Consider the following 71709-nt stretch of genomic DNA (forward strand, 5'->3'; position numbering starts at 1 on the left):
CCAACTTTACACTCCACTTCAGAATTTCCATTTGACATTTTTTATTATTATTATTTCATATCTTGCGCAGGTGGTATGTGATATTTTTTTAACTGCAGAAGTCCATCGAAGATTTGAATAGTAAAGATTTGTTATGTAAAACAACGTAAATAGAGGACGACCAGTGCATGCACATGCCTTGTCGTTTTACTGTCTTTTTAAAAATATTTCACTCCTTGTCGTTTGACTCTAAACAAATTTCAGATTTTATCTCGATTAATGGACATAATTAATGTTGTTCATTCAAAATAAAAATTACTCCCAATGCTATAGTTTGACACGGCAGTTTTGCTTATAGTCAAAGGCACATAACTAATTGATTAATTAACATATATAGCTATATGCATTTATTTTTCTAAAATTTTTAATTGTCCATTTTCAAACAAATAAACTAGTTGTACAAAAAATATATAATTTTTTTATAGTATTTCATTAAATTATATTTTAAAAAATGGATTTTTTTAATAAATTATAAGTAAAATATATGTATATGGTGCTATATAATAAATACATTTTATTTTTTTATATTTAATTATAAATTTTAAGTATATTTATAGTAAAAAAATAATATCATTACTTGAACAAAAATTAATATAAAATTATTATCATTTTGTCTCAAGATGATAAATAATTTTTAGAAAAATTGGGTAATCAAAATAAAAAAAATGATTATTTATTTTAATTTAATGTACTAGTGATTGTTTGTTTTAAAAATGTAATTTACTATAATTAATAAAAGTATATATAATAATTGAATATTAATTTGAGAGGAAGGCATTAGAATTAGAATTCCTACAAGTAGATTGAACATGACCTATCATTTTCTATTAATTTAATTTTTTCATTATAAATTAAATAATATATAATAATTTAACTTTTTAATTTACATTATTTATTTTATAATAAAAAATATAGATTAATTAAACATAATAATTTATATCTACTCAAATTGAGAAGATTATTCTTATTTTACGGGTAAGTGTCAAGCTTTTTTAAATTTGTAATTTAGAGTCAAATAATTCAATTTCACCTATATAGGTCAATTAAAACTAATCTTTATTTTGATAACGAGAATTCAATCCCTTGAATTAAAGCCCATAATCCAGGAGCGGACCCATCCCTTTGGATTGAGGTACCGATCGCCCCCTCAATTTTTTTTTGCATAATTATCCTTTTAAATTTTGATTTCAGAAAACAATGTTATTTAATTTTAGTTTTTATATAATTAGCCTCTTTAAATTTTGTTTTGCACAAATTAATCATTCCGTAGCAAAATTCTAATTCCGCCCCTGCCACAAACTAGTCCCAATCATTTTATTTTTCAGAAAAAGTTTAGCCGAGAGATGAACACGCGATCATAACTTTAGATGGCTAAAACTTAAACAATCGGAGGAAACCTACGCGGTATTTTTTTAGATCAATTAAATATAATATATTTAATTTGTATGTCAATTAGAAAAAGAAGACTATTTTAATGTCTAAAATTGTTCATATAATCTGGGTTTTGCACACCCCTACACTATTGAAAAAGAAAGGGAAAAAAAGGAAGGAAAATTGGAGGTGGAAAAACACATCGGATTCTACTTTGACCAAATGCTTATTTTGTTTTGGGCTTTTTACAGCAACAACCAACTTTTTCATTTGGTTATCTTTTATACGGAGCATAATTTCACATCACAAAACTACCGTACGTGGAGTGAATATTATCTTTTTTAACCTTGGTATAAATAGAAAGAAAATAGATGTCACAACTCTTTCATTTGATTTCTGCTTCAATTTCTCTCTCAAAAATTATCGATCTCTTCTTGCTCCTCTCTTCTTCGTCTGCGATCCGCCTATGTCTTTCTGCAATATCCAATTTTATGGAGGTTAAATAGATTATCATCGGAAACAATTTCAAGCTATTCAATCTCTGAAATGGCAGTAGAATGGTAGCGTTTGGGTTGGTGGTGCGACGACATTCCGCCTGGTGGTTGTGCGACGACGGGTGGTGTTGTGGCTGACGGCGGCAGTTATTGGGCAAACGATGGCGGTGTTCAACATGATGGTGACGGCGGTGATTGTTAGAATTATCTCTCTTTGATTGAATACTATTTGTTTTAGATGTTTATATTGACAACTCTAGCTAAAAACGGTGACAGTATCCTTTTGATTTTTCACATTGTGTTAACAAGACCTAGATCCATATATTTTCTGCACTATTTCATCACCAGATTCTTAAAATTAGCTGGTGATTAATGTTATTTACTAATAATTGGAACAAGTGATGTGTGACAATTATTTCAATTGATTTTTGATTTGGCGTGACTTATGATTATTTGTTTGGCATCATTTGTAGATTTGGTCTTGTTTTTTTAATGCTTGTATTGAATGATTTTTGCTACAGTCGAAGAAGAAGAAGACTAGAGAGCCAAAGGAGGACAACAAAGTTGATTATATGGAGGCACACCACTGTTAAATATTGTCTAATGACTATGAAAAAGAGAGATAATGAGAAGGACATCAACTTTTGCACAAAAAAATTAGAAATTTATGGTGTGATGTAAAGTAGTATAATTTTTCTAGTGTGATTTTTTATCTTAATTTAATTTTTAGCCTCATGAATGCTAAAGAGATGTTGCAACTGCCGGTTTTGTTTTATTTTTTATTTATAGGGATAATGATATGTTATTTTTTGTGTTAATTTTAAGTTGATATTTTATTTTAGCATTGATGAAAAATATACTAATAATGTTAAATTATTGTAATATTATAGTGTTGATATTTTGTTGATATTATGTTGATATTATGTTGATTTTAGTACTGGTGAAAAAGATTATAATAATGTCAAATTATTGTAATATTATAGTGTTGATATTGTGTTGACATTTTGTTGATTTGTGTTAATGTTCGATTGATATTAGGGCGAGTTTAATATTGTAAAAAAATGATCTTGTACGTGAAATAAAATTAAAAAAAATTAAAAATTAAATTGAAATAATGCCGGAAAAATAAAAATTAGTGTTATTTAAAAAAAATTAGTTAGTTTATCACATGTTGATTTTTTATTGATTTTATGTTGATATCTTAAAAACAATTAAAACTAAATATTTGGTAAATAATAAATATCGATTAATTATGAGCAAAAAATAAAGGTAAAAAATATACAAACGTAAAAATTAGTATAAAAAAGATTTAAATATTAATATTATTCGGTTTATTAAATGTTGTTGATTTTGTGTTGATATTATGTTGATATTTGAAAAAAAAAATTAAAATTAATATATATGGTAAATAACAAATGCTGATTAATTGTGAGCAAAAAATAAAGATAAAACAATATTAAAAAAATAAAAAATATTTAAAATTAATATTACTCAATTTATTAAATGTTGTTGATCTTGTGTTGATTTTGTGTTGATATTTGGTTGATTTTAGCATTAAAGAAAAAAAACACATTATATGTAAAATAAATTAAATTAAATAGAAACAATGTTGAGAAAATAAACACAATATCAATATAAAATCTACACAAAATCAACAACATGTAATAAACTAATTAATTTAAATTTTTTAATTTTTTTCATTAATTTTTATTTTTTCAACATTGTTTCAGTTTAATTTTCATTTTTTATTTTCACGACTTCACTTACAATGTGGCCTCCTTCGCTAATGTGAAAATCACCCAAATATTAATATAAGATCAACAAAATATCAACATAAGATCAACATTATAACATTATAATAGTTCAACATTATTATTATCTTTTTCAACAATGCTAAAAATCAACAGAGTATCAACCAAAAATAAACACTAAATCAACACAATAACAATATCGTAAAATTTACCATGATTTAGAATTATTGTTGTCTTTTTCACCAATATTAAATTTAATACAAAATCAACATAAAATCAACCAAATATTAAACTAAGATTAACAAAATTAGTATTACTATTATCCGGTCTCAATTTAATTTAATTTTTTTAATTTGTATTCCATGCAATTTTGTCTTTTTAGTCAATATTAAAATCAATAAATTATCAACTGAATATCAATAAAATATCAACACAAGATCAACAAAAAATTAACATAAAATCAATACTATAACATTATAACTATTCATATTTAAAATGACTAATTGTAAATAATATCATTACATATAATTTCACAACAAATTACATTTATTGTTATAGTCAAAAAGCAAAAAGTGAAAAACAAAATGAGAGTTTGATGTTGCAGCAGAACTATTCTTAAATTGCGGCATCATCCCTTTTTTTGGTGAGTTAACTGGAGTAGCTCGACTTGGAACAACATGAGATGGAGTACTATTCGATTCTGGATTATAGGCTATAGCCAATACCAAGACCAAAATCCACTCCACGGACACCTCAACCACTGTATGTATGCTCGACCACTAGACCACTAATGGAAGCTCAGTATGAAATTGCAACAGAGAGTTTAGGTCTCACATTTATTCAAGGCAAAAATGATAAGAACCTCTTAATACATTTATGTTAAATAAGATAAAAACAATTTAATTAGAAACCCATTAAAACAAAACAATTGCAAGAACATCAGATATTCATTCTCACGCGTGTAAAATACAAATGATTAACATTTTCTTGCATCACCTTTAGACCTGAACCACCCATCCTAATTATTTTAGTCTTTGAAAAAAAAATGAAAATGAAAATCAAATGATTAACTAATTTCTATTGAGGAAGAGCACCGATGCTAGAGATATATTTGATCTCAACAGAAGCCAACCCCCTGTATTTTAAATTTTAACACATTAGCTTCAGGTTCCTAAATCACACCATACAAACATAATGATGCAGAACTTTTCAAAAATGATGAAAACAAGAATTCAAAAGTCCACGATCCCCTTCATTGATCTCATAAACACACAGTTCTTGCAATAATTCAAGAATCAAACTAATCAATTAAAAAACCCAGCTAAAAATAAAGAGAGATAACCAAAGAGACATGACAACTAAATTAACTTTACAATAAAACACATCAGAAGCTATTATCGTCACCATCGTTCAGCCACCGCCTTCATCGTCGTTCCGCCACCGCCATTTTTTGCCTCATCATTTTGCTGCCGCCACCGTTACTTCTTCCACATGGTTATGTCACCGTCGTTACCATTCCGCTGCTTCAGGGCTTCTTTTTATCCAGATCTGCTATGTGAAAACCAATATGTTGATCGATTTGAAGAGAACGTGAAGAACGTAAAAAAACTGCCAAAGAAGAAACAAAATAGGCAAAATGGTAGGAAAGAAAAGAATTTAGAAAATAAGTCTAAAAAAGAAAAACAAATCTGTAGTGTATGTAAAGATTAAGAAGGCACTGTATAAAAGTAAAAGTTGCAAAAATAATCGTAAAACGTATAAAAAGCCCTTTTGTTTATTACAGTAATAGTAATTAAATAGCTTCGCATTTACTTCTTCTTCCCCTCTGTCTGCACAGTGTCTGTCCACTGCTACTATTACTACTCCCCATAACTCACACACCATCGTCACAATCACATCCCTTTATTTCTACCACTACAGCCCCCCCCATTCATTTCTCAAACCACCCTCCTCCTCCGTCTCTCCCGCCTAATCCCCCGCCGCCGCCCACTGCTTCTCATTCCTTCTTTCCCAGTTTTCACTGCATTTTCATACACTTTTCAATTCTATCGGCGGGTTTTCTGCTCACTGTCAGTTTACTATCACTGACCTCTTATTTTGTTTCTTCTTCTATTCTTATTTCAAATAAATACAATCTGAAACAAAACGTTTTGTTTTGTTTTGTTTTCTTCCCCTTCCTTTTTAGTCCCACACTCACCTCTTTGTCTTTTCCACTTCTCTCTCTAAAATCTCCCTCTGCTTCACTTCTACGTACCATTTTGCTCAAACTGCATCAAACCCACGAATCTAAACTCAGTGTTTTATAGTAATTTCTGTGAAAGATCCAATCTTTTTCATTCATCATGAGTTGCCACCATTAAAATTTCGAATACCATGATGCTCAAATTTTGCATCTTTGTTATTTTATTTAGTGTTCTTGGAGAATCCTTAGACCCTACATTCAATGACGATGTTCTTGGATTAATAGTGTTTAAAGCAGGCATTCAAGACCCAGATTACAAGCTCTCATCATGGAATGAAGATGATGTGAATTCTTGTAATTGGGTTGGTGTTAAATGTGACCCTAAAACTCAGAGGGTTACTGAGTTGGTTCTTGATGGTTTCTCTCTGTCTGGTCACATTGGTCGTGGCCTTATTCGCCTTCAGTTTCTTCAGATTCTGTCTTTATCAAACAATAATTTTAGTGGTTCTATAAACCCTGATCTTGCTCAGCTTGGTGCTTTGCAAGTTATTGACTTGAGTTATAATCATCTCTCAGGGGTTATTCCTGAGGAGTTTTTTAAGCAATGTGGATCAATGAGATCAGTTTCATTTGCTGAAAATGATCTCACTGGGAAGATTCCTGATTCTTTGTGCTGGTGCCCTTCTATGGCTGCTGTTAATTTCTCAGCTAATCAGCTTTCTGGGGGATTACCATCTGGTTTATGGTTTTTGAGGGGGCTTAAGTCTCTTGATTTGTCTGATAATTTGCTTGAGGGAGAGATTCCTGTAGGGGTTGGTAATTTGTATGATTTGAGAGTGGTTAATATGCAAAAGAATAGATTTTCTGGTCAGCTTCCAGTGGACGTTGGAGGTTGTGTGGTTTTAGAAATGCTTGATTTTAGTGAGAATTCTTTGGTTGGTAGCCTTCCTGATTCGTTGCAGAAACTCGGTTCTTGCACATCGCTCAGACTGCGAGGCAATTCGTTTGCAGGAGATGTTCCTGGTTGGATTGGGGAGTTAACTAGTTTAGAAAGATTAGATCTTTCTGCTAATGAGTTTACGGGTCGGATTCCGAGTTCAATAGGAAATCTTAATGCATTGAAGGAATTAAATCTTTCTATCAACCATTTTGAAGGAGGATTGCCTCAGTCTATGGCACATTGTGGTAGTCTTTTGGTTTTAGATGTTAGCCAGAATAGACTAAGTGGTAATCTTCCTCCATGGATTTTCAAGATGAGCTTAGAAACTATCTCTCTTTCTGGTAACAAATTTGTTTCGACTGCCTCATTGGCGTCCTCTGTTCGAGGTCTTAAGTTATTAGACCTATCTTCGAATGCCTTATCTGGTGAAATTCCGTCTGAAATAAGCGGTCTGAGCAGCTTGCTGCACTTGAATATATCAAGGAACAGAATCTTTGGTTCTATCCCATCAAGCATAGGGGAATTCAAAATGATTCAAGTTGTTGATTTTAGTAATAATAAGTTGAGTGGAAGAATTCCTTCTGAAATTGGAAGAGCAGCTTCTCTGGTAAAACTTGGATTGGAAAAGAACAGCCTAAGTGGAAAAATACCAACTCAAATAACAAACTGCTCATCTCTAAAATCTCTGTAAGTTACTTTCTTGGTCAATTCATGGCAATAAATTATGAACTTATATTACTCAGTTGCTGTTCCATCAGTAATGTTGACATTCTCTTGTTCCGGATTTTGTTCTGGTGGTTCTATCTTAAACTCTTATGCATGTCCTTAGCTGATTTAAATTGCAGCTTTATCGTTAATGTTAATGCTAGGATGCCTTACATGCCAACGTTGTTTCCGATGTGTATTCTAAATCTATGCAGTAGGACTTGATAATGAAAGCTTGATCATAACCTCATGAATGCTTGTTTCTATAAAATAACTGAAATTACTTGTGATTCCATTTGCATTGAAAAGTTTGGTCATAAGTACAATTCAAATTCTTCATTTATTTTATTGGATATTTGTGCTTTTCGGCATTAGTTATATAGTTAGAAAGGTTGAAGAAGAATAGTGAAGTAATATGATAAGTAAGAAACTAGTATTCATCCTTTCAAAAAAAAAAAGAAACTAGTATTCATGAATTGTTGTACCTTTTTTTTCTTTCTTTCAATTTTACAAGTTAAATTAGTATTATTTTAAAATTTCAAGCTACAAGTTAAGAGCCTACATTATTTGTACTAACAAATGCTCTTTTTCTACCTGTTTGTTTTTCAGAATTCTATCTTGGAACAATCTCTCTGGTCCGGTTCCTGCAGCCATTGCAAACCTAAGTAACCTGGAACATGTGGACCTATCCTTCAACAATCTCTCAGGAAACTTGCCGAAAGAGCTCGCAAATCTTTCCCACCTTTTGTCCTTCAATATATCCCACAACCACCTACAAGGTGAGCTTCCACTAGGAGGTTTCTTCAACACCATTTCCGCTTCAGCTGTCTCTGGTAATCCATCTCTATGTGGTTCTGCTGTTAATCGCTCCTGTCCTTCTGTCCATCCGAAGCCCATCGTTCTAAACCCTAATTCGTCCAACTCCTCCCATGGCTCCTCTTCAAATGGCAATCACCGGAAAATTGCACTCAGCATCTCTGCGCTCATTGCAATCGGTGCTGCTGCTTTCATTGCTCTTGGCGTGCTAGCTATATCGCTTCTCAACATCCGTGCACGGTCCTCTATGTTGCGAAATCTTGCTGAACCCACTTTATCCGGCGGGGAAGATTATAGTTGTTCGCCAACGAATGATCCAAACTACGGCAAGCTCGTTATGTTTTCCGGCGATGCTGATTTTGTTGCTGGTGCTCATGCATTACTCAACAAGGACTGTGAACTTGGTCGTGGTGGGTTTGGAGTTGTTTACAGAACAATACTTCGGGATGGGCGTTCAGTTGCCATAAAAAAGCTAACTGTTTCAAGTTTGATAAAGTCGCAAGACGAATTCGAGAAGGAAATAAAAATACTAGGACAAATCAGGCATCATAATGTTGTTGCACTGGAGGGTTATTACTGGACTCCATCTTTGCAACTCCTTATTTATGAACACATATCGAGCGGAAATTTGTACAAGCATCTCCATGACGGACCCAACACAAACTGCTTGTCGTGGCGTCAGAGATTCAACATAATTCTTGGGATGGCAAAAGGGCTGGCGTATCTGCATCAAATGAACATAATTCACTACAATCTTAAATCAACGAATATCCTGCTAGACGACGCTGGTGACCCAAAGGTTGGAGATTTCGGCCTAGCGAGACTGTTGCCTATGGTAGACCGTTGCATACTAAGCAGCAAAATCCAGAGTGCATTAGGGTACATGGCTCCCGAATTTGCATGTCGTACAGTAAAAATAACTGAGAAATGTGACGTTTACGGATTTGGCATCTTAGTTTTGGAGGTGGTGACAGGCAAGAGACCAGTAGAATACATGGAAGATGATGTGGTGGTTCTTTGCGACATGGTGAGGAGCGCGCTAGAAGATGGCAGGGTCGAGGAATGCGTCGATGAACGGATTCTAGGAAATTTTGCAGCAGATGAAGCAATACCAGTAATAAAACTTGGTCTAATCTGTGCATCTCAAGTGCCATCAAATAGGCCAGACATGGAAGAAGTGGTTAACATTTTAGAGCTGATACAGTCTCCTGCAGAGGAGTTTGAATAATTTGAACCTTTAGAGTTTAAGAAACATACAAATCAATACATCTTATGTTTTCACTGGTGAAGAAGAATCCGGTTGGTTTTATGAGTTTGAAATACTTAGTTTTTGTTGTTGTAATTCTGTTTGTATTATCTTGGTCTGATTATATTACAGTTTCTTCTGTTACCGGATTCTTGTTCACCGGTCGGATATAAGACATTTCTGATAACAAATCAATGATACATCTTTATATTACTTGACTGAATCTGTCTTTAGTTTTGTTTCTATATTTTTATCCGTTTCTTTCATTTTCTTGGTCCCATCAAATGGGGACTGAACTGAAAAGATAGGTTGACAAATATACAAAAGATTAGTATGTAAAAAAACCAAGGAGTTGGAGTCTTGAAAATGGTTTGGCATTATGTTTGTTGGAGACAAAAGTCTTGAACAAAGAAAATGAAAGGAGGATTAAATAATAAGGTAAGTTAAAATAAAGTTGAAGTCAATATCAAATTAAACAAAAGGAACTTGTCAAATATAGTGTTACTATGCTACTAAAAAGGAAAAGAAAATTCTTGTTGCTTTATTCACACTTCTTCTAAGTTCTTGAATCCATTTTCACATGACAAAAGCTCAAATAATTAATACAGAAGAAAAATGATTAAAATAACTTTGGTAATACTTTGAAATTGTGATTTTTTAGTTATTTCAAATTTATCAAATCTCTTCTCTTTTTTCACTTGAACTCAATTCTATTAACGAGTGAACAGACCAATTTAAATAAAATCCACAAAGCGATGAATCGAACAAAGTAAATAATAAATTTTTGTGTGATGTTTGGCTTAATAATTTTGCTCTTGAAAGATTAAATATGCCCAGAGAGAAATATCTCAAGTGTCTTTTTATGAATAAATAATATCTCAGATGTTAATATCATATAATCAACAATTTTTTATTTTGTTTGCTTTTATATAATTATAATAATTTTCTTTTTCGTTCTATTTTAAAGTTTTCATTTGTGATGTTTCATTTTGTGATTTTCCAATTTAAAACTTTTATTTTCATTTTTAGAGTTATTTTACATGAAATATCCATTTGTATCCTTTTTTTTCAACTTAAAATAAATTCTACAGAAAATTCAGATGGAAAATGCTTTATAACCCATCTTTTTAACCCAACTCTTTTAACCCACCTTACGTGGAAATGTTTCATTCGTCAAATTCCCATCCAAAAGTGTATATCTCAAAAAATAGAATTTAATCAATTCATTCTTTAATTGCTATGTCAGGCGTTACAAAAAGGTGTGTTAAAAGTGTTGGATGTTATACCATTACTCAACTCAGATATCATCAATAAAGGTATAGAAAAAAAACACAATAACCAATATTTTGTTAATCTTTATATAAAATCGAATGAGAAATATAATATCAGATAAAATGATTGAATATCTTACATTTTTAATTATTTTATACGAAATTTGAATCTACTACTGCATCGATAAATATTTTTAATAAATACCACTATATACAAATTAGTATAAAATAGAGCTATACAAGAAAGGTGTATGGTGGATCAAAACTAGATAAGAATTATTGAGTAAAATAAGAGTGATTCTCACACTTATAATCCTACCAACCAACCCATGCTAATGATACTACCAAAAAGCACTCATTCAAAGTAACTTAAGAGATGGTGTCCTTTTAAATTTATACAATTTAAACAACTCAAATGTATTAGATTTAATAATCAAATCTTTGATGCTAAGTTTGGTTAAATCAAATTGTGTTGGACCCATAAAAGGCAGCAAATCAGAAATGGTAAATGGACATAATGAAAGCAAGGCACATGGCTATTCAATTAAAGCAACCATTTTTGTGCTTTTTGAGTGGCAATATTAGTGCATGGCAATCATTTTGTATTTTCTTTGGAGTCCCAACTTTTTCATTATTTTCATTTCCATAATTCTTCTGCCTCGTCAAGGCAACAAAAAAGTATGCCAACTTCTCGTAATGATACTAGTAATACTTATTCGCATTGCTAGCAAATTTAAAATGAAAAAAATGAAAAGATCATTTTGATTTTTAAAATTTACAAATGGAATCATATAAATTAAATTTAATGTATTTTGATAATCCATTCAAATTAATTATATCAACCCGTATATTTTAAATCAAAATGAACAGTGTAGATAAAAAAAGGTACAATTTTAATCAAATTAATTTACACCGTTCATTTTACAATGAATGGTGTAGATCATTAACATATAACCCTTTCAAGTTCAAAATAAACTTGAGGGAATTTCAATCCGCTTAGAAAATATAGGCCTAATGTCTTAAGAAAAAACCCGACCTTTCATCTCTTTTTCAATTCTACCCCGACGTTGAAAATCAGTCAATTTTATCCTATTTTGCATTTTTTTCATTTCAATTGTACCCTAAAACATAAAACTGAACTTTTTTTATCCGGCAAAAGTTCAAAAAAGAATCTCTAAATTGACCCTTATTGCATTAAATTAACTTTTTATATTAAATTTATCATTTTTGAAGAACTTTTGTCAAATAAAAAAAGGTCAATTTTATCTTTTAGGGTACAAATTGAAATGAAAAAAATACAAAATTGGGCGAAATTGACAAATTTTCAACGTTAGAATAGAATTAAAAATAGGATAAAAGGTCGGGATTTTTTTTAAGACATTAAGCCTATAAGTGAATATAATTAACGAAAAATTCTTAGGTAGACCGAGTCTACCACATCATCCGCAGACTAAGCCACTTATAATGCAACACCTCATTAAAATGATGGCAATATCGTAATATCACCATTAAGATTTGATTATCTTTATTGCACAATTATTATAATATTGCCATCATTTTAATGTGATATTGCATTATAAGTGGCTTAGTCTACGAATAATATGATAAACTCGGTCTAACTAAGAATTTCTTTTAATTTTTCATCTATAATTGTTAAGATTAGATCAAATTTTATTTATTTGGATAAGTTTAAGAATCAGGTGGTCCTTTTTACTCATTAAAAAGAAAACGGTTCTGATACCCTAGAATGAATGTTTTATCTTTTTGCTGTCTTCGCTTTCACCTTCATTTTATTTAATACAGTGAATGTTTATGGAAATTATTTGGTGAAACTCTGTCCTCAAATCTTGCTTGGCACAGTCTTTTCAAATCATCTTTAAAATAACAATCGAGTTTTTTTAATATAAATTATAATTTTCATTTCTTTCTAAATTTGGTAAAATAAATACAAAATTTTACTATACAGTAAAAAAAAAATCTCTACTGCAAAAAAAATGTACCAAACATCATTGCTTATATTATTATTCACTAGATTTAGTTTTTTTTTTTTTACAATCGCACTAGACTTAGTTCACTCGTTAAACTTAATCCAATTAAATAGAGGTTAAAAAATGTAAAGAGTGACAAACTAATTTTCTTTCAAATGAATAAATAACCCGAAGTATTGAAATAAATAAAATTATGAGGGGACAAGACACTCAACATTGAACATAATTTCACTACATATATTATAGTTTTGACTTTAAAAATGTAACAAATGTATGTGAATAAAGATAGGCATTAGTTAAACATTTTTTATATTAGAATTAACTCATTTTAATGTCCATTAACTTAACATTTTTTATTTATATATAAATTATTATTTGGTCTTATATGGTCTCTAAATGTTGATATTTGATATTAGAATTTTGATTTTTCGATTGTTCAAGTTCTCAAATGGATGTCCGTCCAATCCGTGATGAAATGGTTTCATTGCTTTTACATACATAAAAATAATTTTATTACTTTTTAATAACTTCACAAAGCGTGATACAACGGAATAGACGAGCATCTGTTCAAGGAGTTAAGGAAGTGAAAAATCAAACTTGAAAGACTAGAAAAAATCAAATGGAAGTTCAAGAATCAGATAAGACCAAAAATAAATTTAATGACCAAATAAATAAGAAAATATATAGTTGAGAGATCTCAATGAAGAAATCCTTTTCAACTTATGTTCCTCCTTCAGCTAACTTACCTACCATTCATTTTCTGTCTCCATGTCTTTAGCCATTTTTGACAGAGAAATGGTTCATGAAAGATGTATTCCTCGTACTATTTTTATGAACGTGAACGAGGAGCTTTCTTTTCTGCTATAATCGTCGCTCTTTTCTCCTTATTTCTTTCATTTGTATGGTGTCAAAGGATAGTCAATTTAGCCTTTGAATGAGATGCACTTTACCTTCTCTATTGGTACCAATGATCGGTCAGGCCATACTATTTCAATACCAAAATTTCTACTGAATTTAGTCATTGTAAAACACCAGAAGTTAAGAAATTTGCATGGATTACTGTTGGTAAAAATATGCAAATATACAACTAGTAGTATAGGACTGCAAAGTCCGACCGTACCCAAAGGGAAAGTCCATTGTCCACCTATTACTAATTTCAATTTATTTAGCAATAAAGATTTCAATTTGAATTAATTAAACTAAAGAAAATAAGCAACTAATGCTGAATTAAAAGCACCTAATCAACAAGTCATTCTCGCGTAATAAAAAACACCTAATCAATTGCCATGAATTTTGAATTTGACTTGAGAAAGCTAATTTGAAATAGACTTTAATAAACAACTAGGATTCAATTATGCCCGATTGAATTGTTTAATTTTATTTCTTTTCCAAGTTTTAACATTAGAGTCCAGTCATGTATTTTCTTTCTAAATGATATGAAAACAAGTCTCCCTAACTTAAAGCAATGCTAGTAGGGATGCAATTAGTTTATATTTAATTAAATAAAAAGAAAGAACAAATTTTGCATTGAAGACTCGTAATTTGAGAGTCACCAATGCTTCTATGTTGTCACAGGAATGTTCTTCACAGATATCAATTAGACTGAATTAGCATTAGTCTTTCACAGGGAATTGTTAGCATTACTCTGCACTAGCCACACAGTCTAATAAAGAATAAATTTCAAAAATAAAATAGTATTTGTGATTCACACTCTATGGATTGGGAGCTTAGATCAAACCCGCCAATTTAATGAAAATTGCCAACTTTAGAAGGTAACATCCAAATAGGAGCAAACTAACCTTAGTGCAGAGTTACACTTTGATAGAAATGACAGCCTCCACTGCTTGTCTTCTGCTTTCCGGCATCATCGACTGATTGTGCTCCAATCCGAATGAGTTCACAAGCCAAACCAACACACCAACAATCAAGAGCAGAAAATCTTCAAGCTTCAGACCAACAACTCATAGCAGGAACAAATACACCATCAATCAGCAGCGGAAATTTTTTGTGTATAAAACCAATACACCAACAATTAGTACCCGAACACACATTGTCTACTAAGTTGTATTCCAAAGGTAGAGCCATCTCACGAAAACAAAGCGTACAAATCAAATGTAGCCAGGAACTACATATATTTCAAAAAGACGGAAGAAAGATAAATCACTTCTTTACATCAGAAATGAATACATCCTCTCAAAACTCTCATTGTTGTATGAAAACTACAAAGTCGGAATGGAAAGTGTAAAAAGATTTACAGCCAATATTTTCTTCACCTATGTTCGTGTAATTTTTTTTTTTCTCTTTTCTTATTTCTCTACCCCCTAAGCTCCTGAGCAGGAAAAAGACTCTTTACTTTTTCACTGCCTATATATCCTAATCATCCCAATCATCTTCCCATCCTTCTTTTTTTATAGACCTAGAGCTGAGGCCATTAGAAGAGATACTTCCTGAGTGTCGTATTGCCGGCGACTTCACAGCATTTTCCTCATCCCAGTCATCATCCCAACCCTGATCCCAACCTTCTGCAGTTTCAACATTGTTTGCTAAACTAGATTCTGGCAAAGCCATTTCAAGTTCTTGATAAGGGATGCCATCCCGCTGTTTCCTCTTTCTTAACAAGCAGCAAATTGACATGCCTCCAAAAATTAACACCGTGAGAATTAAGAAGTACGCACCATTAATGGGAGTGATTAGTCTGTCATAAGAAGGAAGGTTGAAGATAAAGTTTCCTTGAGACCTAGGAAGACCTATGTGCAGAACACATTCACCATTCCCAGCTTTCAATATCACTTGGTTGCTATCGCCAACTGTTAAATTGACCTGAAAGCAAATAAGAAACTCTCTTTATAGCAGATGCCAAAATTGGTACCCCTGAATTAAAGTGATGCATTTAATTTACTTTCACATAAAGATTATGAATTTCAACTGCATATGCATTCTCCCAAACCAACCCTCCAATCCCCAACATGCCCCTACATGATCTCAAATGTGAAGGGTGGAGAAAGAAGTCTTTTTTTCTGTCAAACTTTTTCTTCATCCACAGTCTCTTTTCACTCGTGAATTCTGCTAAAATCCCTAATCAAATTATTATTATCAGCCATTTTTGTTATATCACCAGCATTAATCTAGCTACTTTAGTTCAAAACCCTTAACAGCATCATGTAAGTCCTTCATCTTTTGAAGAGCTTTAGTTAATGCCCGTTGCTTTGGTTTTCGATTATCGCACTGACCACAGCCTTCTGAACCTAATCCCACATTAAAGAAAAATGCCAAGCAAACAATGATTCATACCTTTCTCATTTGGTGTTTAGTTATTGCAAATGGAGTACTTTCAGAAGGAATTGGAGAAGAAACGTCCACTTTTAAATCGCTCTCTCCCTCATTCTGAACAAGAACCACAATTTTTTTGTGCTCTACAAAAAAAGAAAGGAAACTGAGGTTGCAATTATGAGGAAAAAGAAAGGCTTTGAAATTTTTTGACCACTAGGAACTCTTATCGCAACATAAAAGATGTTTCTGGCGAACCAACATCTATGTTTCTTATTTTTTTTCCTTTACATCATAGTTTAAGTTTATTAGTCTATTTAACATGTCATAGCATTACCTTCATATTAATAAAATACTTGCACAAATCCAACTGACTTTAGAAATAATGAGCAAGATCTTATAGGATATATCAGCGATTGTTTTTTCATAATTTAACTATATCTTTTAGTAAACATGCTTCAGTAATGACAGTATACTTCTGCTGAAGTAAAATAGGAAATGCGATTGCTAAACTGAAGTCCTTTCACTCCTCATTTTCCATCCACATAAATAGATTGACCACTCAATTAAAAATAAAAATGCGTGTAAATGAATATGATGAGTTGGCAAAACAAGATATTTTCTATTTATTGTTTATTATTGTAGAATAATATTTCCAGTATATCTATAGCACAGACATTTGAAGCTTAACAGTTTCATATCTCTAGCCTTAAACATAAGTAAAGAAAATAGAAATACAAAAAGGTTGGTTGCATAATCTCCATAGGATGACCTTCCAGATAACAAAGAGATTAGAATAACATTTTAAAATTTCAATTATTTAAAGAACAACCAAAATAATGAATAAAAAGCCAATGTTGGGATTAATTAAGTCAAGCCAACCAGAGCAGCCAGCAAGTTATAACAGTATCCTATCCTAATAAAAAATCTCCATGCTAAGGACCTCATAGATTTGCTTAGAATTGGTAACCCAGTGCCCAAGTCTGGGCAACTATTTTCAATATCTCATAACAGCCCCTAGCAGCCATTCACAGAAGTCCAAAGATTTCCTTGTTCAACTGGTATTCCAATAGTTGTCCAATATTACTTGACCATGTCAGCTTGTACTTGCCTAGTAACTAGAGGTGTCAAAAGAATGATAATTCGGACACTCTTTCAACACAAGTAAACATTAAACTGAATTTAGTGAAGCCACTATGAATCCTATTTCTCCATTACATTAGGTATATAACGTAGAGAGCAAAGCTGCAAAATAGTTTAATACTCACCACATTTCATACTAGGTCTACATTTAATCTTCTCTAGTTGGGCACATGCATTTCTAGATGATCTCAAGAGTAAATGCCTAAAACATCTTGATCTCATTCCAGATTTTACTTCCATGTTCCGCAAATTCACTCATTCCTATTCCAATCCATTCTTATATTTCCATACGTTTATCCTGGCAATCCTATCTCTGAATGCTGATTAATATATTTCATAATTGTCCAAGACACTCAACCGTATATCATAAATAGTTGAATAGAGGTCCTGCATAAACCTTTCTGTAAGTATTTCCGTTCATGTGAAATCTAAAAACTTAGATTTTTCAATGATACATCCTATGCAATGAATATTACGGAACTCTTAACATGTCATAAATTAGAGATCTATGATAGTACTATCAATCCTCGAGCTGAAAAAAAAAAGATGGAAAAAGAACTAACAACATCATCGATAAAATAGAGTGTTGTTGCCTGAGTTAAGTAAACAAAATGAAGAGTATGAAGAAATTATACTGACAATACAGCATAATGAAAAAAGTAAAATATAGCTAGGCTTATCACAACTTGAAGCATAACAATCGGAAGTTAACTAAATTCAACAAAACTGAGGCTTAAATTTGAAGTTAATTAAGATCAGCTTTATGAATTCTCATTCTCCATTCTCCACTCTCCATTCCAAACAGTCCTGGGCTACATCTTATGGAAAAGGTTGAGCCATTAGATCATCTTGGATTATTTTCCATGTTACTTTTGGTCCGCATGTACCTTTCCTCAACCCATGTACCTTAATCCAGTCAATGTTTCTAGCAAGAACATCAGATATATCTACAGCTCACACAGTGAAACCATCATAAAATACTCATCCTCAACTCATTGTCAATAGACGATACAATCTGAATAACTTCTAAAATTTGAATGGATTTAATGCTAAAAAATGTGAAGATGAAAACATTTCTCCGGAAAAATTATTCTACAGACCATGAATACTAAAAAAAACATATTATTAACTAGGTTTAATCATCAAAAAACCCTCCACCTTTTATCCCCTTTTCAATTGCACCCCGACATTGTAATTTTATCCAATTCACCCAAATTCGCAACTTTGGTTTCCAATTCCACCATCAAAATCAAATTGGACTCTTTTCCACTAGGAAAAAATTCATAAATATCCTTATAAAGTACAAATTTGATTTCTTTTCCACAAAAGAAGTTAAAAATGAATGACTTATTTGAACCTTTTCCGAACGGAGAAGAGATCAATTTAGTACTTGAGGGTGGAATTGAAACTAAAAGGTGTGAATTTGGGTGAATTGGACAAAATTGCATCGTCGGGGTAAGACTGAAAAGGGGCTAAATGGTGGGGTTTTTTTTTATGATTAAGCCTATTAACTATTAAGTATTGGAGCTCCATTGTATATTACAAACCTAGAGGCTTGGCAAGTCAATGAATTCCCCTCAACATTCTAAAATGTCAACTCAAAACTTCAATTACTAACCTTAATTTTGAACGACCCAATTATAGACAAAAGAAAGGACAGTTAAACCAGTCATCAAATGAAAGCACAAGCTCAGGATATCACAAACTGTAACTAACGGCGACCTTTCAATTAGTTGCCTTACCAATCCAATCACAATCCAAATTTTTCGTTGAACGACACTATCTTGACATTACAAAACACAGTACTAAACTACTGATAATAGCAATGTGAAATTACCAGGCTCTGAAATAATAATGCAAGCAGCCAACGAGGCATCGTCCTTGCACCACCTAGGCATTCCAGTACAATTCTGATCACCACCAACGGAGTCCATTTTATTTTCACCATTCTCTTTCTCATTTGTTGTCACATCATTCCCCCCTTTGTTTACTACAGGAGGCGGGCCAGCCTGCTCAGTTTTATTATTCAACTGCTCTGAACTAGAAACAGAATTAACAGCCTTGGTAGAATTCTCTCCCTGCTTCTTTACTTTTGTCTCAATCGACGCCGTTTTATTACCAGCTGTTTGTACAGGATCCGGACTCGGCGACGGAGAAACCTTAAACCAAACAAACAAACAGAATTCAATTTTACATATATAATCAGTATGATTAAAAATTAAAGTTGAGAGAATTTACTTGATTGGAATTGAAATTTCCCGCAGAAGCCCCAGCTACAAATCTCCGAAACGTAGTAAGAATTGAAGAAGACGCAGTTGAAGCATCGGCGACGATCAAAATCAGTAATAAAACTACTTTTACAGGTCCATTTCTATCCATTCTAGCACCGCCCGTACTACATCAATTACTCCACAGCTAATAACATCGATTTTTCAATACTGTAACAATTTTCTAACAGTCTGCAACGCAAAATTGAAATGAAATTGGAGTGCGTGTTTTTACGCTTAGATTTCACGCAACTTTTTTAGTGAAGCAAGCAGATAATCTAGGGTTCTATCGATCGATTTGATTTGATTTTGCGCGCAACGTAGAGCTCTGGTTTTTTAGTTGGGTTTTTTTTGAACGATTTATTGTACTGGGCCGATTAATTGATCATTCTCGGCCTGTAATTTATGCGGCTTAATCTGTTTTGTTTTCACGTGAGAATTAGCCCATGTTCTGGCTCTTCTGTGGGCTTTTGCTTTTATGGGCTTGTTTATGAATCGAGTTTGATAATAATATGGAATTACGTTTGAATAAACAAAATAATTTAAAGATTTTATAGTGCATTTCATAGTGAAAATCATGATTATGGGTCATATTTTAATTTTAGAGTTCAAAATGTCATGAAATAGTTGAAATAAAAAGCTTCAAAATAAAGTTGTTAAGAGGAGTTATTGGATTCCATCAAACAACAACACCAACAGCGAAACCAAACAGACCCGAAATTCGTCAGAAGTTAAGACCAATGCCGAGCTCTAGTAGGTGTTTAAGGTTAAGCTGCTTTGTTCCAATCTCTCCTCTCAAAAGAAAGCAACAGAATCAACTTGCTTTTGTAAGATAGAAGCCTATTAAAGCACAAGACAATAAAGTCCTACAAAATAAGAAGGCATCCATTTTTGGTCATAGAAACATAAAGTGCAAGCTTCACGGTCATGGCTAATCACTAATGAGTTATGACTTTGGCTCCATTTATGTATATAATTCAGAGTCTATCACTGTTGAAATTATCTTCATTAAGCTTAAAGAATAATGATAAATCTATAATATTAGTAAGTATGGTTGAGCAAAATTTGGCCTGAACTGAAATAAGTGACTCAATCGGCAAACTTTTGTTTATGTTCGGTTTAAAATATGTATAAATGTTTTTTTGGTTAATTTAGTTTGATTATATTCCAGTTTTAAGTTTTTAAACTTTGATTCATTGAATTAATTACCTTTTGTATTGTATTTAGTTATAAATTTATCTATTTTAACCTAATCGAACAAACCAACGGATTCTGTTGATTCTATATTTTTAAAATTTCCTTTATATTTCCGTTGTAGTTACATATGTTAAATTCCGTAAGTGGAAATAAAAAAAAATCAATTATGTCAATTAGAAATTTTTAGCTTGATTTCTCTGAACCAACCAAACATTGATTTCTTTTAACTTCTTTTTTTTGTCAAAGATGGTAGTCGACTCTTTCGAGTCTCTATTGTTAGTTTGTTAGTTATCGAGGCGTGGTTGCAACCCACAACCTCTCGATGCATTTAGAGGTGCCTTAACCATCCAAGTTAGGCCTACATTTGCAATTCCTTATAACTAGAATTGAAAATAAAACTAAAAATAATCAAATTTGACTATATTTTACTAAAGTTTATACTTTATACAACTTAAGATATATGTATCATGTATGCATCCATTTTACTTATTTTCCTCTCTTAAGAAATCCTTCTCAACTTTAAATTCATCATTTCTTTGCCCTAAAATGTAAATGATGCTCATGAATTTTGAACACTTGAATTTTATTAATATTGCACTGTCAAAATCTCATTTTGAGATTTTATTTTGTTTCATCTTATTTCACTCTCTTTTTATAGAATGAAAGTTTTCAAAATTGGTCAAACAAAAGGGCATAACAGAAGTAAATTTCTCCATTTCAATTTTCAAAATATTTTGCAATAAGTGATCGAATCAGCAACAACAACAACAACTCATCACAGTCCATTAATTAACAAAAAAAATAATTTAAATCACAAAAATAGCAAAAAACAAAATTCAAATTCGAATATTTATTACAAGTTGGAATTTTACTGCAATATTTTTCTAAATGGAATCGATACTTTGTTCACTAAAATAGGTTAGTCTCTGTTCATCTCAGCTCAGCTTCTTAAAATATTCATCTCCAAATCAAGAAAAACCAACTCATCAGCTTCCTCAAGCCACGTTTTCAAAAGGCAAGAACAATTTAATTTATTATTATAACCCTTTATTACCATATATATATATATAATTAATACCTTCAGTTCACACAAATCATCAGAATGAAATTAATGGACGAGATTGCAGTAGTTCTCAAAAGATTTGGAGATGACCAGAGCACACTTTTGGACCAGTTCGAGAGATTATCATTTGAAAAGCAGCTCAACCAAGCTATTCTCGGCCGGAGTTTGTCTGAACCTGGAGTCTCCGTCGGTCGGTCTCGATTTTTTCAGCAGCCGGTAGATGTGGAGGTGCCTCCGGCATTGGTGAAGCAGGAGGTGAGACAAGGGCGGCGGCGGCGTGGTGGTGGTGGTTTTAATAAGGTGTGGAAGAAGCTGTTGAAACCTATTTTTGGAAGAAAAAATGGCGCCAAAGATGGTGATGATGGTGGTGCTGTGCCTGATCCTAGAAACCCTAAATCATGGAAAGCTATGAGTAGATCATTAAGGTTTTGAATGAATTTCTTTTGTTTTATTTTAGAAATTGTCTCTACTGCTAGAAGTTAAAAAAGAATATAATTAGCCACTGATTTTACTCATTATCTGCATTATCTTGATTTTTTTCTTTTTTGTTTAATTTAAGTAACGACCTGTAATTTTTGGTACAGCATATCTTATGAAAAATAAATGAAGAAAAAATAATTAGAGCCAATAGTATCCGGTCCACTTTTTTTTTTTTTTAATTCATCAGATCTCATTAAATTAAATATGAAACAGTTACATTTGTAAGAAATTCGGGATAATTTAAAAACTAAACCGATGACCTGACATGGAACAGATAACATGTTGCCTGATTCGCAGACCTTACTTACGAAAATAAAAATAAATTACTAATTGTTTCGTGAATTAAGTGCAGTATTCAATCACTCTTCGTTCAAACTTCTTCAAACACCACCCACTTATTACTTTCTTTTGTGACAATTACAATTTATTTTAAATAATTGATACAATGAGGCCTCACTTGGTTGGGGGTAAATTCACTAAGAAAGTTTAACTTTCCGGAAAATAGCATATTTTTTTGGTTCATTTTTATCAATCTATTTTCCGAAAAGTTAAAGGGTTGAATTCCCTTTAATTAGGAAAATGACTTCCCTAGCAAAATTCAGGTAAGTTATACTTACCTAATTAAATTAATTAAAATACGATTATAACCCTACATTTAATTAGTTGATTTTATTATTGATGGGTAATATTATTTTTATATTTTAATTAATTGAAAATAGAGTGCAACTTTCCGGAAAGTTACTAAGTGAACTAAATAATAAAAATATTGATTTCCTCCACACTAACTTCCTCAGTAATTAATTTCCTAAGAAGTATACTTTCCGAAAATTATACTCTTTTAAACTAAGCGAGACATGAATATGTAACGATAAATAAATACTTTTTCTGTTTTTTTTAATTGTCCATTTGACTGAAATTGTAGTACATATTAGATTGATGCTCTTTTTATCCTAACTAATAAGAAAAAAAAAACATAAAGTCATTTATTAGGGATGGATAAATTTGAAAGATAATAGAAAAAATTACAATGAAATTTTAAATGGACAACTAATTAAAGATAGATATATTTTGCTATATAAAAAACTAAAAGAAACGGAAGGAGTAATAAAGAGGATGATTAATTTGAAAAAAAAATTATTCTAATATTAATATTTTTATAATTTTTGGAATAAATAGTGTCCTAAATACAAATTATATGGTCGGATTGACCCTTTGTTCAAAATAGATTTATGTGTTCATAGTTCAAAAATCATATTCTTCTCTCTTTCGCTAGGCGCTAATGCCTTCACCTTATACACAACTGTCCCAAATTCTCCTTCAATATCCTTCATTCAGCACTATTTCTACACTCAGCAACACCTCCAATGGCAACTATGCAAAATTCTCAGGTACCAATAGATTATCATTATCCACAATCATTCACAGAAAAGGTATCACTTTGGTTGGAAAATTCAAGAGTCTACCCATCAAACAACAATTGCAAGAAACCAAAGATTCTGATGAGAAAACCAGTAAATTTCAAGTGCAGAGTCTCATAGATTCAATTACAGGATTACCCATTAAAGATAGAATTGAAATTCTCAATAATTTTATGAAAAATGGAGAATCTTGGAGTTTATCAGAGTTCAATGATCTTCTCATGGCTTTAGTACAAGCCAATGAGCTTGATCTAGCATTATACATGTATTCTAATGTCTCCACTCTTTGTTTAGTCCCAGATTGTTGGACACTTTCAATTATTGTCAACTGTCACTGCAAGAGAAATGAAGTTGATGAGGCTAAACTAGTTTTATACTACATGTTAGAAAATGGGTTAAACCCTAGTGTGGTAACATTCACCACATTGGTGAATTCATATTGCAAAAAGGGTAAATTAAAGAAAGCTTTTGAAGTTATTGGATTAATGGATGGAAATGGATGCAAACCAAATATCCAAACTTATAATTGTTTGTTGAAGGGTTTGTGTTATGTAGGAAGAGTAGAGGAAGCTTTTGATTTACTCGGGGAGATCAAGAAATTGCGCGTAAAACCGGATGTTTATACGTACACAGCTTTGATGAATGGTTTTTGTAAAGTGGGTAGATCAGATGAAGCAATGGAGTTGCTTAATGAAGCTATTGAGATTGGTTTGACTCCAAATGTTATCACTTTTAATACTCTGTTTGATGGGTATAATAAAGAGGGGAGGCCATTGTTAGGAGTTGGTGTGATGAAGAAAATGAAAAGGATGAATTGTTTGCCTGATTATATTAGCTATAGCACGTTGCTTCGCGGGTTGTTGATGTGGAGAAAGATCAGAACGGGGCTGCGAGTTTACGAGGAAATGGTGAGGAATGGTTTTGAAGTTGATGAGAAGTTGATGAATAGTCTGTTGAGAGGTTTGTGTAGGAAATTCTTGAGGGATAATGAACTATTAGAATATGTACACCAGGTGTTTGAGAAAATGACTGAAAGAGGATGTGTTATTGACAATGGGACATACGGTTTGGTAATCCAAGCATTTTTAGTGGGAAAGAAATTTGATGATGCTTTGACCAGTTTAAGCCTGATGATTAGGTCTGGATATAGTCCGAGGTCAATTACCATAAACCGTTTAATTTATGCATTTTGTGTAGAGGGGAAGATCGATAAGGCAATCTCGATCATAGTTCTCATGTTTGAAACCCATAAATTCCCAGGTATGGTGTCCTACAATCTCATGATTCGTGAATTGAATAGACAAGGAAAGTTCTCAGTGGCTTGTAATGTCTATGGGGCGGCATTGGTTCGAGGTGTGGTTCCGAACCAAAAGCCCCAACGATGAGACAATGTTCAGTATCCATTGTTTGTGTTTATCCAGTTGCCCAATAGATTGTTGATATAACATTCATCTAGAAATGACTGATGGCATTACTTGCTGTATGAGCATAATGTTAACTTAATATTTCCATGTCCGAGTTTGTCAGAGGAAGACAAAATATTATCGATTTCCACCACTCAAAACCGTAGCCTACGGAAATTTTCCAACAGATGCATGCTTCATTGACAAAAATAAGGCGATTTTGGTTGGAAAAGCTTCTATTCAACTGCTAAACCGGCAAAAAATAAACAATGAAAAAAAAACTCTGAACTAAAACTTATGCTCTGCTCATATATTGACCAGTTCTCGTGTCTACCAAGATTTGATCACCGACATTCACGAACAGGGGAACATTGACTGCAGCCCCTGTTTCCAGAGTAACTGTTTTTGATCCACCTGCAACGCAAAATGGTTTCTCCTACAGTAAGGCAAAAGAATAATGGCAAAGAAACGAAAATATAGATCTGTATCAAATATATTTCTACAATTTTCCTTTTAAAAATACTATATAGAATAACCAGGTTGTGTAAATATCCTTATATACCATTGAAACACATGATGAATGGCAAGAAGACGACAGTCCAAAGCTTTTTATCGTTTTTCTCACTTTCTTGTTTTTTGGCTGCTCTTTGTTAAATGAAATGGTAGTTAGGTGGTGTTTATTACAGTTGAAAGTTGAAACTGGTGCTATATAGGACTGCTCAAAATTCATTTCATCCTCCACAGCCCAGCTGTGCTGACCCAACTCCAACTACAACCCAGAAAACTCGGGGCATTCGCAAATCAAGTGGTATGAACTGTTTTATTTAAAACTATATTGTGATGTTAACAGCAGAGCAGGTTAATCAGGTTTTCTAATCTGCACTATATGGCAAAATTATCGGGTTTCCTAATCTTCTGTTACACGCATACTTGTATTTATGACTGTAAATTACGAATCCATAAGCGTTTGCATCTTAAGAATATAGAAACTACATAATTTTCTATAAATGAAGTCAAGTTATTACCTTGAGCAGTATCGCCTTTGAGACCGGGATCAGCATCAACTACAGTCAGTTGTACAGTGATTGGAAGATCAAAATCAATAACCTGCAACAATATGAATAAACCGATTATTCAGCACAAATATACTAGCTGTGGCCAACGGATGTCAACCTTGTATCACAAGGGTTTTGATCAAGCAAGGATTCAAAGAGCTTATCTCTTATCATTGTAACATTATTCACTTTTCATCAGCTGGTGCCACTGATATGAGTTCCATGGCTGGCATTCTTAAAAAGGAATAATGATCAACTGTTTTAAGCACTAATTTCAAAATTCACCTTGAAAATCCATTCTCAAAAGTTCCACAAATTAACAATTCATTTTCATAAGCTGTACCACAAACCATAATATTCAAAAATACCTTTCCATTCCAAAATAGCAAAGTGCAGTCCATTCCCTCTTTCAGAAACTTTGTCTTATCACCAACATCTTTCGCATTGAGCCGAAATTCTTCAAAAGTAGTCTGCAAAAAATAACAAGCGGATAACTTGAGAAAAATAACAAGTGGAGCACATGCAATTGCTAAATGGGACCAACTAAGCATTAAAACTTGAGATACAGTTCTGTACTAAATTCTCCAATGCCATAATTGAACAATTTGATAATGATGGTCACAACAAGTAGCACAAAGCATTCCCGTAAAAACAATCATTTTAAGTCGTGTGAATCCTAGAAAAGCCTGAAGAAAAGAAGGTTGCCAAAATCTCCATACAACAAAACTATAGTGTAAAGATACCAAGAAATACCAGGTCCATGAAGACAAATTGAGCACCATCTTTGTAAGTGAATTGCTTCGTCTCCTTAAATATATCCGCCGCATCAAGCTGAAGAGACAAATAACAAAAAGACATGAGAAAAACCCGGATCCAACATGAGAGTTGTCCTTGGTCCCAGATACTCCGAATAAAATCAAATACGGAAATGAAGTATGTGTAAATTACATGAACTGAATTATTTTGCTGACACTGACATGATATATTGCTAGTCTAATACTGTCAGGGAAACACAATCCTGAGAGTCCTAGAACTCAAAAAGGAAGTCCCTAGTAGTTACTTTAACAAGCACCCTCAAACAAAGGAAACACAAAAGTATAAATAAATCATCCATGCTCTTAAAAAAAGAAAATATTTTCTGTCTTAAAAACTTAAGCTTTATCATCTGAAAAGTAAGATGAGATTTCATGTCTTAATATCACAAGCACAACATAGCAGCAAATAGGTGTTGCCACAAGTTTGCAGGAAAGTTTTCTGCTAACTGATATTTTATTCACTTCAAAATCATCCAAGAATACATAAAAGCAGAAATATGCACATGTTTTTGCACCACTATTATCTTACACTGAGTGAAATAAAAGATGATTATTTGAGCCAATGCTATCTTATGCTAATTGAACTGAAACATGTGCACAGAAATATCAAAAGTGCAATTTTATTGCAGCCCTTAACCGTGGACGTCAATACTGAAATATATCATTAATGTGACGACGTATTTCCAAACGAACTGTAACCATTCAGCTAAAAATCAATGTAATACAGAATCAGCATTATTAGTATTCTTTAAACATTTGAAATGTTCTATCTTATCAGATATCTGCACACACCTCAGCAATGTCTATTGCTAGGTAGTTAACGAATATGCATTGTTTAACCATAACTTGTGCAAAACCAATGGCGAAGCCACATGTAGGAAATGTGGTCAATTGACCACCTTTTGAATTTATTTTACATTAATAGATAATATTAATTAATTCAAACTACACATGTTATACTCATGTTTAATATATATTGACCACCTTATCGTTTTATTTACCATTAACTCATAAAATTGCCCCCTTTATAATAGTTTCAAACAAAACCAACCAACAATGAGAAAACACAAGCTAACCTCCAGGCATATCCATGTAAAGTAAAATGAACTGGTACGTGGAATATATCACTAGTATAGTAGTTCAAAGAAATTTTACCGGACTTCCAGCTCGAAAAGTTTTATCGACAGTATTTCCTGTTACATAATTTCGGATTTTGGTCCTGACAAATGCTGCCCCCTTTCCAGGTTTCACATGAAGGAACTCTACTCAAGGCAAATAAACACCAAAATTATTAGGCTCAGATGTCACTCCTAACACTCGAAGATGAAGCATATTAATATGTATACCAAGTACCAAACACAGGATGTTGCAGTCAACAGAAGCTGAGAAACACATGTCATACTCTTCGGGAATTGGGGAATAAAACTCAAATCCTGGTATAGATTGCACTTTATTGATTGATAATCAGGGTATGCAAGTTAAGTCTTCTTGCATGAAATGCTTATAATGCAAGAAATGGATCGGTTTTATTCTTTAGTCAATAACTCAACTCTCTTACTTGAAAGTACATAGTTGCAAAATGTCAATTGCTTTCAACTAAAAAAAAAACAAGGTATTTTCGAAGAAATGAAATGGAATGACAATTTACATTACTATTCAATCAAGAAATCAATTCATTGATAAAATTAACCCTGAGCAAGGCCCGGGTTACTTGAAAAAACAAGGTATCTTATCTTGATTGCACTTAGCAGTCCTATAATATGTTCAAATGCAGGTCAAATTCAAACACCAATCAATTAAAAAACCCTTCAAAGAAACAAATAAAAGAAAAAATAGTACCTAAAACACGCCACGGAGCACCATCGACTTCAATGTTAGTACCCACTTTGATATCATTACTAGACAACGAATAAATCCCTGCAAACAAACAAAAAACAAAACCAACATTTTCAATTTCCCATCACCACCCAAAACACTCAACTTCGAAAAACAATTCCTGAAATATAATACATGAACAAAGATTAAAAGCCTTATTATACTGGAAAAAGAGTGACGCAGAGGCGCTCCGGGGAAAACCCGCATTGGAAAAAAAGAGGGTTTTGAAGGGAGTGAGAGAGTTGAAGACGATGACGGTGATGAAGTTGTATGTGGAACTATGGGATAAGGAGCGGAATTAGAAGAGATAATGAAAGCTCTGGTTGCCGCCATTGTTATGGAAGCTTGAAGAAATGGAGGGGGTTTTGGTAGTTCTTTCCCTCCCAAAATATGGAGTGTTGTCTGAGTGATGAAGAATTGTCAGTTAGATAAGAGAAGTTTATTATTTTGTGGGTTTTCATTTGGATTAAATTGGACCTTTTCACTCCCATCACAAGTTCTGAACTTTTACTAATAGGATCCACCCATTCAAACCCGAACCTGAGTGAAACAAATATGTTTTTTTTAGAAAGAAAAAAAATCATTTTATAAGTTTATATATAACAATCATCATCTTATATGCTCTATTCTATGTTAAAAATTATAGTGGCGATGTAGTTTTTGAGGTATTTAATATTATTTTTATGATACTCCCTCCGTTCTTTTTTAGTTGTCCATTTAGCCAATTTTATTTGTCTACAAATAGTTGTCCATTTAGTATTCCATATGATATTAGCTACTTATCTTCCAAGTTTACCCATCCCTAATAAATGACCTTATGTTTTTATTTAAAAGGCATTTATTAACTAATAGGGCTATATTAATATTTTTCTTTATAAATTAAGACAAAAGAAGCACTATCTTGGTATGTGCAATATTGGCTAAATGGACAACTAAAAAAGAACGGAGGTAGTATATTTTTTATTGGTAAAGAAAAAAGTTATAAGAATTTTATTTGTTTAGATAAGATGAAAATTTAGGCTTAAAATGTATTTTTGAAGATGATGAATACTTACCAGTGAGCTATAGCATTTATGGATCGTATTTGAACTGATCGGGTCAGATGATTTTTAATACAAATTTGAGACTGACCTAAATCTGGTTCGAACCTCATATTTATTACTTTAATTACGATCTTTGCATTAAAATTATACGGTTTTGGACCAAACTTTTAAGAGGAATTTACTCCCTGCACATCATTTTCCCATTATTTTGCAAAGTTACTCTTTCATATTTCCTACTTACAAGCGTGCGCGCTTGTTTAGTTTTTGTTAGCAAATATACGCTTTTACCTCTATAATAGCCACATGCTCCATTTTCTTAAAAATTCCATATACTAAGCCATTGTCAACGTGGCATCACCTTAGATTGTCATGACTTATCTAATAAAGCTAACTATGCCCTTTCTATAAAGAAATTATTATGATTGTCATATATGACCGCATATCACATTACTTTTACTAAAAATATAATACTATATGCTAATACATCTTTTAAATTTATAAATTTGAATTAATAACAATTAATTAGAAAATTTTAATTATTAAAAATAAATTTATTTATATCAATATATTAACATATTTTCCATTTATATCTATATAAATTTGTCTCTAATAAAAAATTATCATTTTAATTTTGATTTTTTTATAAAAATCTATTATCTATTTTTAATGTATCAGTACTTGTCATTCATTTTGTAAACATATTTTTAGTACTAAAACACTAGTTATTTGTCTACAAACACTTATGTGTTATAATAACATTTGTCATTTTATGCTCTGTTTTTTATAAATATTTTATCATTTTATTATTTAGCACTATTATTTTGTTTATAAAAATCTACATATTTTATTGTTTATCATTTATAAGTAAACATATATCATTTATTTGAACACTTATATTGTGTGTGTATTGTGTGTGTGTGTGTGTGTTTGTGTATATATATATATATATATATATATATGTATATTTAAAATTTATTTTAAAAGTATAATTTTTATTATCAATGATATAAATATTTTTAGTCCTATTAAATAATGAAATACAATTTTATTTTTCAAGTATTAACTAGTAGGATATAAAACAATAAAAAAAGGGTATATGTTTAAAAAAAAAATTGGTTGTCCTTTACTTGATCTTTAGTTAATCTTTGATTTTTCTTTTGTTGCTTATTTGTTTATCTTGAATTGCTCGTTGGTTTATCTTCGATTGCTTGTTGGTTGCTTTTTAGTTGCTCATTGTTTGCTTTTTATTTGCTCGTTAGTTGTTTTTCTTATTTATTTTAATGAACATTAATTTTCCATTGCTTTTGATTACCCTTCAATTGCTCTTTTGGTGCTTGTTGGTTGTTCTTGTTTAATTATTGATTTTTCGTTCGTGTTCATAGTATGAGATATTTTTTACTCTATTTTATTGGATGCTATTACCAGATAACATTATAAATCCATTTGAATGATAATAAATAATTTTATTTTATGCCCACGTCGCGCGCGCGCGCGCGCACACACACACACACACACATATATATATATATATATATATGAACAAGTGTAAATTAAATGAAAAGTGTTAGCATGTATATTGATTTGATAAAATAATAAAATATTTAATAGAAAAAAATAAAATAACAATTATTTCAATATATAAGACAAGTGTTTATACTTAAAAAAATTACTCATTTAACTATAAATAAGTGTCATGATGATGTAAGTAATAATAATTTAATAGAATTTAAAAAAATAAAAAAATTATATCAAAAATAGCCATCCTTCTTTAAAAATTGAAGATAATATAATTATTTTCTTAAACTCTTGTTGCACACATGTACAATATAAATGAGTTGTACACATTTTAAAAAATTATTTATATTTTCATATTTGATAAAGAATATTTAATAAAATAAAATAAGAGATATTTAAAAATAAAAAATATAAAAAAATATATTATATTATTGATAAGTGGAAACTTAGATAAGAGGTATCAATAGATAACGATTTTAAAATAATAATAATAATAAAATATTAAATAAAGAAAAATAAAAAAATTAGACTAGAAAGAGTTTTAATACAAAAAAACAAGTGTTCACATATAAAAATAAATAAATATTTAAAGATAGATAAATGTCTTACCATATAAGTAAATTTATTCAATATTTGACTTAAAATTTAATATTTTCACTCTAATAACAACAATAAAAATAATAAAAATTTAAATATTTTTAATGATTATTTTTAAATTATTCATTTGTTTTTGATTTTTATATAGTTATTGTTCAAATTGAAAAATTAATTTGGAGTAGTTAGATTTTAAAAAATGGAGAGAAAATATGAGAAAATAGAGAAAAAAAATGATTGAATCACAAATTTTTCACATACAAAGTTTAAAGACGGAGAATATAAAATTTAAAATAAATCAAATTTGCAGTTAATCGAAAAAGAAAATTAACATAATATAAACATATATATTTTCAATGATAGTAAAACAATGACATTTGTTTATTTTTTTTATGCATGTGAAGTATTGGCTCTAGATTGACAAGTGTTATGTAGCTTCTCTTTAAAAAGAGTGCAAATGCAAACAAAAAGGAAAATAAAGCGTACATTTGCTATCTTTTTAATGGTGGAGTAGTTTTGAAAAGGTCCAGTCCAAATCGGGCATATATGTACTTAGCCCAACTTTTAATGACCTATGTAGAAAATTATATAATAAAAAAATTGTCTATAAAAAATTGGGTTTATTGATGGCTTGAGCTCGGGTAGACATTAATTAAAATTAGGGCTTTTTACACAAACAACCTACTTTGCCTATTTCTTATCTTTTATACGGGTCCAAGTTTGCCTTTTCTAAACTATCATGTGCGCCCTATTTTATTACTTTCATACGGATTCTATATATTAAACCCTAATAGCATAAAAATCATAACTTCATTTATTTTCTCTCTTCTCATCATTAAATTCTCTCTTCCTCTCAGCTCATCTTCTCTCTCTTCCTCTCAGCTCATCTTTCTCTCTCTTCCTCCCAGCTCATTGTTTCCCCTCAGCTCAGATTTAAACAAATTAATTTGTCAACATACATCGTTATTCTACCTCAGTTTCTGATCGCGAACTGATTTTGATAAACTTCATCAGCTATCTCCATCAATTCGACATCTTCATCTTCAAATTACGAAGAAGCAACACCTAGATTTTAATTTCAAGCGAAACAGTTAAGATAATTCAAGTTCAGATTTAATTTTTTGCTGTTGACTTTAATTTTCTTAAATTTACAGTTTAATTAGATTAATCAACAGAATATCATTAATAAGTAAAGAATTAAATATAAAAATAAAATATATTGCAGTTTTCATGTTGATTTTGTTTTCATGTTAATTTTGTTTTCATGTTGATTTTATTTTTATGTTGATTTTGTCTTAGGGATGGATAGTATTGCAGTTTTTGTTCAGTACAATAGTTTTTGGAATGATAAGCTGAAATACACAGATTTTGCTGTTAAAGGACTTCTAATTCCAACAGATTGTAGCATGCAACATCTTGAAGAATTACTAGCCAAACAACTACAAATAGATTTAGAAGATACAAATATGCAAATCAAGTATCAGGTATTTTAATACTTATAAATTTACAAATACTTGTTAAAATTTATATTGACAGAATATAATTAGTATAAAATTGATATATTTTGGATGACATGTTGTTGGCTTTATGTTGATAAGTTGTTGATATCTTGTTGTTTTAATAGTATAACGATTATAATAATTTTTTTCTTATGTTGACATCTTGTTGATGTGATGTTTATATGTTGTTGATTTTTTCATAAACAGTTCTTTTTTTAAACTCTTATCTAGGTCAAAGAAGACTATCCACCAATAATAATACAAGATGATGATGCTTTAAATTTCTACTTTAAGATGAAAGGAAAATCAACAGATCCAACACACTTCCCACTCTGCATTGAAATTGAACAAAAAATAAGAGATCTATCATTGTATGTATCATCGTCAAGATCAACACACCAGAATGTCAACAGAAATTCAACAGTCTGTGAACTCCAAGAGAATTCAACAAATGTTGATAATTTTAATTCAGTTTCAAATATATTTCAGTATGCAATGGACATGGGAAATCTGTTAGATGAGGATCAAGAAGTGCAGAGTCCTTACATAGAAAGTACGATCATTAATGAAATAAAGGCGACAGAAATTGAAGAAGGTCAAAAATACAAAGACAAGAACACACTAAAGACTATACTAAGCATTTACGCGATCAACAATCATTTTCAGTTCAGATCTTACAAGTCGTGCAAAATTGAGTACATAGCAATATGCAATGAGCCTGGCTGTGAATGGAAATTGAGAGCGTCGAGAAATAAAAAATCAAGTGTATTCATTGTGCGAAAATTTAACAATGTACACACTTGCAAAGTTGGGGAAAGGATGGCCGATAAAAGGCAGGCAACATATGATTTGGTTGGAAACTTCATAAAGGATAAGTACTCAAACTTCAAGACTGTTTACACGCCTGCCGATATTATTAGAGATATGAAGAAGGAATATGGAGTCGAACTAAGCTACCAAACAGCATGGAGATCAAAAGAGAGGGGATTAGAGCTCACGAGAGGACATCCAGCTGATTCATACAAATTGCTGCCTTCTTATCTACACGCGCTGAAAACAACAAATCCCGGGTCTGTTGCTGAATTGGAAACAAGAGAAGACAGATTTCTTTATGTTTTCATATCATTGAATGCATCAATTAAAGGATGGGGTTTTTGCAAGCCGATAATTGTAGTCGATGGTACGTTCCTCAAAGCAGCTTATGGAGGAACTCTTCTAACGGCAGCTACTCAAGATGCAGCAAATAAGATTTTTCCTCTTGCATTTTGTGTGGTAGATTCTGAAAACGATGCTTCGTGGGAGTGGTTTTTTAACAAACTTAGAGAAACATTCGGCGTGAGGGAAGGAATGTGCATTATCTCGGATCGACATGACAGTATTAAAAAAGCAATTGAAAACGTATTCCCGGAAGCACATCATGGGATTTGTACATACCATCTTTTCAACAATGTCAAAGCAAGATATAGAAGAGCGAAAGGTGAAATCAGAGAACAATTTTTTGGGGCAGCCAAAGCTTACACGATTGAGCAATTTGAAAAACACATGGCGGAACTTGACAAATTTGACCCCAAAATAAGGGAGTACCTCACTGAAGTGGGTTTCAAAAAATGGACGACAGTCCATTCCACCAGCAATAGGTATTCAACAATGACTTCAAACATTGCAGAATCTTTAAATGCAACAAACATAGCTGCAAGAGAACTGCCCATAACGACGATGCTCGAATTTCTACGTTCGCTTGTGCAAAAGTGGACTCATGCAAATAGAAACTGTGCAAGATCATTAAAAACAGATATGACAAAAGTGGCTGAGGATATATTGAATGAAAGCTATATTCGATCTCTGAATCTGACGGTAAACCCATTTTCAAAACTATCGTGTTGTTGACATGTTGTTGATTTCATGTTGCTTTCCTGTTGATTTGGATGACCAAAATTGGTTTTCTAATTCAATTCTTTTTTCGTGTTGTTGACATGTTGTTGATATCCTGTTGCTTTCCTGTTGATGTGGATGACCAAAAATTGGTTTTCTAACTCAATTCTTTTTTCTCAGGTAAGCCCTGCAAATGACAATATATATACTGTCACTAAAACAAAAACTCCCTTCTCGGTCAATTTGGACACACAGACATGCTGCTGCCGAAGATTTCAAACAGACAAAATACCGTGTGCGCACGCAGTTGCTGTAATCAGGAAATACAACAAAGATCCTTTGTTCTATTGTTCAAAGTACTACATGAAGGAGACGTATTTCAACACGTACATTCACACTGTGTATCCAATGACGAATAAGTCAACATGGAATACACCTCAAGAAGTAAAAGATATAATCGTGCTGCCTCCGGAATCAAGAACAAAATCGGGGAGACCGAAGAAGAAACGCATAGTGGCAGGACATGAAAAAAGGTTAAAGAATACATGCACGGTTTGCAAGAAGAAGGGTCACAATAAAAAAACATGCAAACGATCACTATAATTACAGGCAGATTTATTTCTTTCAAATTAAATTGTTGTGTTTGAATTTCATATTATTTTTTTAATTACGAATTTGACTAAAATTTTCAATTTTATGTTGATATCATGTTGATATATTGTTGATATGGTGTTGATTGAAAATTAATTTTTAAACTTTTTAAGAAAACGTAAAATTAGTGTTAAAATGCTGTGTTGATATCATGATGACATTCTGTTGATTTGACTTCTATAAACTAATATTTCATTTTACGAATTTTATGGATAAGTGAGCATTCATTGTTGATATCATGTTGCCAACATGTTGATATGGTGTTGATGAAAAGTTGATATTGAAGCTTTTTTAGAAAAAAAAATTAGTGTTAAAATGCTGTGTTGATAGCCTGATGACATTCTGTTGATATGACTTTTATAAACTAATATTTACTTTAACGTTGATGTCATGTTGCCAAAATGTTGACTTCATGTTGATATCATGTTGATATGATTGTATTACTTATTCTAAAAAACAATAAAATTACAACAAAATTAAAGTAACTTAATCAAATAAAAGAAATTATCAGTAAACTGTTCAAACAATATGAAAAACCAACAAGAATAATTCACATACCAAACATATTTAAAAACAAACAAAATAACTGAAAATAAACCAAAAGACAAGCATTCCCAAAATATTAACACCTAATAAGAGACATTATTCCTCCTCAGTTCTCTTCGAAGCTGGACGGTTCCTTCAACGTCACTTTTATAATCAGTTTCTAGCTTCCACTTCGCATAAGAAATCAAGCCTTGACAAAGTCGATTCCGGTACCTTTCCATATCATCTACCAAAAATGACGAAGTAATCGGCTTGCCATGAATTAGATACTCCGCGAACAAACAAGTAAAAGCACCACAATCACTGCAATATTTAAAAAGCAAACTTAACAAAACAGAAAAAGGTATTAAAAACAAATGAAAACATAATAGAAACAGTTACCTCTTAACTTGAACTGGCACTTCAGCAACATTTTCATAAGAGAAAGGAGAATATCTGCTGTCGAAACTAGAAGATAAAGCAAATGATACAGAATCATTCCTAGACGAATAGAAGTTCATTTGTTTCAAAAAAATAGGAAGATATTGCGTAAAAGCTCCTATCATTTTTTCAATATTTTCTTCAATCTTTTCAGTCTTGTAGGAATTGTAGACATACACCTTGCATTCTTCAAAATTAACCCGCACAAGAAACCAATGATTCGGGTCTAAGATGATCACGGGACATAGAAGCTCATTCACCTCCAACCAACTCTTATTATATCGACAGCCTCCTCCCTTATAGTATTCAAGAATGGAGTTTCCAGACGTAACTTTGAATTCAGCACAACCAGACGCAACGTACGAAAAATATTTTGCTACAAAAATCTGACTGAAAATGGAATCTGTAGTACAAAACTTCATCTTGTTGTCAAACAGTAATTTAATCTTCTTCCTCAAGTAGTAAAAGATAACATCGATATGCTGTAACGTACAGAAATAAGTATAAGAAAATAGTAAACAATAACAAATGTCAACATAAAATTAAAACAATTAAAAAACACTTACAGAAGTAGATAGTTCTCCACCACAGAAATTCAAAGTGTGAAAAAAAATCTTCTTCGCAATTAAATCACCACCAATATCGAAAGGAGGAGTAATTACAGCATATTTTCCAGTTAGCGAACTACAAAACATACAAAAATAAACAGTCAACAAATGTTGATGCAAATCTATAAAATAAAAAACAACAATAATATAGTTATATTACCAAGTTTTCTTATTCCATCCTTGCTCAATCCAGTTAAAAGTTTCGATGTCTCTAAATGCATCATCTTCAGTGTACTCAAGATCAAGCAAGGGACAAGGAGCTTCATTATAAGGCAATGCAATCTGGCCTACAATAAATAAGGAAACAAAATTAAAAAAAATAGAAACATATTCTAAATAGAAACATACTAATGATCAATTTCATAAATAATAAATGTATGCTAATGTTGACAAGATGTTGATATCCTGTTGACATTAATGATTACAACTGTTTCACAAAAAGTTGATTTATTATGCATCATGTTGACATATTGTTGACATCTTATTGACATCAAAGATGCAAGATGATATCAACATCAACAAATTAATAAAAAGGACAATTTAACAATCACCTAAAGTATATCAATTCATCAAAAACACAAATTACATAAATATTTACCAGTATGACCAGATGCTTGACTTCCAGAAGCAAGATCACGGCTCCTACAATGAGACGCAACTTGTTCGTCCAACTGAGTTAACTGGGAATCCGTTAAAAAAATATCTTCTCCCTTCAAATTTTTTAACAAGTATAAACAGTTAAGAACAATAATATAGTACACATTAAATACAATGAAAAACCACAAATACCTCATTCATGTTCAAATTTGTATCAATATCAACCCCGGAAACATCGTCCGTAGCTTCTTCAATCTTCCTTTCACCACCTTTCACAGATTTATCTTCTTCTTCCTGATCATTATCCAAAGCAGAAAGATCTTCAGCCTTATTAAGATCATTATCTTTATTCTGATTATCGTCATCACTTTCCGACGAAGAATCACTTTTACGACCACGATCATCCTTATCGTCAACACGCTAAAAACACAAAACATATATCAACACAACAATTTCAAAAATAAAAGAATGTATATAAACAAAATAAAGAAAGTTAAAAACTGTACCTTAATAATTTCTGACTTTTCAATATAACGGTCCATTTTGGTGACCAAATCTTTCAAAACAGCTTGTATTTCAATCATACCATTATCAATATCATCATGATAGGATTTCAGATCCTTCTTGATCTCAGACTGCTGAAGAATAACACTTTTCAGCTGCTTTTCAATATTCCCAACCCTCTTTGACAGACTATTGATATGTTGTTGATTTTGTGTTGATGCAGAAGACAAAGAATGGTCATTCGCATCATTAACAGCAGCAAGATCATCATCTTCAGCAGTATGAGCTTTCTGGATACTTCCCTTCTTCTTTTCAGAGGCAAAAAAGTCATTCAGCATTAAAACTCTTTTCTCATCCGCAGAAGGTACAATTCTTTCAAACTTAAGCTACATTTAATAACATAAAAGAAAATCAATAAATATAAAAGAAAAAAAAACAAAAAACAATCAAAATACAAAATAATAAAAACAAAAAAATACCTTTGATCCATGATTATCAGTTTCCAAATCGATCACGGCAGGAGTTTTGCTTGAAGTCCAATTCAAGCATCTTGGCACTTTGTTACCCACAAGCATGCATATCTTACCATCAACAGAAGGGAAACACTCGTAAAATAAATACTGCAAAATAATAGGAAACCCAAGCAATCTGCAATACCCTTCTTTTTTGGTCTTCTTCAAAAGGTCCTTGATCTTCAAACTGTTCAGGGTATAAGAAAAGATTTCTTTACCCCATGGGTAACAGTTATAGTCCTCAAAAGCTATTACATCCAAATGATGACCATCGACAAGATTAGAATCAAGCGCAGACAGAAAATAAATCTCCAGCACATACAAAAAAGCAATTCTGACAGCATCTTCATCAGACTGCCATCGCTTCGACAGTAAACACTCAATGACAGATTGCCTATTAACCTTCGTCTTCCCGAAAAAGTACTTATCAACAAACGAATTGCCTGAATCTTCAAAGCCTACCTTCTGAATTTCACCCGTACAATTCAGTCCCGTTAAAACTGCAAACTCTTCAATGCTGAATCTGACTTTATGCTCACCAACACCAAACCACATCTCATTCTGTTTTGGATGAATAAGCTGCCTCGCTAACAGAGAATGTATAACCTGCCCTTGAAACAAACATGGGGGCATTTCCAAAACAAAGCCGAAACATGTTTGCTTGAACAATTCCAGCTGTCCTTCAGACAAATTGATTCTCAACTGATCAACAACATTATACTTCAGACAATGGTCAACCCATGTGGTAGGAATGTCTCCAAGTTTCCAACGAGGAGACCAAATCTATTGGAAAAAAATAAAAATTAAATTAGACAAAATTTGTGAAAACATAAATTCAATCAGTAAACATAATAGTAACAGTCTAAAAATTTAAATATATACTACATTAACATAAATGTCAACAGCATATAAACATGGAATCAACACCATGTCAACACAAGGTCAGCAAAAAACAGTAATGGCATAAACTTAATAAGTACAAGTGAGCATAATATAAAGAGCTAGTCTAAACATATACTTAAAATAAAATTTTCAATTATAACTTAGAGATATGGAGTTGAAATAAAATTTCAAAAAACACAAAAATACAATACCTTGATGGAACCATCATCCAACACTTTTTCAGATTCAGTGCTTTCAGTATAAGATTTTTTCTTTGAAGAACCAGGGGTTGACCTAGTCTTAGGTGCCTGTTCAAGTCAACACAAGTCAACAGAATATCAACAACACATCAACAACAAATCAACACATCAACAAGAAATAAAATTTCAAAAAACACAAAAATGAAATACCTTGATGGAAACATCATCCACCACCTTTTCAGATTCAGAGGTTTCAGTAGAAACTTGTTTCTTTCCAGAACTAGAAGTTGCCCTAGTCTTATAAGCCTGTATATATCAACAATATGTCAACATTATATCAACAACATGTCAACAGCAAAAATACAAATATTAAAAAAAAAAACAAATGAACAGAAAACATAACTATAAGTTTTTTAAAAAAAACTATATAAAATAAAATTAAATGAACAATACCTTCATGGATTTTTCCTTCTGAACTTCTTCATGTTCAGAAGTTTCAATAGAAGCTTTTCTTTTCGTACTAGCGGCACTCTTAATAACTTTCTTTTTTATCGGTGATTTCTGCAAAAGACAGTTCATACACAATTACAAAAACACAATAAGGAAAAATTATATTCAACCAAAAACAAACAACAACAATAAAATAAATAAACATAGATTAATACCTCCACAGTTTTATCAGCCACATTGTCGTCATTAATCGATTCAAATGACACTTTTCTTTTTGCACCACTCGTAGACTTCTTTATTACATTTTTCTCCGGAACAACAGATTCTGCAACACGGCTATCTTCTTTGCTTTTTTCAAATGAAACACGCTTCGCTGGTTTCTTAACATTGTACGATGCCTTCAATTTCGCGAGTTCAGCAGCAATAGAAGAATCTTCAGAAATCTTTGTACGCTTTGACGATCGAAGAGCCGGCTTCAATACAGTTTCATCTTTATCTTGTAAATCAGTTGCACCGGCTTTCAGATCTTCACTATTTTTAACAGCAGCAGCAAGTTTAAGCCTACTTTCGATTATCATTGACTTCGTCAACGTAGGTTTCGGAGATCTTGAAAGCATGCTCAAAGCTTCCTTTGCGATCTCCAACACGTTAGGCTGCTCTACAGTGTCCTTTTCTTCAACAACAGGAATTCCAATCGATGAAACCTCTTCCCTAATTTCAGCAGATTCTGTCACTTTCGACGACTCCACTGGTTGAGCCGTTTCAACAGAAGCAACTTCCTCGCCATGCCTAGATTCCGCTACTTCGACATCAATATCATGATTTGAAGTTTCAGAATCAGTTTCAGCCGACGAATGGCTTGATTCCGGTCTATGGCGAACAGATTTAAGCCCCATATCAACAAATAATCAACAAAAACCTGAATTTACAAATCCAAACACAATGAATCATTACAAAACTAAACAAAATATTTCAATAAAAGCAACAATCGCATAAACATTAACATACCAAAAAAGAACTAAATCAATTTACAAACAAAATCACAATAAAAATTACAAAACTGAAACATAAATTAAACTAAAATTTCCAACACAAATAAACATGTACAAAGCCTAAATCGAATCAAAAACAAAAAAAATCAACACACAATCATCTGTTGACCTAACAATTTCAAAATTAAATTGAAAACCTAAAACATGTACAAAGCCTAAATCAAATTAAACACAAATAAATCAACACAAAATCAAAAGCAAAATCAAATTTCAAATTTCAAATTTAAAATATCAAATAAATGTAACAAGAAGAACAGTAACAAAAATCGTGAAAACAAAAACAAAAAATTATATCAGGTTAACATAAACAAGGTTAAAAACAACAAAAATAACACAAAATCATAAGATAAATGAACTTTACAATGTTAAATCACAAATGCATGTAAAGAATAACAACTGTAATTATTTTTTTTTTAAAAAAAACAGATAACTTACTGTTATATAGGCAAGAGCGGTTGAGATAATAATGAAATACAGATGAAAATGAGAGAAGTAAGAGGATTCGTGCAGTAATGGAGATAGGGAAGAGCAAAATCATGGAGATGAGGAGCAGAAATGGCGGAGAAGAATGAAGAAACCGCCAACTGAGAAGGAAAGTGAAAAAACGGTAAAAAAGAAAGAATTTCAAAATAAAAGGTTAGGTTTAATAAGAATGATGGTGTGAAAAGTAAAGATATGGATTGAGCCGTATAAAAGTAAAGTCTAGCCCAAATCCTGTATTTTATATAAAAAGCCCTTAAAATTAATTATTCAAGTCTGGACTAAGAAAAACGGGTTTAAGCGTGTCAGGCAGATATTCAAATTCGTGATCATGTCTAGTGGTATGTGTTTGGCAGATTTCTGCTAAGATTTTGAAATCAATTTCTTTCATAATTGCCAAAAAACTCTCTTTCCCGATAATGAATTTCGTAAATTTTATCCCATTACATGTCCTTGATTTTTCATTTTATTGTCATTATAACTTCGAATGAAAGATTACTTCGAACCCATTTGAATTCGAACAATCAAACAAACGACTGCTCGTATGTTTGAGGTCAGTTTTGTTTCGAATAAACGTGAGTTCGTCGATTGGTAGATGATTTTCTCGTGTTGGGTGACAGAGGATTGCAAAGGACGGCAGCGACAAAGAAGTGAAGACCAGCCGGGAAGAGGAGAAGAAATGAAGAAGATCGATATAAAATGAAAGAAAGGATAAAAACATTTATTTAAAATATAATTTTTAATTTTTTTAAAATTATAGGGTTATTATTAAAATTTGAAAGTAATTAGAAAATAGTAGACACGTAGGATGACAACAATTCCCAATGCGTAATTTGGCACCTCGTGTGATCAATAATCATCATTATGGAAATGCTCCATTACCACAAAACATTCTCTTATCTACCAAACCTTAATCTAAACCAAATATACACATATTACTATATATTATCTCTCCCTTCATGCCAAAGGCCAACCAACTTATAATTTTAATATAATAACCCAGGCGCATTAGTCACCCGTGAACCACGTGCCTCGTCAGTTGTCGGACGTGACTTCTCCGGTCTCCAGGCGCGTGGGTTGGAATTTCTCTTTCAGCGTGGTAGGTATGTAGCACCGCACTACGGCCTATCACCTAAACATCATCACCTCATAATATGACGTCATTATTGTCTATAAATATTAAATATATAAGTTTGTTCAAATTAATAATTGTTTTTTAAGTAATCAACAGTGTGATCATGACCGTCCAGAGTTGACGAAATTGAGTTGGACGGCGTGGGATGGTTGCGCTGTCATTATTTCGTAAAAAAATCAATGTTTGAGGGTACAGTTTTACGTGATTGGATTATGAAACGCCTGGTGGCGCACTTTCTGATGCTTTCTGCCGCCGTAATTTAACGCATTCTTTTTAACGCATTAAATAAATATACGACGGAATAGTTGCGCCACGTCATTCGTACAATAAACTAATAAAACGTTAGCCATTTATAAATGTTTAATGATAAAAAAATAAATAATAAAAAATTTCTATCGCAAATGATTATTAGGTTGTTGTAAAAATGACGTGGCACATTCGTTATGTGGGATAAACACTCTAAAGCATTTCTCATGTACACTTTCATAAATTTTACTAAATCAGCAAAATAAATACATACTCATTCCTTATTTTTAGTTGTCATTTTTAACTAAATTGCTAATATTAAAAAAATGTTTTGTTTTCTTCTAAAAAAGTATTTTTTTTTATCTTAAATTAAAAAATAACATAATTCGATTTTATTAAAAAAATTAATTTTAAAAATAGAATTATTAAATTAACTAGTAAAAAATTTAGTTTTATAAGTTGAATTTCATTTAATAAAGTGATCTAATGAGAAGGTTGAATTTGAATTATAATTAGAAAAGTTATGGACAAAAAATTAATTTATCTTTTAAATTTATATCAAAGTTTTAAAAAAAGTCAAAATCAGTAAATCATGATCACTTCTATTCTAAATTTGTGTAAATCTGATCTCTACCACACTCTCACCTCACAAGGTGTGACACATTTTTTGGTATTTGATAGTTTTTCTTGTCATAATAGTATTTAAATAGTAAAAAATTTTAAAATGGTCCTATTTTTTTAAAATTAACACATAATGATTAAAAGAAATTACTACTTTTAATTTTATATATCAAATGAATATTAACTAAAAATATAGAAGACTTTATTGTATTTTTTAAATATAGGGGCTTAATTAAAAAATAAAAATTAATTTAACTCAATCCAATCAAACACTCAAACCCAATCAAAACATTTTAATCCAACCATTTTTGTCGGGGACCATTTTTCTTGCGAGTCACCATCTTCTTGGATGGGATTTCCCGACCTGTTCTCAACTGAGTTGTCCCCTCAGATTTGTTCTTCACGAACAAATATGTTTCTGAAGACTATTCTTTATCAAGAACAGTAGCCGGAAAAAAAAATCGGCGGCGGCGGTAGGATGATGGTGGTGGGTGGTCGACGGCGGCAAATGGCGGTTAGAGATTTGAGTGAGTAGTTTGGTTCTGTTGAATTTGGTTTGGTTAGATTTTTGATTTTTAAATTATTTCATTAAATTTTAAGATTTTAAGAGTATTATGGGTGTTATGATTTTTTAGAGTAATTTGATGAGGTTTTAGCTATTGTGGAGGTTTTTTTTTCAATTTTGATAACACGTCAGCAAAAGGGTTTTTTTTTTTATCCTATTTTGATAAGTTTAGAGTATAAATGATACGGGTTTGCTAATTTTGACCTTTTTAAAATTTTGATACAAGTTCAGGGGATAAATTGATCCTTTGTTTCAAACATTATATAGAAATCCTAAAGTGACAATTATTGATAGACAAAAATATTTACCTAAATCGATAACTAAAAATAAACATAGGAAGTAAATTTATTTCACATGGAAATTGATAAATCCGTCGACAAAATCAATCTCCTAAAAGACATGCTTTATCCGTCCTGTAAATATATATATAAAAAAAAAATTAACCTGAAAATGTGTTAGAAATATCATTAATTTTATCTATTCTTTTATAAATATTTTAAGATAATTCCAAACTTATTTAAAATATGCATATAAATTATCAATATTATCTTATAATTAGTAATATTTATAAAAATAGTTAAGAGTTTTTTATTAAAAATTTAAATAAAAAAAATTAAAAAATAAATGAAAATAAAAAAAAAAGATTTTGAGACATCTCTAGAAATATTATTTTATATATATTATTGATGTAATTTTGTTTGTTAAATTCTTTTATATATGGTTGGTTCTGTTTATTTATGATATTATGAGCTAAAACTATCTATTTTTTTTAACATGAACAAAGAAAAAAAAATTAAATACACGTCATTATGTTATTAAAGTTTTATTAATGCTGTTGTAAAAAGAAAGGTTTTATTAATGCAATCAATTGGATATAACAATAAAACAATCTCATTCTACTCCCTCCGTCCCGTTTAAGAAGTCCCATATTCCATTTTGGGATGTCCCATTTAAAAAGTCCCATTACTATTTTTAGGATGTTTTTCTATTGAATACCCTATTTTACCCTTATTTTAGTTATCTTAGAGGAGATCTATGGAAAATTCCACTATCATTAATAGGGGCAAAACATGAAAAAACATGAAAAGACAAGAATAATTAATGTTTTCTTAATCTGTGTGTAAAGTCAAATGGGACTTTTAAAATGGGACAGAGGGAGTAAAAATACTATCATTAAAATTGAATTATCTTGGAAGCCGAAATTTTAGGATTGCACTTGAAAGACCTAGTCATTTATGCTGGATATCACTGGCAAAAAATCTCCTCATAAAGTCATTTAAAAAATACACATAATTAAATTCTTTCTATTCTTTTTAAAATTTAATATTTTAGGCTCTCAAAAAATCTTAACCCTTTAATTTTTTTAATTATATTCTTAGCTTCCATCAGTAGTAAAATGTTAGTCGGTCTTATTTTTATTATTTATTTAATATTTTTTACATTATTATTTTTTAATTATAATAAACACTGAATTGGCTCTACCTTTTGAAAAAAAAGACTTTAATATTAATGCTAGATTGAAACATTTTAACAATAAAAATATAATTATTTGATTATAAATATACTATTTAATTATGTGCATTTCTTCAATTAAGTATTGAAAATTATGTTTTATATTCCTTAATATAAATTAATTATTTATTCTTTTTCATGTAAATTTATTTTATTTTAATTAAAAATTTGCTTTATTTTTTTAATAGAGAGTAGGAGCGTTTGTGGAATATCATAACAAAACAATTATTTGACTTAATTTTTAATTTATTAAGCGATATGGAAATGCATGTTTTTTTATCAAGTTATCTATGAGCAATAATAATACATTTGGCTTATGAGAATTTTTATAGTATTTAAAATGAAAACTAAATACGTACTCAAACCAAATAATTTAAAATCATACAAAGCACACGTACTTAGTTTTAATTAATAATAGTCATTTTATAGACATATTCTGAGATCAAATTGCAGCTTATTAGATCAATTAAAACAAAAGTCGGCCAGGGTTATAAGTTATACACTAAGAAGCACGGAAACTTCGATGAAGTTGCGTGTCCCGTTTTGGAAACGTTTCAGAAACCAGAAACTCTCAGAAACTCTCAGAAACTTGTAAGGAAACGTTTCGGGCCGTTTTTGTAAATTAAAAAAATAAAAAAGTTGTAAAAAACCCAAAAAACTCTCAACAAATTATATTTTGAACCAATTACCCATGATTTTTATTGTTTACGTTATCTACGATATAACTTATTTTCTTCTTTTTGTCGCATTTAATTGTATTTGATTTATCATATAATAATTGACATAAATGTATAAGTAAAATTTAGAATATATAGCATTTTATAATTTTAATTTTATAAATTTATACCTATATTTTTATTATTTACACGTTTCCCCCACGTTTTGTGTCCTTCATTTTAGAAAAATGCCTGTTTCCGCGTTTCCGTTTCGTGTCGTTTCCGTTTCCCGTTTCCGTTTCCCGTTTCCATTTCCGTGCTACATAGGTTATACATTGTGGAATATAGTGTTTTTTTTTTTTGAAAAGTACATGTAGATAGCGACGGAGGTATGCCCAGACAAGATGCAATGTCTTTTTAAGTTTTCATGATTGTCCAAATAACTTCATATAGTTTATAAGCTTTCATTTAGACCCTTCTTAAATTGTAACTTCATTAAAAAAAAACTGTGACTATGTATTTGTTTCTGTTATTTTTCAAATTTTCGGACTTTTCACTGATTGTTGACGTGCTAGAAATAAAATCTCAAGTATGTAATTTTGGTTATTTTTTATAATTATAATTTTGGTTGTTAAATTAAACAAGTGTAAAAAATTGAAAAGGATCCAAAAATATTTTGAATTTTATAAATTACTTATGGATAGAGGTTTATTTTTTAGAAGAAAGTGAGCTATCTTATTATTGAATAATATTACAAGTTCATTAACCGGAAAAGGTATACTTCTGTCAAGAACAATCCCGACCATAAAAAAAACCCCATTTAACAAGGAACTAGGCAACTTGATTATAAGATCGACTGATATGCTGAAAACAAACTTCTATATTCTCGCAATTTGCTAAACAATCTTCTACGATAAGCTGCAAGCTAAGAAGCACATAAATTTTGACGAGGTTGAGTGTCCCGTTTCGGAAACGTTTTGGAAACCGAAAACTCTCAAAAACTCTCGGAAACTCATAAGGAAACGGTTCAGCCGTTTCCGTAAATAAAAAAATCTAAAAAGTTTTCAAAAGTCAATTACCCACAATTTTTATTGTTTACTTTATCTATAATAAAACTTATCTTTTTATTTTTATTGAATTTAATTATGTTTGATTTACTTTATCAACTGACATAAATGTATAAATAAATTAATTTACATAATATTTTATAATTTCTAATATTGTAAATACATCACTATATTTTTTTATTATTTACACGTTTCCCCCATATTTTATGTCCTTCATTTTAAAATTTTATTGTTTTCCCGTGTCTATTTTGTGTCATTTCCATTCCATGCTACCCACGCTGCAAGTAATCGGTGGCTTGCAAGTGATTCAAAAATCTGTTTACCACGTTTAAGGCACTCATCTCACAAATCAGCTTATTTAATGGAAGAGGCTTTAATAGCTTTAGCCAAAATAAAACCGCTCTAGCTTCCGCAAACTCTTCATTCAGAAATCCACAAAATCTTCGCTCCACACCGGAGCACAACTCTAGTCTAGTCCCCACATACCTCGCTATAGCAATCGAGATCTTTCTATCCATCGAGACTGCTGTGTACGAGTTAATCTTCAGAATCTGTAGATGAGGAGCAGCCCAGGTCAGTGCTATATTTGAAACTTGCTTCTTTTTTATCGTACCCTACAACGTACCATTCTCCAACGAGGCAAAAATGTGATTGAACAAGAACATACTGGTACTCATTTGTTATCATAGACGATATTAATCTGGATATTCCAAATCATCCATAACGTCATAACAAAAACAAGAATATCATCCTTCTTAGCGATAAAATTAACTCATTAATGAATTTTAAATAAAAATTAACATGAGAAAAATAATTTTAAAATTTATTATTTATGTGAAATAGACAAATTTTTACAAAAAAGAAATAGAGTTAGTCAATTAAAAATGGCCCATATCAAATTTTTCCGTTTATAACCATATTTTTCAAAATCTTCAATTTTAACCCATTTTCAATGTACATTTTCAATTATAACCAATTATTCAAATTAAAATGGAAAAAAGTTCAAATAAACCTCTCATATGATTTTATTTTTAAAATTTATTATGATAAAAATGAAAATGCAATAATATAAAGAAATATAAAAAATATATTTAATTTTTTCCACTCTAATTTGGATAAATGGTTATAATTGAATGTAATAATTAAAAAATAGACTAAAATTGAAGATTTTAAAACTATGGTCATAAACAAAAAAATTAAAAATAAAATAAATATTTTTGAGTGATTAACCTAAAAAAGAGTTAAAAACATAAACTATTTTATTAAGAAAAAGAAAGTACAAATAAAATAAAAGAAAAGAAGTAAGTACTAAGATTAAAGAAAGGAGAGGCGAGTTAACCGAGTCTTGAAGTATCATCATAATCATCATCGTGCATGCATTTTTATTTCCCCTACCAAACTCTCTCTCTCTCTTCCCTCTCCTTTCTCTCTCTATTATTCCTCCCTAACTTATAATATTACTTTGCATGCACATCTTCCCGTTTCCTCTCTCCGGCCACCGGAAACCGCCTCCGCCATTGACAGCCGCTTGATTTTTCCAACATCAATTAACCTTATCCATAGTGCAAACAATAACAACTTCACATCTAATCTAAAACATGCCGTCTCTGAACATTATAAGCATACACAGCAGAGGTAATTAGCAGCTTGCTTTTTCTTATTTCAAGTATTTTTTTGATTTTTTCAGTTCATTATATTGAGTTGACTAATTTCAGTAGTTTGATTTATTAATTGAAAGATAGTGAATTAATTAGGGATTGTAAGTTTGTAGTGATGATTATTTTTGAAAGTTGAGTTATTATAGAATATTATTGAGAGATTATCAATGGAGACGCCGACGACGACGTGCATGAATGCGTCGTGTGGAGCTGCTGCGGCTGCTTCAACGTCGGTAAATACTGATCGGAGAAAAGGTTGGCGTTTACGATCTGGCGGTTTCGCCAATCTCTGCGATAACTGCGGGTAATTGATATTATTCTTAATGGCTATAATTGTAATGCTTAACTTTACTTTTACTTCTTGAGTTTTCTAATTACTTATTTATAGTGTTTACGATTAATGTCAATTTAATTTTTTCATTTTATTTAAGGAATTCATGGCTTGGGTTTTCTATTTTCACGCTCTTTTAATTGTTTTCTGTTATTCGATTATTTATCGTGCTGTAGTTTTATTTGCGTGCGCCAGTGGTTAGAATCTAATGCTAAATCCACGAAATTAAATTTGTGCGACAAAATCAAAGTTAATGCCAGAAATTGTAGAGCTGAACTTAGTATGCAATTAAAGTTGTTTAATTATTCTTTAACTCTTTGTAGTTTTAGTTATCATTTTCTTTTCTTTTTTTTTTTCACCTGAAATTTTAATGTCATTATGAATACAGAACTGCGTTTGAGCAATCAACATTTTGTGATCTTTTCCACGCAAAGGAGTCCGGCTGGAGGGAGTGTACTTCTTGCGGGAAGGTATCTCTATCCATTTGTTTATTTTCATTAATTCATCATAAAATTCCCGTAGAATAATTAAATACAGAATATAAGCAACTGATTCGTGGTTGAAACCTCGCAGCGTCTGCATTGTGGATGCATTGCTTCCATGTTTCTGCTTGAGCTACTTGATGGTGGCGGTGTGAACTGTGTAAACTGTACAATGAGTTCGGGGCATAATTCTGTAAGTTCAGATTACTTATCTATACTAGCTTTATATGTACATATAACTAGAGCTGTCTTGTTTTCTAATAGCTCTCTGTGTACTGATTTGTTCAATGGTTCAAAGTGATCTGAACCATTGTCTCTATTCTTAACTGTCATCAGTATAACTCTAAAAAGTAACTGAAATTTATATATACAGGTGATAGGAGATGATAAAACTAATGGATGCGGCACGTCGAGAGTTTCAAATGTTAACGAACTACAGTATTGTGATAACCAACCGGGTTGTGAAAGGAAGCTTCTTCAGTTAAGCAATGTAACTGAGGGTGTTGCCACCAGACATTTACTCCAATTACATAATGAAGAGACTAGTGTTTCTTATAGGCAAATGAAACAAGAGGATAATTTACTTCCTGTAGGAGAAATTGGAAGCTCAAGTTTCTCAATCTTTAACCAGGCATCAAATGGACTATCTCTAAGTGTCAAACCAGAGATTCTTAAACCAAACATCGCAGCAAAAGACTTGTATGAATCACTAGCACAAACAAACTTGAGTATTGCCCTGGGTTCCACTTTTGGGAACACAAATCCCTTTCCTGGAAATGTTGTTGATGAAAGGACTAAAAGTAAGGCATCATCTCCACTCCAGCAGGGGCCAAGGTCCCGCCATCTGCTACCCAAGCCCCCAAAGTCAGCCCTGGCTGCAGGTCTGGAGGCAAATGATAGCATGGTTTCACAGATACGTGTTGCTAGACCGCCTGCTGAAGGACGGGGACGGAATCAGTTGCTTCCGCGTTATTGGCCTAGGATAACAGACCAAGAGTTGCAGCAAATATCTGCAGAGTATGCATACTGCATCATTTACATTTAATGATCTACTTTATTAGTTTTTAGTTTTTATAACTCTGTTGACATGATAATTGTATATCTTTCAATATGTTATGCTCCAGTTCGAATTCCACTATTGTGCCACTGTTTGAAAAGGTTCTTAGTGCAAGTGATGCTGGTCGAATTGGTAGATTGGTTCTCCCTAAAGCATGTGCAGAAGTAAGTCTGTACAAGTATTATTCTAGCATTGGTGATGATATTCAATTAATTTTTTTTTGCTATATGCATATTGAATTGAATCATTCATGCAGGCATATTTTCCTCCTATCTCTCAACCGGAGGGTCTTCCTCTTAGGATTCAAGATGTCAAGGGGAAAGAATGGGTGTTTCAGTTTCGATTTTGGCCTAATAATAACAGCAGAATGTACGTTTTGGAGGGCGTAACCCCTTGCATACAGTCCATGCAGTTGCAAGCTGGAGATACCGGTACTTATCAGTCTCACCATATTGAAAATTGTGACTGTGATGGATATTTAGTATATAAAATACCTCGTTGCTTATCCTCATCCCCCTCATGAATTTCTTTGTAACCTCTGTATCAATTCTGTTACCTGTGCATTTTCTCCCTCAAACAAGCTTCCTGTGAGCACTACTATGTTCTGCAAAATACTGCTGTTTTCTGTAACTGTTATATAACATCCCAAGCTTATATTGGAATTTTCAGTTTATTGCTGTTCATCCCTCGCACACCCTTTCCCCTTACATGTTATCAATTTAATATTAGTGTGTAGTCTGAAATGTCATTAGCTTTGGGAAAATGGAAGCATATTAATGTTTAATCCTTATTGCAGTAACATTTAGCCGTATGGACCCAGAAGGAAAACTTGTTATGGGATTCAGGAAAGCAGCCAACTCTATGGCAATTCAGGTAAAAGAATGGAGCCAATTTCTTTGTTAGTAAAACTGATTGTACAATATTGATCTATAAATTATCAAATAAACAGGACATCCAACCATCTGTCGCTCCTAATGGTGCTCATTCAAGTGAAAATTTCTTTTCGGGTGTTTTTGAGAATCTACCTATAATAAGCGGTTACTCTGGCCTTCTTCAGTCACTGAAGGGATGTAGTGATACACATTTAAGTGCACTATCCAAACATTTGCATTCATCTAATGGAGATATTAGCTGGCATAAACCTGAGAAACATGAAGAAAGGTCGAGGGAGAATTTGCTAATACCGTCATTAATGGTTCCAGAAAGAAAGAGAATGCGGAATATTGGGTCTAAAAATAAGAGGCTCTTAATTGATAGTCTAGATGCTTTGGAGCTTACACTGACATGGGAAGAGGCGCAGGACTTGCTCCGCCCACCACCAACTGCAAAGCCTCGGATTATCAGTATCGAGGATCATGATTTTGAAGAATATGAGGTTAGTCGTCATGTGGAAGTTTTAGATAATGTGTAAATTTACAGTTATACAAACAAACACATTGTACATAAATGCAAAGATTGTATGATGATTTGAATTCTTTTGGTTACAATCTAATGATAAGAAGCTCTCAAGTAATTCTTTCTTAAGATGTTGATCCTCCACACTTATATATATTTTGAAAATGGAGATCCCTTTATTACTTGTGAAAGCTATTTTCATTGAATATCTGATCTTGTATATTTTCTTCCATAGGAACCTCCAGTTTTTGGGAAGAGAAGTATCTTCATAGTTCGCACAGCTGGGTAAGATTAATAACCATGCATATAATTATATTAATTTTATGCTATTTTTCAATGTATGTCTGTTCATATGCTGTAGCTTGAGAATATAGAAGAACAAGGATTCGAAAGAGAGAATGTTTTAAGATATAGCAGGAATAGCATTGTAATTAGTCTCTTGAGTCATGGAGTAACATCATAAATTGTAATCGTTGTACTTCTTATAATTTGTCGGTGAAAAAAACTTAGAAATCCATGTTACACAAAAAAAAATCCCTCATTCTACTATGCTCCATGTTGTATTCAAACTCACAATTTAAGATCTCGAACAATGTGGCGCCCTTTAGGGTGCTGCATAATGGTGTTGCCTATAGAAGAGATGTAGTAGCCTAGACTCTTCATGTGGTTATGTTTTCTTCCAGATGCACAATATTTCTGTGCTTGGTGCTTGAGTGAACCTTATTTCTTCCTGTGAGATTTGGCTTGATAAATCCATCTAACACTGAATTATTAAGCTTTATCATCAGGGGACAAGAGCAATGGGCTCCATGTGATAGCTGCTCTAAATGGCGAAGGTTGCCAGTTGATGTTCTCCTTCCACCTAAGTGGACATGTGCTGATAATATTTGGGATCAATGCAGGTCAATAGCATTATTTTCCGTAGTCATTTTCTTTAGTTTTTTGTGAGAAAAACTGGCCCCCATAAGGGCCATAATTCTATCCAGTAATATAGTTTTGTATCTTCAGGTGTTCATGTTCTGCCCCAGATGAATTGACTCCAAGGGATTTAGAGAATCTCCTCAGACTAAATAAGGGTATGATTGTGATAAATTACATCTTCCGTTAATACATGGAAATGCATGTTATTTTATTAGTAAATTCTGACCCGCTAATGTAGATTTCAAGAAACAAAAGATAACGAGTACGCATAGGTCAGCGCAGGAGCTAGAATCTTGCGGATTGGATGCTTTGGCTAATGCTGCAATCCTCGGAGACGAGGGTGATCCAGGCACCACAGTAGTAGCCACCACAACCAGACACCCGAGGCATCGGCCGGGTTGCTCCTGTATCGTGTGCATCCAGCCTCCAAGCGGTAAAGGGAAGCACAAGCCAACATGTACATGCAACGTCTGCATGACAGTTAAGCGTCGTTTTAAGACTATGATGATGCGGAAAAAGAAGCGTCAATCAGACCGGGAAGCAGAGATTGCTCAGAGAAGTCAACAATTTCCAGGTCCGAAAGATGAAGTCGAAGTAGACAGCAGCTCTAAGCATGTTTCCCCATGCCAGGATCCTTCCGAGAATGAAGCTAAGTCAACAAATGAGTTAGAATCTAAAAGTCAGAGCCACAATCTTTCGAACAAAATGGTCGACAGTGGGAAGGGGCACATAGACTTAAATTGTCAGCCAGACCGCGAAGAAGACCCACAAGCACGGTTAACTCGTATGAGTATGATGGGTCTTCTTCAAGTAGCAAGCCTTCCATTGGAGACATATTTGAAGCAGAATGGTCTTACAAGCTTGGTATCTGAGCAACAAGAAAGTTCACCTCCCCAAGCTGGAGAGAGCGAAGGACGAGTTCCGGAAGATTCTCAAATTGTTTCAGCTGTTCAAGAACTGGAGAGTGGAGATGAAGACAACAATGAAGTTGGACCAGAGCAAAGCCAAAATGATCCTGTGTGAGATTTCCTATTTCTTATTTCTACTTTTGCTTAATTATTTTTGTTTGTTGCATAATTACAAGTTTCAGGTAACATTTTTGGTTTGAGGGTGTGCTTTTATTCATAACATGTATAATGTGTACAAATACAAACATCATTTTTTTTGTTTCCAGTAAGTGAGAGGCTAATCATGTGAATAGAAAAGTTGTTTTTTCCTCCAAACAGACATCGAAAATCACTATGTAGCTTATAAGTAACATGTTCGGATTGGGATTCCCCCAAATTCATTTTGAACTTGAGAGGGTCATGTTTACGATCTACACCATTCATTGAAAAGTGAACAGTATAGATTAATTTGATTAAAATTGTATGTTTTTAATCTACGCTGTTCATTTTGTAATGAACAATGTATATCGTGAACATGACCCTCTCAGGTTCAAAATGAACTTGAGGGAATCTCAATCCAACATGTTCATGTTCATGTTCAAGTGTTAATTTTTCTTTCTGCCAAGTCAAACTAACAGTCACAACTAGACATGTTCATGGGCCCAAGATAGCCGGGCTTTAGTTTTTTGTTACGTAACAAGCCTGGTCCAGGCTTTATATGTGCTTTTTAAATCCGGCCTTTGCACTCAATATATACGCGTTCAGACCGTATTGCAGACTTACATAAGAAACTGTGCAAAAATTGAAGAGGCCCGCTCATAGCTGGCTTTTATGGGCTTGGGCTCGGAGCGGGCTTGGGATAAAAAAATTCACTATCCAATTTCGACTCTAACGGATCCTCTAAACAGGTCTAGTCATAACACATTGGACTAGGGGTTCCAAAAATCGAATCGAACTAAATTGTAATAATGGTTTTTTCATTTAAAGAATATAGTTTGATCGATTTGTACATATGCAGAAATTTAGTTATTGATTTTAGAGTCATTTTGAAAATTTTAAAAAATTGAAATAACCAGAAAGCCAAATGATCAGTTAAATTAATTATAGTTTTAAGAGTACTTTAATATAAATACATGTATATATACTTTTTTGATAATAATTTAAAAATAAATATGAATAATAAATGTTTTCATACACATATATATATATATGGCTTCGTGTCTTAAAAATACAGAACCTCTTGAAGTTTATGTTGGTTAATTTTTCCAATAACACCAATTTTGGTCAATCTTCGTTAAGTATATTTTTATTTTAGCCAATCACCATTTTTTTAAATCAAATATTTTCGATTTATTTCAGTTATGACCATTTTGTATATTATATCCTAATTTGATAAATATTTTTCAAATGAAAAAAAGGTAAAATTTGGTTAGAATTGAATATATTATAAAAAAATTGATTTTTTTAAAAGAATAAACGATTAGCTAAAATTGAAATATGCTTATTGAAAATTAGTTAAAATCGGTGTTTTTGAAAGGTTTGTTTAAAAGTGACTTCGCCCAGAAAAGTTTATATATTTAAGACATTAGGCCTATATAATTTAATTTAAATTGTAAGTTTATTTTTTTTTAAATATAGCAACATTTATATTTAATGAATGTATTAATTGATATTTTTATTATGAAAATCAAAGTATAAAGTATTATGAATATGGATGCATCATTTTTTCTATAAATTCTATTAAATACCATTCAAAGTTTTAATTTCAATATTTATTTTTTAATTATAGCCATAATTCAATAAAATTATATATAATTAAAAAATATTAATAATTATATAATTTTTTATTAGATAATAACATTAATTGTTTAAAAATAATAATAAATAATAAAACACAAAAACCAAATAATTTAACCGAATCAATTAAATAGCTCGGTTTAGTGTTGTTCTGAGCTTATATTTTGATTTGATTTGCGTTTAAAGTTAATATATTTTGATTGGTCGGTTTTGATTGATTTCAAATCGAATCAAATGATGCATAAGCCCACATGCTATATTGCACGGAAACAGTAGAATTCCAAAATAGATATACTGAAACTATATATGTTTTTGCAAAAATAAATATGAATGTAAATTTTTTGAAGTGTTTTTTTTATCTACAATTAGAACTAAAATGTAAGACTAGGTAAATTTTTGAGACATGCCCGTTTATGCTAAGTTTTTATTTTTTTAAAAAATAATTGTTTGACACAACGATCCTCTCAAATTGATTGAACATGATATGTCATGTTCAATTTATCAGCGCTCTGTAGTATAAAACGAACGGTTCGAATAAAAAGAGTATAAATTATGCTAAACTTTTTTTTTAACATAAATTATGTTAATTTTTTATATGTTAAATTAGTAGTATATATTTATAATAAAGAATACAGATGGATAGAAAACAATCGAAAATTGTTGTTTTTGGTGTGAGGGCATAGTGACTAGTGAAAGTATATGTAGCCCATTGACTACAGCTAAGCATGTGGGTTTGGAAGACTGTAGCCGTCTTTTGATTACAACAAGGCAACCAACAGACGGACAGTTGCTAAATTAAGACTAGTCATCAAGTTTTTAGTTGAAAATAAGGTTTCTAGATCCTCAACTTGATTACTTTCTGTGGCTATTATCAGGAGCGTAAGAGCTTATAGTGGACAGTTAACCATTTTATTATTTTAAATTTTTAATAAAATATAAATATAAAAATTAATATTATAGTTTTTCCGTCTAAAAATTTATAACACTGTTTATCTTAAAATTTATATTTTGTCCATTTTATTCATCTTATAGACTTTTAATATAATTTTGCGCATCTTATAAAATATCTCGGGTCCGTACTAGCTATTATCAAGAACTCCCCAACAGCTTTAGATATGGTTTAGGATCATTCATTTGAAATTTTGTGTTCTTTTTTGCCTCATCTTCTAGTTGAACAAGAAATTGACTTGATAATTTGAACATTATTATGTTTTTGCTTGCTGTTAGAAGAAAATTCGTTGAACGAATGATTCAATTCATTGCATCTTTATTATATATGCTTAGAAATGCTACCGAAAATGTTTTCTTTCTCTCCTGAGAAGATTCAATTCAAATTAGTGAGCCCATCAATTTTTACATTTGTTGCTTTAGCTTTTTTTTTTTGTCTATTTATTTTGATTAATAATATTAAGCAATAATCATACACTGATTGCTATTGTTGTTAGACACGTAGGTTCACGAGTCGAATCGTGCAAGTCGAGTGGAGTTGTAAGAAAAACGAGTCCAACTTTATGGTATGCAAAAACCAAATCAAGCCGAAAAATTATTTCCCAAAACTTTGGCATTGTTTGTTCTGGTCGGTTCGATTCAGCCCTGGTGATATGATTTATGAATCCAAATTGTGCTAGTATCGACCCTGGATTGAGTAAATTGGACTGACTCGGTTGATTTTCAAAACTAATATTATAATTTTACGAATATCGATTTAACAACTATGCTAACTACTAATTCTATTTGATTGTGTGTGATATGAGATTTAAAAAGTTAAGAGTATCCTTTTCTTTTTTTCCAATCCAAGCAAAAGTTCATAAAAGAAGCAAAAAGGCAATTATTGTTATAATTGTTTCTTTTTTCTTTTTTATGTATTCCTTGTCTCTTTTTAAAAATAATAATATCAAAAGTGATACTAGCTGAAAGAACCTTTTAAAAAATATTCAAAAAATTTCATTTATGATTTCAAAACAAATTAAAAGTACAGAACTTTTCTTTTTCAGCAGAAATTTAAAGGTCCTTCATCTGTAAAAAGTGTCAGTTGGATACTAAATTAATCCAAAGTAGGATAAATTTAGCAGAGCAAAATGAAAACAGAGCTCAATTACAGTTAAAAGAGTGAATATAGAGGATTAAGAACACTATCATATAAATAAATGGCATTGTGGATTACAGATGGTTTGCACTCTATATCTACAAAATAACATCCTCTCTTTTCATCTTGAGGGATTGCAAGGTGGAAGAACCACATTTTTATCTTTCTATATATTCTATTGAATCAGCAAATCGAAAAAAAAAATCCAGAAAAGAAAAAAAAAATGAAAAAAATACATATCAACAATCAAAACCCTTCAACACTAGCCCTCCGAACAGCTGACGATGATTTCCGGCTTTCCTGTCGTTCCAATTCGTCCAACGAGAAGTTCGAGAAGTTTGAGGAGCACGCACGTGGAGGGAGCGATAAGGGCAATGCAGGTGGCCTTGTCGGAGAAACTGATGGTCGGGTTCTTGATGGTGGGGAAGGTGAGAAACTCAACCTGGGTGCTGGAGTGATGATCCCGTTAAGGCTTGGTGATCTAGACATGTGTTTGCCAGCAACTGCAGCCGGCTCTTGCAACGGAAATCGAGTAGAATATTTCATGTCTTGTATAACTTTAAGTTTTTCTACAACACCTCTCATAGTAGGTCTTTCCAATGGGTTGTTCTGAAGGCAGCAAACGGCAATTTCCGCTATTGTCCGTGCTGCATTTGGTGGGAATCGCCCTTTTAGCTGAGGATCCATAATGAGTGACAGTCTGCACTCATCAGCTAAATAAGGCCGGGTCCACCTAACTAAATTCCTCTCTTCCTTGGGATGGCGATTATCGAGATTCTTCCTGCCAGTCAGTAGTTCAAGCAGAACAATTCCAAAACTCCATACATTGCTCTTTGGGGTCAATAGTCCTCTCTCGAGCGTCTCCACTGACAGATTCGCAAGAGCCTGCATTTTGTAATTTAATTACAAATTTAATAAGCCCTCATAGACCGAAAAGGATAAATTTTAAGTACATGTGAATAGCATTATTGAAGCACAGAGATAAAAGGAAATGAGTTTCATTTATGTGGAGACTAACTTACCCCAGAACTGTTCGGGATATCTGTCTCAGGAATATGACCGACACAACCGTATCCTGAAAGCTTCGCACTAAAATCTTTGTCGATCTGTATGTTTCCAGTAGAGAATTCATTGTACATTGCCTGTAAAATCAAGGAAATGGTATCAATAATCATACAAGGACTCATCCATCAACTTCTGAAACACTAATGCAAAATTTAAATGTGTCATAAGCTTAAATCTCAAGAAAATTGCTTTGCAAAATAATCTAAGGAATAATTCGACCATTCAACACCCCCGTCGGGTACACAGTATGTAGATTGCAATAATTAAAACAAAAACAAGACCATTCTCAAGAAAATGTAAATACTTTTCATCTTATGATCCTTGGACAATATTACATTAACCTAATGACCATGATGCAACCTGCTTCATGTACTATTATTATTATTCACTTGCTGATAAAGCAGCCAAGAGTGCAGATCAGATTCATAATTACCTGGAAGGGCCCCTCTTCATGCAAGAAAGTAAGACCTTGTGCAGCACATAAAGCAATTTTCATTCTGGTGTTCCAATCAAGTGGAGGGCCATCCAATCTCCCATATAAAAGACGGTCCAAGCTACCGTGATAAAGCCTCTCATATATTAGCATCCTCTGTTCTGTCCCATTGGCATTGTGTGCATGATAACCAAGCAGTTTACATAGGTTTGGATGTCGCAGGGATGCAAGTGTATGAACCTCACTTATAAATTCCTTCAAGCCCTGAAATACAAACATGCATATTGTTACATCATAGCCCGACTTTGAAATGTTTTAATACACTTTAAAAACACCATTCACGCACCCAAACTCATTCATACATGTATACCTCGAAACTCACTAGGACGAGTAAATCTCAAACCTCACTAGAAGAAAGCAACATCTCTTGGTTATCATGCAATGAAACTCCAACAAGTTAAATCAAGGCACAAAGTATTTCTTGTATCTAAGCTAAACTAGGCTAAGGTACCAAAACATCTCTTCCCAGCTTTATAGGAGATCTTCCCAAAGTGTGGTAGTTACTTGCAGTTGCAGATAAAAAAGATAACACAATCAGTCATTCAAAACTAACCTGGGGAGAGGGATGAAGGCGTGTAACAGTGGCGTCAAACTTCTTTGAACTTGAAGTATCATCCCCAAAGGAAGCCCAGTATATGATAGAAGAAAGACCTTCTGATACACATCGATCTGAAGAGAAATTGCGGCAAGCTGACATAATTTCATCATATGAGAAGGTCTTTAATGTTCCACTGTGTGTTACACCTGGTGGCAGTGGTAATGGCCCGGAAACACAGAGCGGGCCGCTGCCACTCGCGGATTTAAAGCTACTTGCAGGCTTCAGTACAGCAGTTGGAAGAGGAAGAGGCTGCGGGCTTGGGTGGTCCCTTGCTGCACTAACTCTACTCTTTGACTCTTCATGCTCATCGCATTCAACCTCAGCAAGATCATCTTGTTCTGCAGCATCAAGGCTTTCCGGAGCAGACAAAGCACGCGTTCTATTGTAAGCTGCTCTGTTTTCTTGCTGAACAGGTTTCACTCTTGTCCTAAAACTAGGTGGCGCCGACTGTAAAGTCCGGGTTGGGATTTGAGGCTCAGGTAATGTGGTCGGAATTTGCTCCTTAGGACTAACACGTTTGAAGGAAACCGAAGGCTCAGGCTTTTTCTTCTTGCTTTTCAAGACTGTGAAACACCCCATCTTCTCACATTCAACGCTTTAAAGCCGGATAGAACTCCTCAGAGTTTCTGCCAAAACAAAATTAGAAGCACACCTATTAACGCAAGTTCAAACATGTAAAATACCGGGGCATCACGTCGAAAAGAACACTGAATTTCCAATCTTTACAATACAGCTCAATTATACCCCTCAATTGAATTTACTAGTCATGAAGATACTTTTGCACACCTTTTGATTACTATTAAGGTCAAATTCAACCAAGATTGAGTAATCTATGCGCTAAAAATCAAACCCGACACAATTATGGACTACAAATTTACTTTCCGGTAAAATTGAATTTCTTTCTGTAATCTTAGATGCCAAAACTCTTCTCCAGCAAAATGGCCTATACTATTTCAGCTACTAAAGTATGAAAATTTATAAAAGTAATGCACCTTTACAATAACAAATTCAGCCCACAAATCAGCATCCCTTAACTTTAAGCTAATTAACCAATTCAGATCCAAAATCACCCAAATTTTCCAAAACTCAAAATCCCCAAAAAAAAAAAAAACACAAACCACCCACTAGTTAAATAATTCCCATCTTACAATTCTCCAAAAAGAATAATACCCATTACTAAAATCAAAACCCAAAACAAGAATCTGAAAATTCCACCCAGAAAATTCAGAGAATGAACTCAAAATTACAATAAATTCTCTAATGAAAAATAAAGAACAATAATTCATACCTGATAAAGAAAACTGGCTCATGCAATTTGCAGCTCAAGAAGATGAATTAATCACCCAAAAAAATAATGAAATGACAAATTGTGGGTTTTGATTTGATGAAAAAGGAACAAAAAATAGGCTTAGCAAGTCAAAGAAAAGAAATTAAGGAAGTGAAGAAGATGGAGAGTTTTTTTTTCTTTCCTTTTTTTGGTATTGAATGAGAGAAATGAAAAAAGAAAAAGAAAAGGTGGGAAAAGAAGAAAGGAATAATAATATTAATAATAATAATTATTAGTATTATTTATATAATAATAAATAATAATAACAATATTTAAAAAAAGAGAATGGTAATGGAGCCCAATGAGCAGTGGTCAAACCTACCAAAACCTGGATTTAATTTCCCCTTTTTTAAATAATTTTCTCATGTGTGGCTTTTTACATTTTTGCCCTTCATTTAAAAAATATTCATCCATTTAAAAGGATTTTATATATGTATAGATATAAGTTTTAATGATTAACCGTTTGATAGTAAAATATGAGATAAATAATTTATTTACTCTTTTAAGAGTATTATTTGATTTCTTGTTTTAAACTAATTGTAAGAGCAGATGATAAAGTTTTAATAGAAGATTCTAATGAAATGGGTCAAGAAAAGATTTGAACAAAATGTAATGTAAATACAAAAATTTAACTAATTAAGTTAAAATGACATTCGGATTTAACTAAATGTTAAAAAGAATGGACCATTGTATTTGGAAATATTTGAATAACAATCAAATGTAAATTAAAATTACCTGTAACTATGTTGACCATACCTATTTTATAATTCATGTTGAATATTATTAAAATGTAGATTAAAAAACTGTTACAACAATTCAAAATGTCTGATTGGAAATAGTTGATGCAAAGTGTTTCTTCGTTAATATATTTATCTTGTTTATTGACTTAGTGATTGGGATTTGATTTATTTTTTTGACAGATTGAGAATTGAAACTTTTTTCTTTTGACAGATTGAGATTTGAAACTTTTTTTTGACAGATTGAGATTTGATCATTTGAAACTTGAAAATTATATTTCTTGTTATGTAAAAAGCTTGCCTAATTAATTTTATGATTAATTACATAAATAAATCACGACCTTTGTATGTAGTTACATTTTAATCACAACTTTTAAAATATGGCGTTTAAATACACGACATTATATTTTATTTCAAATTTATTATTTTAATGTATTTTTGTTGACTAAGTTCTTCACTAAACCATTAATTAAACACCCATATTATAAATCGTCACCAAATTTCATTATCTTTTTGTTAGGGTATGTAGAATTATAAAATTTTAATTATATAAAAGATACGCCGAATTTTACTTTGATGATAGATTTGAAACAAATTAAAAGATTGTGTATTTAAACGCCACCTTTTAAAAGTCGTGATTAAAATGAAACTACGTGCAAAGGTCGTGATTTTTTATGCATTAATCTTTAATTTTATTGATTGTCTGGTGATTAAAATATGATTAAAAGTACTTATTTGATAAACGTATGGAGTTTCAATATTAATTAAAAAAGAAATAAAAATTTAAATATTCAAATAGAAAATTAAAAGAAAAAAAAGTTAAAACATCATTGATATATTTTTTTGGTTTAATGCCTTTAAAAACTCCGACCTTTCGTCCTCTTTTCAATCCTATCCAGACGTTGAAAATTTGTCAATTTTACCCTAATTTATATTTTTTTTATTTCAATTGTACCTTAAAGTATAAAACTGCCTTTTCTTTATTTAACAAAAGTTCAATTTTTTTTTAAATGATCAATTTAATATAAAAAGTTAATCTAATGCAAAAACGGCAAATTTAAAGAATTTTTTTTGAACTTTTATCAAATAAAAGAAGTTCAATTTTATGTTTAAAGGTAAAATTGAAATGAAAAAAATGCAAAATAGGATAAAATTGACTGATTTGCAACGTTAGGGTAAAATTGAAAAGGGGGTAAAAGATGGGGTTTTCTTAAGACATTAGTTTTATATTTCAAATTGATATTATAAATATATAAAGCTTTTATTTCTATAATTTAAAGAGTTTTTGTTTCAATTGTTATTTTGTACATTATTGTATTTTTCAAAAATATATTTATGAAAAATATAAAAGAAAGAATTACTTTTATTATTAATAAATTAATTAAATTAATTAGTAAATACATATGAAATTAATATTTTTATTATATTATTTTAAAAATATCTGATTTTAAAATTTATTTATATTTTTCATACATCTTTTCAGTATTACATTTTTAAAACTTAGATCATTTGTTGCACATAATCACCTCTCCCTCCCTCTCTCTCCCCCTCCCTCCCTCCCTCCTTAATTTCAATTTTTTTTTCCGTTCGTCTGCTTTTTTCAATCTTTTCTTCCTTTCGTCTATTTCTGTCGCACATCGCTTTCTTTTAGTTTACCGTCGCGTGTCTTCCGGTGGATTTCTCGTCGTGGTTTTCTCGTTCTTGCGTTTTTTCCAGTGAATTCCTCATCGTCGCGATTCTTTTATTGATTTTTTCGTCATCGCATTTCTTTCGATGGATTCCTCGATATCGTTTTTAATTTTTTTTATAATTTTTAGGTCTTTCGTGATAATTTATATTTTATAAAGAGAGTATTGTAGATCTATTATTTTTTTGTTTATAAAATTTTGATATTGTTCATATAATTTTTTTGTGTTTTTTTAGTCATATTCTTTTTATTTGGATGATATTGATTTTGTAAAAATGAATTGATTTATGATATATTTCCATCGTTTTTATGATGTATTTATAATACAGTGAATTTCTAGTCTATTTATATTTTTCTGGTGTATTTGCAGTGTTTACAGTGTATTACAGGGTTTTTATGGTATACACTATAAAGACACTACAAAAACAATATAGATAAACTATATATATATATCATATATAGACTATAAAAAATATTACAATTACACTAAAAAAATACCATAGATAAACTATAAAAATATTATAGTTACACTAAAAAAAACACGATAAAAACACACTAGAAAAATACGTCCAAAAAAAATTTATAAAAAAATATAAATCGGTAAAAAGTGAAAAAAATATTTTAAAAGTTAATATAAACCTTTTTTTAAATGAAAATATGACTTGTATATGTAATTAAAAATAATATAAAATTGAAAATAAAATATCAAATGGCGTACGGTAGAAAATTTCCTGTCATTTTATATTTTTTTATATAAAATAAAAATAAAATTAGTACGAGTAGCACAGATAAAAAAAAGCCCAAAATTGTAATTTACTTATCAGCCCCGGATTTCAACGAAGGGCACCTCGATTGAAGTGACAGCTTGAATCAAAGTTTGAAAATTTTAAATCTTTTAAATTAACTAAACAAACAAAAAAAATCCATGTGGTCAAACAGACCTATCAAAATTGGTGTTTGACTCTAAATCTCTACCATCGGAATTTTCTCTGGACGGAGAGATCAACGGTGGTAAACTATTCATCATGGTATCCACTGACATCAACAACATAGTATATATATTTTATTATTTTTTGTAATAATATATAGTTTAGATATTGTCAATAATTTATGTGTAGATTGTATAGTAGGTAATGACGGGAGTATATTCACGCGCTCTTTACGCGTGGGAGGAATTTTCCAACATCAGCAGACAAATTGGAACAGTGGGACCGACTTCTGGGGAAGCTATTGCTCCACGGGCTTTATACTGTTGATCTGAGTGTGCACTTTCGTTAAAAATAGTTAAACAAATCACATAATCCTACTCTCTTACTTCACTTTTCTTTTTCTTTTTTCTTTTCATTGAGACATATTTTCAAGTGTTAGTATGACTGTATCTGTGTTTTAAAAACCGAATCGATGACGAACCGATAAGACAATTGATTCCTAGTTCAACCAGTCATCGGTTTAATCGGGTGAATAAATAGTGCATACAAATCAATTTTAAATATGAATGAGGCTGTTAAAATCTAACTAGTTATTCATCAAAAAAAAAAAAAAACTAACTAGTTCAACCACCGACTCTATCATCATACATCTTAATGTGGAAACGCAAAATCTTGCAACATTGACAATTGTCCATAACTATAACTTTACGTCGGAAACACTATGAAACATACATCACTCACTAGATATTTACATAACAACAGGACAAGGTATTTAAGTTTTCCTCTTTAACAATTTCTCGTTCTCCGACAATGATATCTTATCAAGTAATATGTACCTTGATAAGCCATATGACAGAAAATTTATGCAATCAAATTTTTCAATTTCAGATTTTATAATACTATATCTAAAAATTTCTCGATAATAAAATCCCAATTCCGAACAAAGACTCAAATGCAACTTGCTGTTAATGTAGCAAAAATAAACATAAATTGATGAAAAATAATTAAACTATAATAAAATAAAATAAAAACAATCAAACCGATACAATATATACGTGGATCAACAAATTGCACGCGTCCACGTGCAAAGAAATGGATAGTTTACCAATATCAAATTACGTGATTACCCGAGAATAATTATAGATTGTTTTAACGCCCAAATTCAATCACCATAAAAAAGTTTAGTCAACTCGGAACAATCAACCAAATAATGTTAGGTGCAACTATTTTGTCTTAGATCCTATTTAAAAAAAAAAACTTTAAAAGAACATAGGATGGGTATTTACAGACTAAAAAATGATTGCAAAAGATTTTAGGTTCACAGAACACCATGGCCACGGTTGCTTCCAAACAATTAATACCTCAATGCAACTTGATCATGCTTCATTACGACCGTAGTGCTATCCATAGCTAGTTTTATATCTTTTTTTTTTAAATTTAGACATCTAACTTGAAATCACATTTATATAATTAGAATTATAGGTATAATTCCAACAATGCTATTTAGTATGGCTCTATAATTTATTTAGTTTGTTTGGAAAAACACATACTTGAGTTTTTGTACTTGTCCATCCTTTGTCATTGAAACTCTATATTTTTATGTGTTAATATCGAATCTATACGTTTAATTTTAAAGACATCAGATCCCTCCATCAAATAAATAATGTATGCTTCACGCGTCGTTGTTGCGACTGAAATAAACAAGTTATTCATTGTTCTACTTAAATTTTATTATAATTAAGTTCATACACTTTTATTTTTATTGATATTACGTCTTTCAATCGTTACCATTAACACTTTTTATGATTGAAAGATTGATATCTATAAACTTAAAAATATAAGAACTCAACTCAATGTCGATAAATAAAAATGTGTGAATCTAATGCCGAAAACAAGACAAGTATGGAGACCCAAAAATAGGTTATATTTTTTTCTTGTTTCTTGTATGTAAAATACTACTACTCCTTAAATTAATGGCCTAATATCTCAAAAAACCTGACCTTTTAACTCATTTTCGGTCCTATCCCGACGTTGAAAGTTCACCAATTTTACCCTGTTCTGCATTTTTGTGTTTCAATTGTACCTTGAAATATTAAAGACGTCTTTTTCATTTGAAAAAAAAATTCAAAAACGTTCTCCATGTCTAGCATATATTAATTGTATGTGTTTAAAATTTATTTAGATTTTATCAGAAAACAAACCCAAAGAACGGAAACTAATTGAATTGGATTGTAAAATTACAAATCAAAGAGTAAATGTAAAGCTATTCCTCTATTTATACACACTGCTGAAAAACGATTTCTAAAGAATGTTAAACACACAATGAAGCATGTATGGGTTTGATGAGCTGGCTTTAATGAGCTGGCTACGAGCTGTCTCTGAGCTAGATGGCTATGAGCTGTCTCTGAGCTGGAATTCCGGTGGTGGAAGTGTTGGAGCAGCGGTAGCACTGGTGTGATAATCAGCTGATGCAGGCAATAATGCATATCCTCTGTTACCCCCCCCTCAAGCTGGCGCATATGTATCTAATATGCCCAGCTTGAAGAAGAAACACCTTTGGCGCTGGTGTGGCAATCAGCTGAAGCAGGCAACAATGCATATCCTCTGTTTCAATACTTCCTTTGCACATATATACATCAATGGAGAGACTAGCTTGTGATGAATTAAGAATGGAGCTGTCACTTTTGATAGCAGCAACTTTACTATGACCATAATTGATGACAGTAGCTGTTTTATTTTTCCCAAAATGACGAGCTTTGTAACTTGTTGGCAAATAATCGCAAGTGTACGATATCGCGCAAGTAATATAACTTGGAAGACCAAGTATCGATCCCACAGAGACAATGGACTTAATCACTAATTTCAAATATTCTTTAATCGGCTAGCTAGAAAAATCAATAGGGTTTTGTAATTTAATTAAACTAATATAAACTGAAAACAAATAATAAAATAGGGTTTAAAACAATAAGATTAAAAAGTTCAAGGATTGATAATCCCAAATAAATAAGTAAAATTATGGAATAGGATTTTTTAGTGATTTTATCGCGAATCGAGCTATTCTAAAGCACCGAATCCCGCCCTCTCAAGCCTCAAAGATCCGAATAAAATCACAACCTAATTAACTAACCAATTATTAACTCGCTCTCACGATATTAAAACTGAATTAAATAATCAAATTATAATTATGAAGCAAACTCAACGACTACCTAAATTCCAACCCGCTCTCACGGCGTTTTTCTCTAAGTTCTTAATTATCCATGTCTATTTAATTAACAATCTCTCAATTAGTTAACTAAACACAAACTCATGAACTAAGTAGCTAATTTAATCCAAGCAATAAGATTAATAATTAAGACACGAATTAACACTAATCCATCCAATCCAAATAATTAATAATTTATAAGTTCATATCAACCCTCGAACAAGGGTTTTAGTTACACATATTAAAACTGAAACAAAACAAGAAGGATGATGAAGAAGAAAGCATAATTAAACAATAAATACCGGAGTTGTCAATTTCGGAAAGAATCGTCTTGATTAAGCTTGAAATCTTCAACAATCGTCTTGCAGAAACTGATTATAAACTACTTATAAACTGCTGGAAAAAACTAAACTAAAAGCTATTTAATAAAAACTAAATTATAACTACTCTAATCTAAATTATTCTACATTATTCTACATGTTAAATTGAGGCTAATACAAGGTCTTTATATAGTAGGAGGAGTTCCGGAGTCTTCTAATTCGTATTGCAAATCAATTTGTAATAGGAGTTGTAATTGTGAGTTGAGGAAGAATTTCAGTCCAAATCAAATCCTGAAGCATGCGTGTTTTACTCTTGTCTCGTTCGAGAAGCCCTTGGTTCCGTTCGAGACACAGCCAATTTTCACATGGTCTCGAACGGGAAGCCCTTTGTTCCGTTCGAGACACAGCCAATTTTCACATGGTCTCGAACGGGAACGTAGGTTACGTTCGAAAAACTTGTAACCGAGAGCAAAGCTCTCGTTCGGGACACTCTTTCCCGTTCGAGACACAATTTCAGCTGCGAAACTACTAACTTCAAAACTTCATAACTCGATGTAGAAAACTCCAAATGAGTCGGTTCTTGAACCGCTGGAAAGCTTAGGATGTCTACTTTATTTCTTATGAAGAACATAAAGTCATTTGAAGTCATTATCTGCTCCAAAATTGCCAATGAATGCGCCGGGGTCAGATTTTCATGTGTGCAAATGTGCTTTCTTCATTCCCAAGCTTCACGACCTCGATCTAATCCACGATTTATACTCTTTATTGCTCAAAATGCTCCATAATCACTAAATAATCCTTGAAACACTAACACACACCATAAAGCATAAAAATACTAAATAATGTATGCATAATACGATAAAAGTGATTAAATACGCTTAGAAACGACTCGGAATATAGGAGTAATTTTACTCCTATCAAACATCCTCACACTTACCCTTTGCTTGTCCTCAAGCAAGAAATAAATCTTACTCTACAAAATATGTTAGAAAAACTTGGCACAAATCTTAAAAATATATCAATAATAGAAATCCCCAACCCTATGAATAATATGAAAAACAACCTTCTAAAACCAACAACTAAATAGTGATGCAATCAAATAACAATAATAATTTTATGACATAATTCAATATAACAACGGTTACTAACTCATTAGTACAAGGTCAAATTGAATCACACTTCAAGCTTCACTATCACTTGCGGGACATGGAAAATAATCAATTTCTCACTTAGACAAATCATAGCACAATTTAGTAAAAACTAAGCTAATGGCATCAATATTTCAACAAGTAGGGTATATAACAAAGAAAGCTCACAATTGAAAACATGAATACTCACCATAAGCTTGCTCATAGTCCCGGACTCCGCTACTTGATTCGGTAATCAACAAAAATCATATGGTCTTTTATTGGGTTGTAATGTGGCTAAGGTAAAGGGTAGGTAAAAAGGTTAAACAAAGGCTAATTATCAACTTAATAAACTATTTATTACTACTATTAACTTCTAGGTTGATCTAACTCCGGTTTTGCGTTTATGTGAACTTTTAACTTTCTTTTCTTTTTGAATTACGCTCTACTCATTGCTTTTTGCAATCTCAGAATTTTTCTTCTTTTTGAGATTTTACTTGCAAATTTCTATCTCTTTTTTTTTCAATCTTTTTCAAGGCGTAAACTCTATCTTTTTAAGCACAATGTAGTTCACTTTCTCTTTTCACTAATCTCGAGTTATTAATCACCTATATTCATCATAGTCATAACAAATAATATATAAAGTCGATAAGGTAAACAAAAGAGGTAAAGCATAGAACGGTAAAGGGTAAAATACGGTAAAAACAATAAAAAGGTTTAAGGCTCAAATTGGTGTAATCTAAGGGATAAAGGGTAGTCTATTTAAGTGGTCTAAAAGAAAGGTTATACCTAATTGCCATAATCATCTAATTGTTGAAAACTCAATCGTGTAACTTTAAACGGACACCGAGCAAGTTCTAGGAATAAAACATGAAATCAACACTCACAACAAGAAAATTAAGCTCAAAACTCTCAAAAGTGTGTAGTGTTATGCCATAAACTCAATTCCTACAAAAATTATGCTACTTATGCCAAAAGTTAAAAACGACTATAAAAATAAACAATCAACATGTCATGAATCCGCATCAAGTTATTCAATTATGTTTCAACGATTTGAACAAGTCTAAATTTTGAATTCACCCTTATTTCATCGGATTATGTCAACGAATTATTAAGTCATTAAGCAAGCATCGCTTATCAATTGTCGAATTAAGAAATCGCGTTCATACATTCATCGATTCAGGGAAATCTAAAATTGACAAATCAAAGATAACACCAAATCAACTAACACTTTTTTTCATACTTTTAAGACAAAGATTAAAGCGATACAAGGCATTGTAATAAACTACGACTATCCTAAAACACCCTAATACAATCTACTAAAGCATGAAAACACAAGAAAAACAAACTAAAAAAAAAACTAAACCTAAGAAAACATAAATAAACAAACAATAATAAATAAATAAAAATCCTAACTAAATGATATGTTTTTCCCCCATCCTCACACTATTTCATGCAATGTCCTCAGTGTAATGAAATAAAAAAAAATTGAAAAACATGAGTGTAAGATGAAAGGAAAATAATACCTCTTGGGATTGCCTCCCAAGTGCGCTTTAGTTAGAGTCTAAAGCTAGACTCTTCGCGTAAGGTTGCTAAA

At 31.6% G+C, this 71709-nt stretch overlaps 7 protein-coding genes and 2 long non-coding RNA genes across 11 annotated transcripts; 5 read left to right on the forward strand and 4 right to left on the reverse strand.

Moving 5' to 3' along the window:
* Window positions 1–1595: 1595 nt before the first annotated feature.
* LOC126665199 (uncharacterized) lies at window positions 1596–2722 on the forward strand. Its single transcript, XR_007637561.1, has 2 exons — window positions 1596–2095; window positions 2426–2722. It is a non-coding gene; the product is annotated as an uncharacterized LOC126665199 (long non-coding RNA).
* A 2164-nt stretch (window positions 2723–4886) lies between these two features.
* Window positions 4887–5546, reverse strand: LOC126664520 (uncharacterized). Its single transcript, XR_007637444.2, has 2 exons — window positions 5468–5546; window positions 4887–5263 (listed from the first exon to the last, which is right to left on the reverse strand). It is a non-coding gene; the product is annotated as an uncharacterized LOC126664520 (long non-coding RNA).
* Window positions 5547–6009: 463 nt separating this feature from the next.
* Window positions 6010–9757, forward strand: LOC126664519 (leucine-rich repeat receptor-like protein kinase PXC2). Its single transcript, XM_050356945.2, has 2 exons — window positions 6010–7464; window positions 8092–9757. Exons 1-2 carry the CDS (start codon window positions 6029–6031, stop codon window positions 9524–9526), a joined length of 2871 nt encoding a protein of 956 aa, XP_050212902.1. The 5' UTR covers window positions 6010–6028; the 3' UTR covers window positions 9527–9757.
* A 5078-nt stretch (window positions 9758–14835) lies between these two features.
* LOC126665385 (uncharacterized) lies at window positions 14836–19812 on the reverse strand. Its single transcript, XM_050358167.2, has 4 exons — window positions 19452–19812; window positions 19051–19372; window positions 16095–16216; window positions 14836–15623 (listed from the first exon to the last, which is right to left on the reverse strand). Exons 1-4 carry the CDS (start codon window positions 19590–19592, stop codon window positions 15177–15179), a joined length of 1032 nt encoding a protein of 343 aa, XP_050214124.1. The 5' UTR covers window positions 19593–19812; the 3' UTR covers window positions 14836–15176.
* A 3687-nt stretch (window positions 19813–23499) lies between these two features.
* On the forward strand, window positions 23500–25023 carry LOC126683158 (pentatricopeptide repeat-containing protein At1g63080, mitochondrial-like). The gene has a single exon (XM_050379028.1). The coding sequence runs from the start codon at window positions 23500–23502 to the stop codon at window positions 25021–25023; it is 1524 nt and encodes a 507-aa protein (XP_050234985.1).
* A 66-nt stretch (window positions 25024–25089) lies between these two features.
* On the reverse strand, window positions 25090–29219 carry LOC126664733 (uncharacterized). Its single transcript, XM_050357263.2, has 7 exons — window positions 28951–29219; window positions 28751–28828; window positions 28067–28173; window positions 26850–26927; window positions 26465–26566; window positions 26067–26148; window positions 25090–25455 (listed from the first exon to the last, which is right to left on the reverse strand). The coding sequence occupies exons 1-7, from the start codon at window positions 29117–29119 to the stop codon at window positions 25337–25339; spliced, it is 735 nt and encodes a 244-aa protein (XP_050213220.1). The 5' UTR covers window positions 29120–29219; the 3' UTR covers window positions 25090–25336.
* On the forward strand, window positions 29177–35912 carry LOC126683246 (uncharacterized). The gene is made up of 6 exons (XM_050379127.2): window positions 29177–29205; window positions 29433–29451; window positions 30968–31064; window positions 33238–33422; window positions 33669–35291; window positions 35490–35912. Exons 1-6 carry the CDS (start codon window positions 29177–29179, stop codon window positions 35910–35912), a joined length of 2376 nt encoding a protein of 791 aa, XP_050235084.2.
* A 12489-nt stretch (window positions 35913–48401) lies between these two features.
* Window positions 48402–55080, forward strand: LOC126661465 (B3 domain-containing transcription repressor VAL2). 3 transcript variants are annotated; one of them, XM_050355324.2, is made up of 14 exons: window positions 48402–48586; window positions 49538–49648; window positions 49818–49975; window positions 50391–50472; window positions 50576–50677; window positions 50858–51501; window positions 51609–51705; window positions 51798–51972; window positions 52338–52414; window positions 52491–52916; window positions 53172–53221; window positions 53713–53838; window positions 53945–54012; window positions 54096–55080. In XM_050355324.2, the coding sequence occupies exons 3-14, from the start codon at window positions 49839–49841 to the stop codon at window positions 54878–54880; spliced, it is 2769 nt and encodes a 922-aa protein (XP_050211281.1). In that variant the 5' UTR covers window positions 48402–48586; window positions 49538–49648; window positions 49818–49838; the 3' UTR covers window positions 54881–55080. The 3 variants fall into 3 exon arrangements, with proteins under 3 accessions (XP_050211281.1, XP_050211279.1, XP_050211286.1); XM_050355322.2 differs by lacking the exon at window positions 48402–48586 and having other exon boundaries at window positions 49266–49648; XM_050355329.2 differs by lacking the exon at window positions 48402–48586 and having other exon boundaries at window positions 49266–49648; window positions 53725–53838.
* A 3577-nt stretch (window positions 55081–58657) lies between these two features.
* LOC126665038 (probable serine/threonine-protein kinase PBL1) lies at window positions 58658–62285 on the reverse strand. Its single transcript, XM_050357712.2, has 5 exons — window positions 62072–62285; window positions 60739–61409; window positions 60126–60389; window positions 59650–59769; window positions 58658–59512 (listed from the first exon to the last, which is right to left on the reverse strand). Exons 2-5 carry the CDS (start codon window positions 61360–61362, stop codon window positions 58874–58876), a joined length of 1647 nt encoding a protein of 548 aa, XP_050213669.1. The 5' UTR covers window positions 61363–61409; window positions 62072–62285; the 3' UTR covers window positions 58658–58873.
* Window positions 62286–71709: the final 9424 nt, after the last annotated feature.

This window comes from Mercurialis annua, linkage group LG1-X (genome assembly GCF_937616625.2).
Source record: "Mercurialis annua linkage group LG1-X, ddMerAnnu1.2, whole genome shotgun sequence".
Classification (NCBI taxonomy): Eukaryota; Viridiplantae; Streptophyta; class Magnoliopsida; order Malpighiales; family Euphorbiaceae; genus Mercurialis; species Mercurialis annua.

Bases quoted from the DNA above. Each gene is read 5' to 3' on its own strand.
- LOC126664519 (XM_050356945.2), top strand. From the start codon at position 6,029: ATGATGCTCAAATTTTGCATCTTTGTTATTTTATTTAGTGTTCTTGGA. The intron at 7,465-8,091 runs GTAAGTTACTTT...TTTGTTTTTCAG, and splicing joins TGCTCATCTCTAAAATCTCT to AATTCTATCTTGGAACAATC.
- LOC126665385 (XM_050358167.2), bottom strand. From the start codon at position 19,592: ATGGATAGAAATGGACCTGTAAAAGTAGTTTTATTACTGATTTTGATC. The intron at 16,217-19,050 runs GTAATTTCACAT...CTTTTTTTGTAG, and splicing joins CATTATTATTTCAGAGCCTG to AGCACAAAAAAATTGTGGTT. The intron at 15,624-16,094 runs GTATGAATCATT...ATTTGCTTTCAG, and splicing joins CTAAACACCAAATGAGAAAG to GTCAATTTAACAGTTGGCGA.
- LOC126683158 (XM_050379028.1), top strand. From the start codon at position 23,500: ATGCCTTCACCTTATACACAACTGTCCCAAATTCTCCTTCAATATCCT.
- LOC126664733 (XM_050357263.2), bottom strand. From the start codon at position 29,119: ATGGCGGCAACCAGAGCTTTCATTATCTCTTCTAATTCCGCTCCTTAT. The intron at 28,174-28,750 runs GTACTATTTTTT...TGCCTTGAGTAG, and splicing joins TGCTCCGTGGCGTGTTTTAG to AGTTCCTTCATGTGAAACCT. The intron at 26,149-26,464 runs GTATTTTTGAAT...ATATTGTTGCAG, and splicing joins TGCTATTTTGGAATGGAAAG to GTTATTGATTTTGATCTTCC.
- LOC126683246 (XM_050379127.2), top strand. From the start codon at position 29,177: ATGGAGTGTTGTCTGAGTGATGAAGAATT. The intron at 31,065-33,237 runs GTTTGCTTTTTA...ATTTTGTCTTAG, and splicing joins TTGCTTTTTAGTTGCTCATT to GGATGGATAGTATTGCAGTT. The intron at 33,423-33,668 runs GTATTTTAATAC...ACTCTTATCTAG, and splicing joins ATATGCAAATCAAGTATCAG to GTCAAAGAAGACTATCCACC.
- LOC126661465 (XM_050355324.2), top strand. From the start codon at position 49,839: ATGGAGACGCCGACGACGACGTGCATGAATGCGTCGTGTGGAGCTGCT. The intron at 49,976-50,390 runs GTAATTGATATT...TTATGAATACAG, and splicing joins AATCTCTGCGATAACTGCGG to AACTGCGTTTGAGCAATCAA. The intron at 51,706-51,797 runs GTAAGTCTGTAC...TCATTCATGCAG, and splicing joins TCCCTAAAGCATGTGCAGAA to GCATATTTTCCTCCTATCTC.
- LOC126665038 (XM_050357712.2), bottom strand. From the start codon at position 61,362: ATGGGGTGTTTCACAGTCTTGAAAAGCAAGAAGAAAAAGCCTGAGCCT. The intron at 60,390-60,738 runs GTTAGTTTTGAA...TTTGTATTTCAG, and splicing joins GCCTTCATCCCTCTCCCCAG to GGCTTGAAGGAATTTATAAG. The intron at 59,770-60,125 runs GTAATTATGAAT...TTGATTTTACAG, and splicing joins ATGAAGAGGGGCCCTTCCAG to GCAATGTACAATGAATTCTC.